Genomic DNA, 72,089 nt, shown 5'->3' on the forward strand with positions numbered 1-72,089 from the left:
GACGTATCACTAGGAGAAGCTGGGGGCTATGAACTCTGTGCTGGGAGCAGAGACTGAAGTCTGGAGAGTCAGGGCGACATGTACCTAAACAGTATCTAGTATCTGATGTTTAGAGAACATGTTGATATAAACTAGAAGTCAGGAGAGGAAAGGCTAACTTGATTCTAAGACTGGACCATGCATTATTCTACATGTAGTGCGTGATGAAGAATATTAAATGACCATTAAATGCAGTATTTCTCTAACGTGGAGACGTGAAGGCTAGACAATGACGGAAACTATCGATGCGATTCAGTAGCTTAGGAATGCAGAGAAGGAGGACTGAACTGATAACTGGAACTATAACATACTTTTGGCAGACTCAGAGACTGAGCCAGGCTGGACCGGGCACTGCGAGGCAGGAAGTAAGTGAAGGGTCGAGGATACAGGTGGGGGCTGTATCGCTCCTCAGCGAGGCTTCAGGAGACAGGAGCTGAATCTGGTGTCCAGGCCCTTTTGAGGCCTAGAAACGGGGACTTTACAATGGAATAACGTGCACACTGAGAAACGTGGCAACGTAGCTTTACATAGGCCTGATATTCGTAGTATTCACGAGGACTGGAAACTGGCATACTAGAGGTGGACACAACTGTAATTGCGTCATTAATCGAACATGGGGAATGCATATGCATATTTAATCATGCACACATAACATATGATGGATGACACGTAGGGACACAGAACATGGCAAAATTTACTTTTCCACATTCCCTCCTTGTCACTACGTTTCCATCAGGAAACATCAATATTCATGATACCATCTATCATTTCATACAGTATCATTTGCTCGTCTCGAATTATCCTGGAACGGGATTTAGAACGGGGCTTGGGACTAGGAATACAAGAGGTAGCACAAATGCCGCAAATCGCAGGGCCACATTGTATACAGAGGCAGCAGCTGAATATGATCGCTACTGAAATACCTAGAAAGGACAATATTTTCCATCCCCATGCGGAAATTATATTCCAGAACCAACCGGACCATGTCCAGGTGCCTGGATCTTGGTGTATCAGATGGGCAATTTTATGGAGTCTGGTTATAGCTGAATAAACAGACGGCGCGTTATTTGGAATGAAAATGCAGCAACTAGATCCGATGACTCTACAGGCCCCGCCCCTATCGGCCAGTATGACGTCAAGGACGAGACGATTCTGTAAAACGACAAATCTCATAGCAGATTGCTCTTCGGTTAAGTTACCTAGAGCAGAGGCAGTCTCATTTACTACAGCTTCGAGGGTTCTGGTTAACCTACGGATCAGTTTACTATTCTGGATAGGTCCTATAAAGAAGAAGAAACCTCTGTTGAAATCTGTATACTGTTCTAGAGCAGTTTCAGTATAATCGACAATTGGGGACTCCCTTCTATGTCTAATGTGTACTAGATGTGTATTCCTATGATAATCAGGTGGGGCTAGAAAAACTGGTGGCAGTAGGAAGGCAATGTAACAGGTTCCCTCCCAATCGAGGGGCAAACGAACATATGCGGTTTGACCACAAATAAAATAAGAATGACGTGAAGCTTTGAAGATAGATTTCCCACTGTCACTATACTTGACAATAGTAGTACAATCACTATGTCCTACATGTACGGAACCATCATTTCGGACACATAATTCGCCTTTGACTGGTAGTACTGAAATAGCAGGTAAGTCTGGAGTAGTATCAGACTGAACATTCAGGACCATGAAATTCGACGAATAATTACCTAAATTATACACTTCATTTTCTAGATCTAACCCTGTTCTGTGGGGGAGACCTTGCTTGTCTGGAAAACATGTACTGTTGAGAAAAGACATATCTGTTGAGGATGACGTTAACGTGGACCATGCTCCACACGAACCATTATGTGAAAATGGATAAGGAAAAAGTGGCAGAACTCCCTTCGGTGTCTGGAAAGGGGGGAGTCGACCACACACCCAACAATTAGTGGCATTGCTGGTCTGGTGTGAGTAATGTAACATGCGGATAAAGGAGTTATTTCGCATGGCGAGGCGGTAAGAGAGTTCATGAGGGGGCAGATCACTAAACGTGTGCTCTACTGTAGCATTAGCAGACTTATTTACATGAGAAACTGGGAGATACAGGTAAAATGCATAACTGGTGCAGGAAATCATAAGGCTGAGAAACAATATGAAACATAGAAAAACGATACATCGGATTGAGTTTTGACTAACTCTCTCACTATGGGGGTCTATTTTATACATGTCAGAAACAGTCTAACCGTTTCACCTAGGGGAGGACTTAGACAATCAAACTGACTGACTTATTTTACTAGACCGGAGTTTTAGCTTGTACTCCTGTTGCGGAGTTTTCTCTAACAGGGGAGGGGTTGTAGCAATGTCTTTTGCGGGACAGTCCTTGAGAACAATGCTTTGGCAATCCTTCAAATCCTGGGAAATGTTCTTTAAGACGGGTTTCAGTCCATTAAAAAGTTTGACATGAGAAAGGTGTACCCAGCCTTTGCGTCCTTCCAACTTCACGGCTGTACGGGTGGTGAGGAGGACCTGTCGGGGCTCTTATCAACGAGGTTCCAGCGGACTTGATCTGTCAAAGTTGCGGACCATCACCATGGATCCTGGAACGATTTCATGCGGTGCCACCTCGGTATTGTCTGGAAATGCGGCAGCAACCTGTGAACGACATGAGTTGAGGGCAGACATCAAGGAAGCTAGGTAATCTGTCAGCATATTACTTGAAACATCGGTAATACTTCGGGGTCTAGGAGTACCCCACATATTAGGGGGGCGGCCGAATACGACCTCATACGGGGACAGACCTGATCTGGAATGTGCGACCATGCGCATATAAAATAAAGCGACTGGTAGAGCTACTAGCCAGTCCACACCTTTTTCTTTACACACTTTTGCAATACGGATTTTCAGGGTCTGGTTATGTCTCTCTACGAGACCGGCTGCTTCAGGATGGCGTACACAATGAAACTTCCACTGGTACCCTAATAACAGGGAAACATGCTTCATGAGTTCAGATGAGAATGGCTGGCCGTTGTCAGAATATACGACTCTAGGGAGTCCATAACGAGGGAAGAACTCACGAACCAACTGCTTGGCAGTGGTCGCGGCTGTGTAATCTGGGACTGGATATGCTTCTGTCCACCTGGACAAAGCGCATACAACTACAAGGACATACTTGAAACCTCGACATCGCTCCATCTGAATATAATCCATCTGGAGGACTTCAAAAGGGTGGTCAGGGGGCTGGAATCCACCTTGTTCCACCGGGACACTTTTACCTGGATTAAACTGACAACATATCATACAGGTACGGACTTTCTGCTTGGCTGCAGCTCGTAAATGTTTGTTGAACCAAATGTTCTGGATACTGTCTAACATAGCTTTTTCTCCTAAATGTGCTGGACTATGTGCGGTATTAATAATGACTTGAACCATAGAGTCGGGGAGAAACCATGTGGCTCTACCCTTCGTTAACCATCCTTGATCTGTCTGGACCCCTCCTTGTTCGGACCATTTCTTGATTTCTTCGGGAGTAGCATGTAACTGTATATCTATGACATCTTGTGTAGGGTCCTTAACTGTCATACATGTAGTCGGATCTGGAGCATGTGTCTGTTTAACTGGAATGTCTAGAGTCTGTGCTGTAAGCTTGGCTGTGCGATCTGCTAGATCATTACCTTGGGAAATAATGTCAGTAACTTTCGTATGTGCTTTGCACTTCATGATAGCGATAGATGTCGGCAAATGTATGGCATCTAACAGAGCTTGAATAAGGAGACCATGCTGAATCTTGGTTCCATGAGAAGTCATGAAACCTCTCTCCTGCCAGAGCACTCCGAAGTCGTGTACAACTCCAAATGCGTAACGTGAATCTGTGTAAACATTAACTTTCTGGTTCTTGGCATGTATACAGGCTTGTGTCAGAGCAACTAGCTCTGCTGCTTGAGCGGACAGGGTATCAATACGGTGTGTCTCAATAACTTCAGTGTCAGTAGTCACTGCATACGCGGCGACTAGTTCTCCTGTACTAGTTCTCATACATGAACCATCCACATAAAGTGTCAGGTCGGGGTCTGGTAACGGAATATCTGTCAGATCTTGTCTTGGCTTTGTCGTAATGTTAACTACTTCCACACAGTCATGTGGGTCAGGATTCGAAGTAACTGATGGTAACAGTGTAGCAGGATTTAAAATGTTGCAGCGTCTGATTTCTATGTGAGGCTGGAACAGTGTCAATTCATAACCTGTTAAACGTGCAATGGTCAAGTGCTGAGTTTGTGTTCGGTTTAAAAGAACTTCCACAGAATGTGGAACTTGTACTGTCAAGGAGTGTCCTAAGACTATGGAATCACTTTGTCTGATAGCTAGTGCTGTGGCTGCAACTGACTTGAGGCACGCAGGCAGAGCCTGGGCTACAGAATCTAATGTGCTCGAAAAATAAGCACAGGGCTTGTTTTGTCCTGCTTGATCTTGTGTGAGAACAGATAATGCTGTACCTTCACGTTCAGTAACGAAAAGTGTAAAAGGCTTACTGTAGTTCGGTGTCGCTAGAACTGGAGCTTGGCATAGGGCTTTCTTTAACTCATTGAAACTAAGTGTATGTTCAGATGTCCAAGGGAGGACAGTCGATACGGCTGCCTCCTGTGTCGTTAACTGTATCAGTGGTTTGGCTAGAAATGCATACTGGGGAATCCATTGTCTGCAGTAAGAAGTAAGGCCGATAAAAGCACGTACCTCCTTCTGGGTCTTGGGCTGAGGAAGACTCGCTATTAACTGGATACGGTCTGGTGTCAACTGCCTACCCCTCTTGGACAGTAAGTGTCCTAAGTAGACCACTTGCTGGACACAGAATTGAAGCTTCGAAGGGGACACCTTGTGCCCCATCTCGGCTAGGAAATACAAAACTGTAAGTGATGCTCGCTCGCAAGCACGTTCAGAACGGGCTGTGATCAGTAGATCATCGACATACTGGAGCAGGGCAGTGTCAGTTGGCATGTGAATGTTGTCTAGTTGTCTCTTGAGTGCTTGACTGTAAATACTAGGACTTTCTGTGAAACCTTGAGGAGCTCGTGTGAACATATAGCTCCTTCCATTTAAACAAAATCCGAAAAGGAACTGGCTGTCTGGATGAATAGGAACACTGAAAAATGCGTTCTTGAGGTCTATGACAGTGAAGAACGTGGCTTCGGAATCAATGGCTGTCAATAGGGAAGAGATGTCTGGGACAACTGGGTACTGCGGAATAATACATTTATTAAGTTCTCGTAGGTCAATCACTAATCGATATACTGGGGGTGCATTTGGATCAGTACGTTGCATGACTGGAATGATCGGAGAATTACATACATTGGAGTCAGTTTCTACAACCACTCCTTGAGCCATGAGCTCGTCAATAATTTTGGATAAGGCTGCTACAGCCTCAGGTGGCAATCTGTACTGTCTGATTCGTGGTAACACTACACCTGGCTTGAGAGTCACACGATAGGGTGTGATTTGCATGTAAACCTACATCAGTTGGACCTTGCGCCCATAAGTGCTGCGGAACATTAGACAGTCTTGAATCAAAATCTCGTAATACATAGTGACCCTTGAAGTCACGTAGGAACAATCGTATTCCCTCTGGGGAACAGCATATAACTGCACCTAACTCTTTCAGTGTCTTAATGCCTAATAGGTTTTCTGGACATGACTTAGTAAGTAACAGATCAGTAGTGCGGGACAATGGACCTACTTCTAGAGTAACTGGCTTTGAAATCTCATTTACGATAGGTTTTCCTGAAAATCCAAGGGAAACATTTCTTGAGCCTGAGAGCGGAGCCCCTGGAACTTCGGCGTGACTAATTGTGGTCCTACTTGCCCCTGTATCAATCAAAAACTTTCTGTCTTTCCCTAATACTTGACTGTGAACATAGGGACCTTCTTGATCTACAGGTATTTCTATGAGAGGCAAGCCTACCTCCCTCTCTAGGCTGTTTCATGAATACTGCTGGTACTCTGGATACTCAGACTGTGCATACTGGTACATCTGCGATGTAACATGCTGTGTTGCAGCAATAGGCTGCGGTGCTGGAACTGTCTGTGGTGCATTCTGTGGCTGAGGAATCTGTGAAACTTGTCCTTGTCTAGGCGGACGTGGTCTTTCTTTAGTCTTACCAGTAGCTATGTTGTGTTTCAGAACTGCACACTCATTTATAAAATGACCTGGCTGTTTACAATAATTGCAGTTCCCTTTAACGGGAGCTGCAGGATGACTGGCTTGATTCGGACCCCTCTTCTGACTGTCTTGAGGAACAGATTGTGCAACTAGTACTTTCATTTTCGTATCTTTCATACGTTTTCTCTCGTGTTCTTGTTCTTCTCTGATTCTATTCTGATGATACTGAAGCATTTGCAACATCTGGGACGGGGTATTAGCTTGCCAGGTACTTTCGACTTTCAAAACTCGATTTTTAATTTGTGGACTTGAATTCTCGACTAATTTGGTAACAAAAAGGTGAGGGTATGACTCACTACTTGTCTTGAGGCCACTGTTGATGCTGAAACATTTTTCAAATCTAGAATAAAAATCACTAATATCCTCATCTTGCTTTTGTTTACAGGCTGAGATTGCATCCCAGTCTTCTTTTCTCGTTGTCAATAATCTAGGTAAATCTTGAATCAATAATTCTGATAATTCTTTACATTTATCTCCAAGACCGGTACCTGGTACACGTGACTTGTCTTCAGCTTCTAGAACTGCCCAATCGATCTTTTTCTCTCCCACCTCCCATTCTTTTTCCTTGAGCTTTTCATACACCCCTGCGGGCAGCAGAACCTTTAACATTTTAATTATATCTGGGTATGTGTATTCTCCCATACGGAGCATGTCTTTTAATTCTCTATGGAACCCTGCTGGATCTTTGTCATGACAGGGAATTAATTTCTTCATCTCGAGGAGTTCCATCTTTGTTATTGGAGTGTAAACAAACACTCGCTGCATTTCGCCACCCGTTCCTTTAACTGGGTGGACTTCTCGTAACGGATTCTGTCTTTCCATGTAAAATGGTTTACTTTCTGGGGGTGAGACATGAACAAAATGCGGGTTCAGAAACGTTCTATATTTGTGACGCTGTTCGAGAATGACACTAATTAAATCGGTACCTAGACCTTTCCATCTATACTGGAGTAACTCGTTCAGGACATCATGTAACGGGCCTGGATCAGAGTGTTGACCCTCATACAAAGTAATGAGGTGCTGGATCATATACATACCCGCCAGTCGTTGTTCGGCTGGGGGCATTTTCAGAAACATTTGTGCCACTATTTCGTCTGGAAAAGTGGTAGAATCAGTAATCCATCGGACTGCTGATCGGGCTAGTTCTTGTTCATGCATGGTACTTAACTCACTGTAACCGATTCGTGATTTCAGAATGTGATCGGTAGCTTGGAATACTTGTTCTAGAGAACCTTGTTCTGGTGCTGGAGAATGAAAAATAGACTTGTGTTCTAGGCGTAAATGGCGATCTGGAAATCTAGATTTTCCTACATACGCTATTCTGGCGGGATTCTCGTCCTCTACCTCTTCAGTATCAGAGTTACTTTCTTTCTCGCTTACTTGTGCTGCTTTACGCTGTTCGTGTAATTTTATTATTTCTCTACGGATTTTCTTGTACATACTCTCCATAGCACCGACGGTCTTGTGCTTACCCTCGGCTATATTATCACTCCACCTTGTCAGGATTTTCATTTCGGCCGGATCTTTAGACGGGTAATCTTGTTCTCTTATTAGACAATTGATCAGAAACTTTAATATCATGAGCTGGATCTCGGCTTTCCTTTGAGACATGGCCTCGCTAATACTTTCTGGATCATCTCCTGTACGGATGAAACGATATATTCTGTCTAGATCTTCTTTCATATTCGGTAAGGTGACTAGATACTCGGCCATCTTTCTTACGCGGAATGAATATAAAACCATATTATCCTCGCCTGGGACTGGATCATAGCCGCATTCGGCAAGGGATTTTCTTATTTCCGCTACAGTCTGATGTCTGGGCGTACGCTGTGACGCTTGTGCATGTAATTCGGCTAACGTTAAACGCTTGTGTGGCGGCGGGGTTTGAGGAGTACCTCCCCCTGAGGCCCCTAAACTGGAGTCTAGGTCTACTGAGGCTCTTCGTCCTGGCAGAGTGGGAAATGGAAATGTAGGCTGGACTTGTATGACGGACTGGACCGGGGGTACCGTAACAGGTACTCCGGTGTCTGGAGGAGCGGGAAGTGCCTGATTTACAGGGACTGGTGGAGCGCGAACAGGATTTGCATATTCTGGGACTGTGTCGTCCAAATAGGACGAAATAAAAATATCAGCTGCGGTCTGTTTGTGACGTAGCTTGGTCGGAACTAATGGTGGCGGGAAATTACTGGATGCCTCTGGGGTCGCTTTTGGCAAGCCCTCGGCAAAGAGAGGATACATACCCCTAATAAGGGCATGCCTCTGTCTGTCTGACTGTTCGACTTTGACTTGTTCACCTATCTCGATTAGTTCTTTTTCTTGTGCTCGTTCTAAGGATTCTCTACTTAATTCTGACTTTCTGATTTCCTTTTCAGTTCTTTTATGAGATTCTTTACGCCATAACTCGATGGCATCTTTCTGTGACTGTCTGGCTTTCTTTTTCCATAATGCTTCTTCTACTCGCATGATGCACTCGGCATCCCATGTACCCGATACGGGCCATCTATACTTTTCTTCTAACTGTTTGGTATACTCTACCCATAAATCTAGATACAATATGGCGCTTATGCCATGCTTCTGATACATAAAGTGACCTGGACTGTCCCTCGGCGGGACAGGAACTGCTTCTTCTAACAAACCCTTTCTAGTTTTTAGCTGACGTAATCTCGAAAAGAGAGACATTGTAAACTTGAATCGGAACACAATACAATACACGAGAAACAATAACAACTGGGAAAACAATTCAGGCATACCACGACATTGGAAATACATTGAACAACATCATAACATAACAGTTCGGACAGAATATTACCTGGAATACTGAGAACAGAAACACAAGAATTTCTCGAGAACGGAACAGACTAGAGTTACTGGATGCACTGCTGAAACAGTACGGAACATACCGGTCCCATAAAGGGACGCATCAAGACCCGTATCCACCTAGGTGAACACTTCGTTTGTGAGTCTGTGTACCACCAACCCACGGACCAGAGTCAATTTAGATTGACCCTGTCTAGATACTACCCCAGTAATGGTACTCACCGGGCAGCAAGAACGGAAAGCCTCGGATCGGACTGGACTGCTACGACGACGGACGACGAACTTCGGACTTCAGTTACGGGTGGGCCTCCGGATACCTCGGACCTTGGACTCTTGGCTTGGGCTCTGGTCGGGACTCGCCGCGTTCCTCCACCGTCTCGTTTGGATGCTGGACCGCCTCCTCCGTCTCCTCCGTGGGCCTGAGGGATACTTGAAGCAGAAATATCTGCCGGTGCACAGAAGAGTTCCGTCACGACTGCAGAGGGTCAGGGGGTCGGCGTGGCTTCACCGACGCGTGGGGAAAGGGCAAGTCCCTGTTCGGGCGCCATTATGTGGTAAATAAATAAATAATACCCTATTTTTGACTAGACATATATCATAACAGATAGCTCAATAAATAAGAGTCAAGATTCGAGGTAGTAGGAGTTTTGCAGGTTTAATACAGCATAAGGACAGGAACAGGACAACCTGCATAGGAATAGGATGACAGGGCCCAGCAGCTGCTGGGGCTGGATCTGGGATGAGCGCGCTAGGAAGGATAACCTTTTAATAACAGTACATGAGCATATATACATAACGCAAACACATAGCATTACATTGCAGTAGGCGTAGCAGTGGGTGGAGCAGAAGGCGTGACGCGTAGCAGTCGCGAAAGATAAGGGCGAAAGTAGGTGTAACTGGGCGTATACATGGACATGTGATGCAAACATAACAGAATATGTCATGAATAGGGCGGAAACCATGGAGGGGGCTACCTGAGGAGCCGGGACCTCTAACCTGATGGTGTGCGCAAACTAGCAATGACGTATCACTAGGAGAAGCTGGGGGCTATGAACTCTGTGCTGGGAGCAGAGACTGAAGTCTGGAGAGTCAGGGCGACATGTACCTAAACAGTATCTAGTATCTGATGTTTAGAGAACATGTTGATATAAACTAGAAGTCAGGAGAGGAAAGGCTAACTTGATTCTAAGACTGGACCATGCATTATTCTACATGTAGTGCGTGATGAAGAATATTAAATGACCATTAAATGCAGTATTTCTCTAACGTGGAGACGTGAAGGCTAGACAATGACGGAAACTATCGATGCGATTCAGTAGCTTAGGAATGCAGAGAAGGAGGACTGAACTGATAACTGGAACTATAACATACTTTTGGCAGACTCAGAGACTGAGCCAGGCTGGACCGGGCACTGCGAGGCAGGAAGTAAGTGAAGGGTCGAGGATACAGGTGGGGGCTGTATCGCTCCTCAGCGAGGCTTCAGGAGACAGGAGCTGAATCTGGTGTCCAGGCCCTTTTGAGGCCTAGAAACGGGGACTTTACAATGGAATAACGTGCACACTGAGAAACGTGGCAACGTAGCTTTACATAGGCCTGATATTCGTAGTATTCACGAGGACTGGAAACTGGCATACTAGAGGTGGACACAACTGTAATTGCGTCATTAATCGAACATGGGGAATGCATATGCATATTTAATCATGCACACATAACATATGATGGATGACACGTAGGGACACAGAACATGGCAAAATTTACTTTTCCACAGTTTTTGCAAAATTCGGAACTCTCATCCCAGTGCACACTGCTATCTTCCCAAAGCTCTAGATTCTGTTCTCGTCTGAAAATCTTTGTAAAACAAAGGGGTATATTTACAAAAACTGCTGCTAACAAGCGTTAGCATTAGTTGGCAGCAATTTTATGGCACGACACGGAGGCCAATATTATGCAAATCTCCTTTATTGCGTAGCTCACAGCAGCAACAATGAGAGATCTAGAACTTGAATGAACATTCCAATAGAGAGGATATAGTCCATGAACACACAGTAGACTTCCTTCTTTGTTGCTGCTGCTCACAAGATAAGTACCTTATATTTGCTCTCCGCACTTTACCTGTCTGTGCTCTCTGTATGTATTAGATTGGGTCGAGGGAGACTGTATTGAGTGTGTTTCTTCCCACCCTACTCCCCTCTTCCCTTTATTCAGCAGCATATTTTACATACTTTACATATTATACATTCTACTTGTTTGTATATCTTGCTTGTTATCTATCTTCTTCCTTAACCTGGGCAACCTTGTTCCCCCCTGCGTGTGTTTTTTCTCTGCCCTTTCTTGCCTCTCGAGAGCGGCGCACGGTGTTTCTTCCCACCCGCCCGCTCCTTCTCTTTCCCCCTCGGCTCCTTAAGGCCGGGCGGCTCCTCTCCCCCCTACGGGCCCGAGTCCTTGATTCCTTCGTCTTCCCCGAAAGCGCTCCCTATCTTAGCCTTTGACGCGAGACCGGCGTCTTTTGAAACGCCGGCCCGCGCCCTTCGCTGGTACACGCTGGGACTCGCACGGGGACCGGCATCTTTTGAACACCGGTCCCGTGCTCTGGCCTCACACGCGTCTCCATGGTGACAACACGGCACCCTCGCTTCAACGCGAGGTCGCGCCGCGTTACCATGGAGACCGGATTCAACCAAAAGACGGACAAGTGAGCCTCGCTCTATACGCGAGAGACTTACGAGGCTCTTCCCATCCAAGAGCTTTAGGACTCTTACCCGCCTTCGTTTTTTCCCGGATCCTCGGCGCTATCGACCTCACACCCTCCGCCAGCTTAAACAAATAAATAATTAAAAAAAAAAAAAAAAAGAAGGATGATTACAAACACAAAAGAAGGACTAAAGGACTAAAGGGCATAATTTACACGAAATCAACAAAGGACTCACAACCCTTTACTCGGATTGTTAGAGGAAAGACCCTTTCCACTACCCCTGTTGCCATAACTACATTACATCCATTTTGTTTTCAACATTCTTTCCTTTTCAGTTGATTCTCACTGCTTACTACCTTTCTGATCTCAGCCTGTTAACATGTCCTCTGACCCTTCTTCCTCCTCTATGGAGGACAAATTGGAAAGCCTTATTAACAAAACCCTTGACAAGGTAATGGGATCCCTTGAGGACACCATTAACAAAAAATTGGAAACCCTGGCCAAATCGGCTTGGCCACCTATGAGGACCCAAGGGGATCCTACCGAGGCCTCAACAAGCCAAAGAAAAAGGCAGTCCACTTCTATTCCACCCCAAATGGCTAAAAAACCCAGAAGCGCAAAGCCTTTGCTCTCTGAGTCAAGCTCTGGCGGTGACTATGCTGGTGCCTCGGGCACGCTGGATGGGCAACTCAGAGGCCCTAGCCTTCCTATCCCCATTGATAGCGACGATGGAGGTGAAGACGAAATTGACCTGTCTTGCTCCTCAGAGTTTGACTCCGACCAGGAGGAAGGCGAAATCAGAAACTTATCTGGTGAGGCATCAGGGGCCTCGGGCTCAAAAATGGGGATACTTGACCCCTTTGGGGAACATATGTTTGACCCGCTCCTCATCAAGCATCCACTCTCCCCAGAGTGGACACCATCCCAACATATTGCCGAATACCTGTCCTTTTGGCTCCGCAAAGAGATACCAAAGGAGGTCAGGGCTCGCCTCAGGTCCGAATGTCCTCGCCCCTCCCTCCCCGACAAAATAGCCATGACCCCCGAACTAGACCGCAAAGTGGTGGCATTCATTGCCAAGACGGGGAAAGACCCCAGGAGGGGACTCGACAGAGGACTCAAATCCTGCCAGGACAGATTACTGGATATTACAGGCCCCCTGACTAAAATGTTTGAGATGGCCGAAGGAGCTTATGTCTCTGATTCCCCCATTGACCCAAAAGAACTGCGACAGTGGGCGCAAAGGGCTATATGCCTCCTGGGCAATGCAAACACTGCCCTCTCTAATGAAAGACGGAAGAGCGTGCTTGTCAAAATTGACCCTAAACTAGCTGAGCTATCCAACAAAGAAGGCGGCGCTTCCTCCCAAGGTCTTCTCTTTGGAGAAGAATTCATTAGGGATATGGCCAAATATGTGGGAGTTTTTAACTCCATCCAAAAATCCCAGAAAGATATTAAAAGGGTTTTCAATACCAGAGGAGTTTTTTCCCGGGCCGGGAGGATGCGGGGTCGATTCCCCGGCCGTGGAAATGGCTCGACAAGACCCTTTGGAGGACGAGGAGGAAGGTCCTTTCAGTCCGGTTATGGCTTCCAGTCATCATCCTTCTTTCCCCAAAGACAACGATCCAGAGGAAGAGGATTCAGAGGCGAAAGGAGGACAAGACCCTTCTCTACCGGTAAGATCTCCCAAAGACCCTTCAGATACCCCTATAAAGGTGGGCGGGAGACTAGCCCTCTTCTCTGGGAATTGGACCGTAGTAAGTCAGGATCCCTGGGTGTTAGACACCGTAAGAGGATACAAAATAGAATTTGTCGGCTTCCCTGTCCAGAAGAGACTTCCCCAAGAAATACGCTTCTCACAAAAAGATTCTGCTTTAGTTTCCCAGGAAGTAAAGGACCTCTTTTCAAAAGGTGCAATCCGGCAGGGAAAAGAAATAGGCTTTATCAGCAATGTCTTTCTGGTAGAGAAGAAGGACAAGAAAATGAGACCTGTCATGAATCTCAAAGATTTGAACCAGTGGGTGGTCTTCCGTCATTTCAAAATGGAGGGAATCCACCTTCTCAGAGATGTTCTGAGGAAGGGCGACTGGCTCACTCGCCTAGACCTCAAGGACGCATATCTGACTATCCCAATCTGGCCCCCTCACCAAAAATTTCTTCAATTTTTCTGGGAGGGCAAACTTTGGCAATTTTGCAGCCTTCCCTTCGGCCTCTCCTCAGCCCCTTGGTGCTTCACCAAGGTTCTTCGTCCCATAGCTGCTTGGCTAAGGAACCAAGGGGTCAGACTGATCCTCTACCTCGACGACATCCTGATAATGGCCGAATCCAAAGAGGTCGCTTCTCGACACACTACCCTTGCCATAAATCTTCTGGAACATTTAGGGTTCGTGATAAACACGAAAAAATCCTCCACTTCTCCAACCCAAGTCACTCAGTTTTTGGGTTTTTCAGTAGATACTCTCCATGCCGAACTGAAGCTTCCTGGCGACAAACTCAGGAAACTGAGGAAAGAGCTGAGGAAAGTGCTAAAGATTCGCTCCTTTCCCCTAAGGACCCTAGCGAGGATATTGGGTCTACTCTCCTCAACTATCCAAGCAATCTACCCAGGTCCCCTTCACTATCGAGCGCTTCAGAGGCTCAAAGCCAAAGCCCTCAGATTGAACACATCCTACTCTCAAATAGTCTCCCTGGACACCGACTCCAAGAAAGAGATCATATGGTGGTTGAAAAATGCAGAAGCCTGGAACGGCAGAGCAATCTTCGGAGAAGAACCAGACTTAGTCATTCACTCGGATGCGAGCCTGGAGGGTTGGGGCGCGACCTGCGGTGACTGCTCGACCGGGGGACTTTGGACCCAACAGGAAAAGGATCTTCATATCAACTGCCTGGAACTTCTGGCGGGATCCTTTGCCATCCAGAGCTTTACCAAAGATCAGATGAAATGCTCGGTCATGCTTCGCATGGACAACGTGTCCGCTGTGAGATACGTGAACAAAATGGGTGGCCCTCATTCCAAGGGCCTCTCGGACCTAGCCAAGAACTTTTGGGCCTACTGCCTCAACAAGGGCATTTCGGTCATTGCCGAACATATTCCGGGGTTGAACAATGGAGTAGCAGACTGGTTCTCCAGGAACTATGTGGATTCAAGCAACTGGAGACTAGACAGGAACACCTTCCTTGCGATCCAATCTCGGTGGGGCCCCTTCGGGATAGACCTTTTTGCGGACCGTCTCAATACTCAGTTGCCAAAATTCTTCAGCTGGAGACCGGACCCTCTGGCCTTGGGAATAGACGCGTTTTTTCAGAACTGGCTTGGTCTTATGCATTCCCACCTTTTGCCATGCTTCCTCGCCTCCTTGTTCAAGTCCGGAGGAACAAAGAGTCCATAGTAGTAATAACTCCCCTTTGGAGTTCCCAAGCGTGGTTCCCCATCCTATTGGAAATGAGCGTGGATTTCCCAATCCTCATCCCTGTTTTCAAAGACCTACTGGTAGGACCTCACGGAGAATACCATCCACTCCTTCTTCAGGGCACCCTGTGTCTGATGGCCTGGAAGATTTCAGGAGACAGTGGCAGATCCCTGGACTTTCGGAAGGCGCTTTCAGGCTCATGTCAGAATCATGGGCCCCCGGTACCAGGAAAGCATATAGATTGGCCTGGCACACATGGGTTTGCTGGTGCCTTCGACGGGGTTATGATCCCGTTTCAGCTGATATAGTTCAAGTTCTTAACTTCTTAACTGAAATCTTCGCTTCGGGTCTGGCCTATCGGACCGTTAACGTTTATAGATCAGCTATTGCTGCAGGTCATTGCTTGCTAGATGGTTCTTCGGTAGGCCAAAATCTTCTGACCAAAAAACTTATGAGGAGTATGCGGGTTTTGAATCCTCCTCTACCAAAATATTCCGCTCTCTGGGACGTGAGAGACGTCCTCAGACTACTCTCCTCTTGGGGCGAGAACTCTTCTCTCTCTTTGAAGAAATTGTCTTTTAAATTAACTGTTCTTCTCTGCCTCGTCTCCTTCAGACGTACCTTGGACGTTAAGGCCTTAGATGTCTCTAATAGAGCTTTTCAACCTGAGGGTGTTTGCTTTTTCATTAAAAGGCGGACTAAAACTTTGTCAACCTCTGTTTTCTATCCCTTTTTCCCTCAAAATGAGATCTTGTGTGTGGTACGTTGTCTCTTGGAATATGAGAAAAGGACCTTAGGTCTAAGGGGTTCTGTAGATCAATTAATCATTTCCCACAGGTTCCCTCATAAAGCTGTTTCCTCTCCCACCTTGGCTAGATGGGTTAAGGATGTCATGAAAGAAGCTGGTATTGATACTTCAATTTTCGGAGCTCACTCCCTCAGAGGTGCTTCAGCTTCAAAAGCTTTTATCTTGGGTGGCGGCCTCCAGGATATCCTTAGGGCTGCAGACTGGTCAAACGAATGTATCTTTAAGAGATGTTACTTTAAACCTGTTTCAAATGTCATTGATAATGTTTTGAACACACTTTGAACTTGCATAATATTGGCCTCCGTGTCGTGCCATAAAATTTAGATTTTTCACAGCCTGCTGGGCAGAAAATCTGGATTTTATTAAGGACACGGAGGCTAAGATTATCCCACCTCTTTTATTCCCACCCTGGGAATGTTTATTACCTTCTTACTCTTCTTTTTCAGATTAATTTCTTCAAAAGAAGACTCGGATGAATTCTCTATGGTTTTACGTTGGATCCAGAGTCTTCTAAGTTATTCCTGATTATCTTGTTCGCTTACAAAGAAGGAAGTCTACTGTGTGTTCATGGACTATATCCTCTCTATTGGAATGTTCATTCAAGTTCTAGATCTCTCATTGTTGCTGCTGTGAGCTACGCAATAAAGGAGATTTGCATAATCTTAGCCTCCGTGTCCTTAATAAAATCCAGATTTTCTGCCCAGCAGGCTGTGAAAAATCTAAATTTTCTTACCGCTGCAGATTGATTAAAACTATTGCCTCGGTACCGACGTAAAGGGGTCAGACTGATCCTCTACCTCGACGACATCCTGATAATGGCCGAATCCAAAGAGGTCGCTTCTCGACACACTACCCTTGCCATAAATCTTCTGGAACATTTAGGGTTCGTGATAAACACGAAAAAATCCTCCACTTCTCCAACCCAAGTCACTCAATTTTTGGGTACCGGGGGCCCATGATTCTGACATGAGCCTGAAAGCGCCTTCCGAAAGTCCAGGGATCTGCCACTGTCTCCTGAAATCTTCCAGGCCATCAGACACAGGGTGCCCTGAAGAAGGAGTGGATGGTATTCTCCGTGAGGTCCTACCAGTAGGTCTTTGAAAACAGGGATGAGGATTGGGAAATCCACGCTCATTTCCAATAGGATGGGGAACCACGCTTGGGAGCTCCAAAGGGGAGTTATTACTACTATGGACTCTTTGTTCCTCCGGACTTGAACAAGGAGGCGAGGAAGCATGGCAAAAGGTGGGAATGCATAAGGTCTCAGACCAAGCCAGTTCTGAAAAAACGCGTCTATTCCCAAGGCCAGAGGGTCCGGTCTCCAGCTGAAAAATTTTGGCAACTGAGTATTGAGACGGTCCGCAAAAAGGTCTATCCCGAAGGGGCCCCACCGAGATTGAATCGCAAGGAAGGTGTTCCTGTCTAGTCTCCAGTTGCTTGAATCCACATAGTTCCTGGAGAACCAGTCTGCTACCCCATTGTTCAACCCCGGAATATGTTCGGCAATGACCGAAATGCCCTTGTTGAGGCAGTAGGCCCAAAATTCCTTGGCTAGGTCCGAGAGGCCCTTGGAATGAGGGCCACCCATTTTGTTCACGTATCTCACAGCGGACACGTTGTCCATGCGAAGCATGACTGAGCATTTCATCTGATCTTTGGTAAAGCTCTGGATGGCAAAGGATCCCGCCAGAAGTTCCAGGCAGTTGATATGAAGATCCTTTTCCTGTTGGGTCCAAAGTCCCCCAGTCGAGCAGTCGCCGCAGGTCGCGCCCCATCCCTCCAGGCTCGCATCCGAGTGAATGACTAAGTCTGGTTCTTCTCCGAAGATTGCTCTGCCGTTCCAGGCTTCTGCATTTTTCAACCACCATATGATCTCTTTCTTGGAGTCGGTGTCCAGGGAGACCATTTGGGAGTAGGATGTGTTCAATCTGAGGGCTTTGGCTTTGAGCCTCTGAAGCGCTCGATAGTGAAGGGGACCTGGGTAGATTGCTTGGATAGTTGAGGAGAGTAGACCCAATATCCTCGCTACGGTCCTTAGGGGAAAGGAGCGAATCTTTAGCACTTTCCTCAGCTCTTTCCTCAGTTTCCTGAGTTTGTCGCCAGGGAGTTTCAGTTCGGCATGGAGAGTATCTACTGAAAAACCCAAAAACTGAGTGACTTGGGTTGGAGAAGTGGAGGATTTTTTCGTGTTTATCACGAACCCTAAATGTTCCAGAAGATTTATGGCAAGGGTAGTGTGTCGAGAAGCGACCTCTTTGGATTTGGCCATTATCAAGATGTCGTCGAGGTAGAGGATCAGTCTGACCCCTTGGTTCCTTAGCCAAGCAGCTATGGGACGAAGAACCTTGGTGAAGCACCAAGGGGCTGAGGAGAGGCCGAAGGGAAGGCTGCAAAATTGCCAAAGTTTGCCCTCCCAGAGAAATTGAAGGAATTTTTGGTGAGGGGGCCAGATTGGAATAGTCAGATATGCGTCCTTGAGGTCTAGGCGAGTGAGCCAGTCGCCCTTCCTCAGAACATCTCTGAGAAGGTGGATTCCCTCCATTTTGAAGTGTCGGAAGACCACCCACTGGTTCAAATCTTTGAGATTTATGACGGGTCTCATTTTCTTGTCCTTCTTCTCTACGAGAAAGACATTGCTGATAAAGCCGATTTCTTTTCCCTGCCGGATTGCGCCTTTTGAAAAGAGGTCCTTTGCTTCCTGGGAAACTAAAGTAGAATCTTTTTGTGAGAAGCGTATTTCTTGGGGAAGTCTCTTCTGGACAGGGAAGCCGACGAATTCTATTTTGTACCCTCTGACGGTGTCTAACACCCAGGGATCCTGACTTACTACGGTCCAGTTCCCAGAGAAGAGGGCTAGTCTCCCGCCCACCTTTATAGGGGTATCTGAAGGGTCTTTGGGAGATCTTACCGGTAGAGAAGGGTCTCGTCCTCCTTTCGCCTCTGAATCCTCTTCCTCTGGATCGTTGTCTTTGGGGAAAGAAGGATGATGACTGGAAGCCATAACCGGACTGAAAGGACCTTCCTCCTCGTCCTCCAAAGGGTCTTGTCGAGCCATTTCCACGGCCGGGGAATCGACCCCGCATCCTCCCGGCCCGGGAAAAAACTCCTCTGGTATTGAAGACCCTTTTAATATCTTTCTGGGATTTTTGGATGGAGTTAAAGACTCCCACATACTTGGCCATATCCCTAATGAATTCTTCTCCGAAGAGAAGGCCTTGGGAGGAAGCGCCGCCTTCTTTGTTGGATAGCTCAGCTAGTTTAGGGTCAATCTTGAGAAGCACGCTCTTACGTCTTTCATTAGAGAGAGCGGTGTTTGCATTGCCCAGGAGGCATATAGCCCCTTGCGCCCATTGTCGCAGTTCTTTTGGGTCAATGGGGGAATCAGAGACATAGGCTCCTTCAGCCATCTCAAACATTTTGGTCAGGGGGCCAGTGATATCCAGTAGTCTGTCCTGGCAGGATTTGAGTCCTCTGTCGAGTCCCCTCCTGGGGTCTTTCCCCGTCTTGGCAATGAATGCCATCACCTTACTGTCTAGTTCGGGGGTCATGGCTATTTTGTCGGGGAGGGAGGGGCGAGGACATTCGGACCTGAGGCGAGCCCTGACCTCCTTTGGTATCTCTTTGCGGAGCCAAAAGGACAGGTATTCGGCAATATGTTGGGCAGGTGTCCACTCTGGGGAGAGTGGGTGCTTGATGAGGAGCGGGTCGAACATATGCTCCCCAAAGGGGTCAAGTATCCCCATTTTTGAGCCCGAGGCCCCTGATGCCTCACCAGATAAGTTTGTGATTTCGCCTTCCTCCTGATCGGAGTCAAATTCTGAGGAGCAAGACAGGTCAATTTCGTCTTCACCTCCATCGTCGCTATCAATGGGGATAGGAAGGCTAGGGCCTCTGAGTTGCCCATCCAGCGTGCCCGAGGCACCAGCATTGTCACCGCCAGAGCGTGAATCAGAGAGCAAAGGCTTTGCGCTTTTGGGTTTTTAGCCATTTGGGGTGGATTCGAAATGGACTGCCTTTTTCTATGGCTTGTTGAGGCCTCGGTAGGGTCCCCTTGGGTCCTCATAGGTGGCCAAGCCGATTTGGCCAGGGTTTCCAATTTTTTGTTAATGGTGTCCTCAAGGGATCCCATTACCTTGTCAAGCGTTTTGTTGATAAGGGTTTCCAATTTGTCCTCCATAGAGGATGAAGAAGGGTCAGAGGACATGTTGATAAGCTGGGGTCAGAAAGGTAGTAAGCAGTGGGAATCAACTGAAAAAGAAAGAATGTTGGGAACAAAATGGATGTAATGTAGTTATGGCAACAGGGGTAGTGGAAAGGGTCTTTCCTCTAACAGTCCCAGTGAAGGGTTGTGAGTCCTTTGTTAGTTTCTTGTAAATTGTGCCCTTTAGTCCTTCTTCTGTGTCAGTAATCTTTTTTTTTTTTTTGGATTAGCTGTGCAGGTTGGTGGAGGATGTGGGCTCGACAGCGCCGAGGATCCGCGGGAAAAACCGAAGGCGGGCAAGACTCCTAAAGTTAGCAGGTAGGAGAGAGCCTCGTAAATGCCTCGTAAATGCTTCGTAAATGCCTCGCTCTATCCTCGCGTATAGAGCGAGGCTCATTTGCCCGTCTTTGAAATGAAGCCGGTCTCCATGGTAACACGGCGCGGCCTCGCGTCGGAGCGAGGGCGCCGTGTCATCACCATGGAGACGCGTGTGAGGCCGGGACCGGTGTTCAGAAGACGCCGGTCCCGGTGCGAGGCCCCAGCGCGTGCAGGTGAAGGGCGCGGGCCGGCGTTTCAAAAGACGCCGGTCCCGCGTGAGAGGCCAAGCGGTCTTGGGGGAAGACGAAGGAAATCAAGGATTTAGGCCCGTAGGCGGAAGAGGAACCGCCCGGCCTTAAGGGGCCGGGGGGGGTCGGAGAAAGTGAGGGAGCGGGCGGGTGGGGAGAAACACCGTGCGCCGCTCCTGAGAGCAGGAGGCTGGAAAGGGGCAGAGAGAAGGTACAGGCAGGGAGGCACAAGGTTGCCAGATTAGGGAACAGGATAGCCGCCAAGCAAGATATAAGGAAACATGAAAATATATATAATATATAAAATATGTAAAGTCTGTAAAATATGCTGCCAATTAAAGGGAGGAGGGGAGTAGGGTGGAAAGAAACACATTCAAAACAGTCTCCCTCGACCCAATCTAATACATATAGAGAGCACAGACAAGTAAAGTGCGGAGAGCAAATATAAGGTACTTATCTTGTGAGCAGCAGCAACAAAGGGGTATATTTACAAAAACTGCTGCTAACAAGCGTTAGCATTAGTTGGCAGCAATTTTCTTACCGCTGCAGATTGATTAAAACTATTGCCTCGGTACCGACGTATTTACAATATGTCGCTACATGGCGATAGTATCAGCTAGCCTCGGTGAAAATTGCCGCTAACATTAGAATCCAGACGATAACATTTTTTATTTTAGCAGGAGAAAAGTGACAAAAGGACAATTAGCGGCAAAAAAACACTCACTTTGGCCAGCCGAACATCACTTTTAAGCCTCTAGAGGCAAAAATAGCTTAAAAATACACCCCTAATGAAAAAAAACAATGGAATGCTGAATGGATCAGCCAGAGCCAAGTCCAGCACAGGTTAACAAACCCACCAAACTCGCCAACAGCCAGGATGACCAGCCAGAGTTCCTGGGGAAGAGGAAATGCAGAATCAGGGACTAATTCATAAAGAGAGGCTCATCGTTGGGAAGCCCTGTGATGCAGCACTTTTCATAGCGCCATCCTTGCTAAACCATGACAACCGATGCCTGGAAGTGAGGACAGTCTCTGGGGCCAGGAGGCCTTGCTGGGGCTGCATCTGAGACCCAGAGTGGGAGGCAGCGTGCTGTGGAGTCACTGGGGCCTGACAGGGGATGCGGGCCACGTCGAGCCCAAGCTTGTGGGCTGTTACAATAGACATCAAGGCGTCGGAGATCACCCTTACCTGGTGGCGAAGTCTGGGAGGTCGCATGGAGACACATTGCTGACCTGTGTGAGGAGACCGCCTGTCGCCCCTTGAAGCTGTGATCAATAGAGGCGCTCCTGCGCACCAACATAGGGAGGTCTGCATTGCCTAACAGGCACCACCACTACACTGGGGTGCATGGAGGAGATAGCCAATGGTGGGCAGGGCCTTTCGGCATCACAGGACCGAGGATGTGGCACTGTCTGGCAGCTATGGGGCCCCAGAGCTGCACCGAACTTGTGTGGTGGGAGAGCTGCAACTTCACGGCTAAGGGGGCCCTGTTGCATCACCTGCATTGGGAGGTTACCCAGCAGACTTGGCGGCTATTGCTGTACCCAGGCTTGTGAAATCCCACCTGGCTGAGGCTCCTGCTGGTTGAGTCACAGATTCAGAGAGAGCATGGTGGATTGAGCCCGGTGCTAATTTCCAGGTGAGGAGAAGGTCAGACAGGGAGTGGAGGAGGCCTGGGGGCTGTGACAGGCCCAGGACTAGCACCTGTGGGTGGTGCACACTGTGCCCTGAGCAATCCCTGTGCTGCGTTAGACCCACATTGCCAAACGACACTCTTGTAATGGTGTGACATCACAAGTTTGACGTTCTGGTTGCGCAATGTGTCACAGCATGTTTACAAAACCATGTAAAACCACTTTAGCTGGCTTTTCATAGACTTGTAAATATGTGCCCCTTTCGTGCATTAAACAGTGTGAAAGGGTCATTCAATGGGTGTTGCTGAGGGAGTTCCCACGCCAAACCGATGGAATCTGAAGCATTCCCAGGTTTACTGGAAACAGCACACCTTCAGAATGCATCAGAATCTAACACCACCCCAAGGGTGGCGTTTGGGAGGCGCTACAAAGTGAAAGCATCCTTTGTTCACTTTTTGTGCAGCATTCAGCAGCACACAGAGAAAGAGAAAATTCCCTGGATTGACAGGTTTTGTACAGGTAAATGTCCCTTCCTGCACAGCATCAATCAACTCCGCAACAGTCACCCTTGCAGCATTTCTAAAGGGTGCCTGTGTTGGCACATGGCAGCCTATATTGCACCTCAACGTTTAACGAAACAGACTGGAGACTTATTCATGAGTCCCTTCTGGCAGTTTAATGCTGCCAGTGAGTCATTTTCTTGACGTACTTGCAGCGTGATTTTTGAACCACATTGCTCCGTTTTTACAAAGTGCTGCATCTAGGCATGTGTGTCACCTTGTAAAGCCTTGTGCCACTTTATACCTGCGTCGGGTATAATGTATGCAGAGTGGGCGTGCACCGGCAACAAAGTCTCGTAAGAGTGTTGCCCTGAAATCTATGCGATTTTTACTGCAACACTTCTATGACGCCACTGCGTCAAAACCTTATACCTGCCTCTTAGCAGGTGTAAGGGTGACGCAGTGCCACAGGGATCGGCTTGCCCCATGCCGTGCTGGAGTTTCATAATGTTTGCGACACAACTCCAGCAATGCATGACTTTAGCGCTAAAAGATATGTCAGGATTCCTACATATCTGTCATTCCTTGCCACATGGAATACTGTTCAGTGTATTTGGGGCACCCATGGTGTTGCAAGGAGGGCGCAGTAAAAAGTGTTGCATCGCTGTTTATATCACAGTAATGCAATACTTTTCCTGAATGAGGCTCAGGAATGCGCCCTATATTATTTTGTCGCAGGACAGCGCAGCAACATTTCTTACAGCACTGTCCAGCACCAAACCCTCTGAAATGAGACCCCAAGTGTTTGCACCAATTTTAAGACCAGCTATTTTCTGGTCTTAAAAAAACTGCCTCTAGTTGGACTTAGAGGCAGTTTTGGGGGGTTATCAACGTATGAGAATTTCATTGTATCTATCTGAAGTGTGGTTAGCTGTAGTTTTTTCTCATTTTCGTTAAGTCCCACTAACAGAAGTGGCGATCCTGAAGATTCACGTTTATGATGGAAAAGCTCTGCTAACTGGTGTTAGCGGCACTTCGTAAATAAGGTGAAAAAAAAGCTGCTGTAACGTCCAAAAATGGTCGCTACGGTGGTGTTAAGTTCTTGTAGATATGCCCTAAATGCACTGTGTGAGATTTAATCATCATTCTAAGCAGTGGTGGCTCGCATAGGGCATGCTACAGAGGTGGTGGGGGAGATACAGGGTGGGGGGGGGGTAGTAAACTCAGACATACGACAGAAGGGAGGATAGTAATCATTACTTTTCTCCGTTCCATTGTATGCCCTATGCGAGACGCCACTGATTCTAAGATCTTTTTTTTGTTGAACAGGGTTGAAACTCAACCTTTTCCAGCAGATTCAGGAGTGACCTGGTGAGACAGCAAAAAAATAATAATTATAGTGGTCTGAGAGGATGACCGTGGAGTCACCCCTTACATAATGACATGGCCTCCATGCCCATCCTTATATCTGTGTTTTGGACTAAGAACAGAATCTGACTATATGGATTCTCTAAAGGAATGGTGAAAATTTCACCCACTAAAGGTTGACATTGTACTGTGGCTAACTGAATAGGAAATGTACTTTGCTGCGAGTCAGTTCCCAAAACATATTGGGTTAAGTTTCAAATCAATCATTTGATTGTACCATCTATCCTCTTGACTGGATAAAAGTTGGCACCTCAGGCACAACCAGGGCCTCCTTCTTTCTTGAAGAAACTGTGCACTACATTGTAGAGAAAGAAGTTCTGAGAAAGAAACTTTAGCTGCCTTCCATGTAAGTAATACGCTGAGAACGTGGTAGACTGTCTGTAGTGCTTAGGACCCTTTCTTGCAATGACATTAGCTGACATCCACTATGCAAAAGTACAATACTTAGTGCTCCTTGACTGGACCAAGGCAAAAGGTAACATTTCTTGTGGTGGTCCATCACCACTGTGAGAACCCATACCTAAAGCTTAAAGGCACATTGACCACACCTTCTACAGGCACGAATCGGATACACGATCTTGTGAAAATATCTAATTTGTTGGCAAATCACTGTTTTGAACCTCTGTGCCCAGGACTTCAAAAATCACTGATTACATCTACTGCAAGTGGAAGGCCGATGTGTGAGTTACACCCCATGTGGGAGCCAATCACTGCTGCGAGCACCAAAGAAATTATTGCAGGCTGCAAAGAAGGGAGATGTGTGGCACAGCGGCCTGGGCGGCTGATTCCGGAGTATGAGGCTCACAGTTCGATCCTCGGTGCCGGCAGCAGCATAGCCCAGCACCATGTGACTCTGGACAATAGCTAGCTGAATCCCCCCGACGGTCCCTACTGCCTTAGCATTGGTAGAACATTGGCTGTCCCACTGCTTACCTGAGCACCAATGACTGTAGTATAGTCTGCTGCCTCTACCTGATCTATCTATCTATCTATCTATCTATCTATCTATCTATCTATCTATCTATCTATCTATCTATCTATCTATCTATCTATCTATCTATCTATCTATGAATTACTATAGTGCTCCAGGACCAAACAATGTTAGAGCACTTCACTTCAAACATGGGCTGATCAGAAAAAGGTTTATATCAGAAGGGAAGGAGGGATTCAGTAATTGAGAGAATGGGAAAAAAATAAGAATGATGATGATGTCCATGGGCGAGGTAGGGAAACCACAGTCCAATAAGACCCCAACATCAGTTTGGAAATTGCCTCGGAAGAGGGGTCTTGAGATGTTTCCTGAAAGTGATGAGTATAGTCAGTGCTTAATTTAAGCCAATGGTTGCAGGTTGTGCCCACCAACACAGTACTTTTTTTTCCCTAGTAGACTTTAATCCGTATAAAGAGAGATTAAAATATAAAAAAAGGAAAAAAGGGGAGAAAGAGAAGACAGAAAAATAATGACACTGGGAGAAACCAGGGATGAAAAAGAATCTACTAGAGTGAGATAAAGAGGTATGGAGTGCCCTGAGGGGGATTAAAGAGAGACAATGTGGAATCAAGACCATGCAGCATTTGTAATTGACACCCTGACCTTCAATAGCATGGGCCGCTGGCTTCTGAATAAATCTTTGGGCGTAATACTTTTTTTTCTTCTTTTTAACAAAGTAAGCATTCTGGGTCCAATTCACAAAGGTATTTAGATATAGTATATTTACATGTGCAAAGTCTTCACACTTATGTCAAAGTCTCCGCATTCGGGGTGGATTCTCTACACAGCGCGCTCTCCGCAGTGTGTGTACAGGGATTCCATCCTGAGTGCGGAGACTCCTCACTCGTAACTATGCTACACATAAGAACCTTTGTGGATTGGGCACTGAGTGTAAGGTGATCCCAGCACCCTTAGATACCCATACATAGCTAGATATCTTGCACTGTAGCCTTTCAATCTGCTTAATCAAGAACATCAAAGGAATGGTATTAAACAAGAAGGTCGCTTTCTGGAGTACCATTATTTTGATGATATTGATCCTTCCATAAATACCCTGTGGCAAATTTCCCCACCTTCTCAGTAAACCTTCTATCGCCTTACAGACTTTATCTAAGTTTTTACGAGGGAGCCCTACTATGCTTTGTGTGATTTGAACCCCTAGATATCTAATCTGATCTTTAAGATGGAAAATGGGGCTTACATTTGGCAGGCCATCATCTCTGTTTTATCCTTATTAATTAGATAGCAGGATAACTCCTAAAATCTTGCCGCATGCTGTCTTGATTTAGTCCTCTGATTTGTCATATATAGGAACAAATCATCTGCATACAGGCCAACCTTGATGTAAAAGCCTTGATGATTAAAGGAAAGCATGGATTGATCCCATCTGATTGCCTGCGCAAGGGGCTCTATATACAGATTGAGAAGAAGTGGTGAGAGCGGACACCCTTATCTAGTACCCTGTTACAGCGGGAAAGGTGAGGTGAGCTCCCCATTTACCTGGATCCTAGCTGTGGGTGCCTTAACAGGGCGAGGTCGCCCCCACACACCCCTGCTACTGCCTTGTTGCCTGCTGTGCCCTGACTTGCCTTATCTGCTGCCTTCGTTTTTCTTTCTGCTGCCTCGTTATTTGCTGCCTTCGTTTTTTCCTTCTGCTGTGCCCTGACCTGCCTTATCTGCTGCCTTCGTTTTTCCTTCCGCTGCCTCGTTATTTACTGCCTTAGTTTTTCCTTCTGCTGTGCCCTGACTTGCCTTATCTGCTGCCCTCGTTTTTTCCTTCTGCTGTGCCCTGACTTGCCTTATTGCTGCCTTTGTTTTTCCTTCCCGTTTCTTTCCACAGGGCGACCCAGGCGCAGCTGAGCTGCCCCCTGCCCTCCTTTCCCGCCGCTGCCTCCCTGCGGCCCCGCCCCCCTCCTGCCCATTCGCCGCCCCGCTCCCGCCACCCAGCTGCTCCTCCCTCCCGGCTCCTTCTTATGACGCCCATGCATACGCGCCGATTGTGCGCCGAAGGCGCGCCAAAGGCAAGCCAGTCTGCGCCCGTCCGTGCCTGGCCCGCGCCCAGTGCCAGAACCCCTGGCCCCCACCGCCGAGGCAAGAATACCCGACAGACCTACGACGCCGCCACTCTCAACGCACTCAATGCCGGCCGGAACCCGGCCTGCTACCGAGCCACCCCGAGACGCACCCACGGACCCTTCGCCTGCCAAGCCTGCCGATTCACCTGCCCCCGGACCTGCAGCACCCCCGCCAAGTCGAGCACCAGCAGCAACCACCTGAAGTGCATCCTGCTCAACACCCGCTCCGTCCACAGGCACACCGTGGAACTCTGGGACCTGCTCGACACGACTGCACCGGACGTCGCCTTCCTCACCGATCTGGATGAACGCCTCCTCAACGCCCGACATCGCCATAGCCATCCCGGACGGATACAAGATCACCCGGAAGGATCGCATCAACCAGACGGGAGGAGGCATCGCCATCGTACACAAGAACACCATCCGCATCTCGACCAACTCCGACGAAAGCTTCACCGCCGCCAAACACCTGCACTTCCAGATACATACTGACCCCAAGACCACCCTCCGAGGCACCCTCATCTACAGACCACCGAGACCACGCACACAATTCAGCGAAGACATCGCGGACTTCATCAGCCCACACACCCTTCCCTCCGCCGACTACATCCTCCTAGGGGACCTCAACTTCCACCTGGAGAACAACAACGACAGAAACACCACCGCCCTGCTGGACAACCTCGCCAACCTCGGACTCAAGCAACTGGTGAACACCCCCACCCACTACGCCGGCCACACGCTTGATCCCATCTTCTCCTCCAGCAAGCACATCTCCTTCAGCCATGCCACCGGACTCCACTGGACCGACCACAGCTGCGTCCACTTCAGCTTCGGAAGAACTACGATCCACCACCACCCACAACAGGTTCCCCGCCGAAGCTGGAGCAAGATCACCGCCGAGCAGCTCACCGCCTCCCTCAGCCAGAACACCCCCACCAGCACAACGGACCCCAACGAAGCGGCCAGCAACCTCACCAAGTGGCTGACCGCCTGCGCCGATGACCTCGCACCACTAAAGAACCCTCCCAGCAGACCCGGCAGCAAGAAAACCCCCTGGTTCACCGACAAACTCGAGGAATCCAAGAAAAACTGCCGCACCCTCGAGAAAGCCTGGCGGCTCGACCAGACCACAGACAACAGGACTGCCCTCAAGCACGCCACCCGCAAACACCATCAACTGATCCGCGCCACCAAGAAGACGGCACTCAAAGAACGACTGGACAACAACGCCCACGACAGCAAAGAACTCTTCAGCATCGTCAAAGAGTTCTCCAACCCCAGCGCCGGAAACAACGACATCACTCCCTCGCAAGACCTCTGCAACTCACTCGCCTCGTTCTTCCACCGCAAGATCGCCGACATACACAACATCTTCGACGCACAGACCACGAACCAACGCCCGCCACCACCACCCTCTGCAACTGGACCCCGATCAGCACCGAAGACACCACCCGCACGATGAACTCCATTCAATCCGGATCACCAACCGACCCTTGCCCTCAACACGTCTTCAACAAAACTGACGCCATCATCGCACCCCGTCTCCAAGACATCATCAACTCCTCCTTCCACACCGCCACCTTCCCGGAGAGCTGGAAGCATGCCGAGCTGACCGCCCTCCTGAAGAAACCAACGGCGGACCCCACCGACCTAAAGAACTACCGTCCCATCTCGCTCCTTCCTTTTCCGGCCAAAGTCATCGAGAAGACCGTCAACAGACAGCTTGCCGCCTTCCTCGAGACGAACGGATCCCTTGACCCCTCGCAGTCCGGGTTTCGGACCAACCACAGCACCGAGACCGCCCTCATCGCTGCCACCGACGACATCAGAACCCTGATCGACAACGGGGAAACAGCGGCCCTCATACTCCTGGACCTCTCTGCAGCGTTCGACACTGTCTGCCACCGCACCCTAGTGAAGCGCCTGAGCAACATCGGAATCCGAGAGAAAACACTGGAGTGGATCATCTCGTACCTCGCCGGAAGAACCCAGAGAGTCCGCCTCCCTCCGTTCAGATCCGAGGCCACCGAAGTCATCTGCGGCGTACCACAAGGATCTTCACTCAGTCCAACCCTCTTCAACGTCGACATGAGCCCCCTTGCAACCATCGCTCGCCAACACAACCTCAACATCATCTCCTATGCCGATGACACCCAGCTGATCCTCTCCCTCACCAACGACCCCACCACTGCCAGAGCCAACCTACAAAAAGGGATGAAAGACGTCGCTGACTGGATGAGGAACAGCCGCCTTAGACTGAACTCGGACAAGACAGAAGTCCTCATCCTGGGATCATCACCCTCCGCCTGGGACGACTCCTGGTGGCCCCCGGCCCTGGGCACCGCTCCCAAACCTACGGACCACGCACGCAACCTGGGCTTCATCCTGGACTCCTCCCTGTCGATGATCAGACAAGTCAACGCCTTCTCATCTTCATGCTTCTACACCCTGCGCATGCTCCGCAAGATCTTCAGAAGGATCCCCACCGAAACCAGGAAGACCGTCACCCAGGCACTCGTCACCAGCCGACTGGACTACGGGAACACCCTCTACGCCGGAACCACAGCCAAACTTCAGAAAGGACTCCAACGCATCCAGAACGCGTCCACACAACTCATCCTGGACATCCCCCGACACTGCCACATCACCGGACACCTGAGAGACCTGCACTGGCTCCCCGTCAGCAAGAGAATCACTTTCAGACTCCTCACCCACGCACACAAGGCTCTCCACGACCTGGGCCCCAAGTACCTCAACGACCGCATGACCTTCTACACGCCCACCCGCCAGCTACGATCGACCAGCCACGCCCTCGCCACCGTACCACGCATCCGCAGAGCCACCGCCGGAGGAAGATCCTTCTCCTACCTGGCAGCCAAGACTTGGAACTCCCTCCCCACCCACCTTCGACGAACCCAAGACCACCTCTCCTTCAGGAAGCAGCTCAAGACCTGGCTATTCGAGCAGTAGCTTACCCCTCTCCCCCAGCGCCTTGAGACCCTCCTGGGTAAGTAGCGCGCTCTACAAATGCCGTGATTGATTGATTGATTGATTAATTGATTGATATAGAATTTGTATAGCATTCACTAAGTTAGAGGGTGTCCCAAATGTATCTAGAACCTTCCAAAGATAAGCCCAGTTACGTCAGTTGAATGCTTTTTCAGAGTCCACTGTTATTGTCAAATGGGGATTTTGTTCTTGTCGATATGGGAAATGAGGAATATGGCGGGAAGGTAGTGCAGCCGCAGGTCTGAAGGAGTGCTCTAAGGGGCCCGGTCCGTTTAGCCAGAGCATGCAAGAACTATCTGAAATTAGTTCTGCGACTTCCCCCAGCATCACTTCTCTCAAATTGACAATCTACTCCTTACCTTCTGCTGGCATTTTTCCACTGGGATGTGCCTGATTTCAGTGATCGGATCACACATGGGGTAGCAAGGGGTGCGTTCCTTTTGCCGTGCCCTGCCCTGGCTGTTGATGAGGTTGACTGTAGCTGTGAAAATTTGCTTCTGGGCAGCGGGTGCAGGTCTCAGCAGTAGTGATTGCTTTGGCCCCCGGGGACAGTGTACTCTAAAAGAAATCAGCAGAAAGTGGACTCTGGATACCACCTAACTTCCTGGCATCCTGAAAAACAAGGAGAAACATGAGGTATTGGACAGTGTATGGAGAGAACAGCATTAAGCAGCAAATCTATCTTGGTTGGCACAAGGGAGGTAAGACACTCTCTGGGAGATGCCAATTCAGGCTCAGCCTCAGGCCTCCATGTTTACTGCATGGAAAACTCTAATTTAATCTTCTGAAGGAGCCTCAAAAGAACAGTTGCTCCCTCAGATCATCTAGGGAGAAAGTCCCGATGACCAAAACCTCAGAGAGGCTTGAGTATCTCAGAAAATGGCTCTTTAGAGAATAGATCTCTTGTGCTGGGTGGCCCCAAGCAGGGAATCAAAAAGATGTTATAGCTACCTATGAAGCATTCTCAGGTTAGGGGTTTCCCCTCTCTAAATTCCTACTTTAAAAGTTTGGACAAAACGACCAAGGGCACAGTGTCTGAGGAGCAGGCTGTGAGCATGTCCAAATAAGTATCTGAGAGTGGGATTAGGAAAGTGGAGGGGGAGGGAAAAACCAATAGCAAACTATTGCTCCTAGAGAACGATGCAGCAGGTGCTCAGCAAGAGAAAGGGTGCTCAAATTTGCCTTTTGCTTGCCCAAGTATCCCACTGAGGCATAGGTTTTCAGGCTCTCGATCACTCTCACATGACTATATCAGAAGAGAAAAGGACCCCGAACCTCGGAGAGAGCTCCCCATCTTTAATACAGAACAAACAACTAGGCCACCAGTCTTAGCTACTGGAGAAGGAGCTTCTGCTGGATGCACCTTAGAAGTAAGCAGGGAATCCCAGGTCCAGCAGACTGAGGCCCCTTCATTGGCTGTGTTAATTTTGTCTTTTAAGGCAAAGATAATAAATACATTTGAGACACCAGAGCAGGACCAAAAAGTAATACACAGGATCTGTCAGGTGCTGAGTGACAAGTTAGATGCCCTGTCCTGTTGCACTGACAAGCTAGAAGATGGGGTAATCCAAATTAAAAGCAACCTATCCAAATATTAAAAGTAAATTGAAATCTTCCACCAGCAACACAGATAGTTAAGGGAGGATATGGAGACGCTTGAAACTCACTTAAAAAGGAACAGTCAAAGAGGAGTCAGAAGGTGTGGATATTAGGGCATTTGTGATGAACCTGTTAAGAGAAGGTTTCTTTAAAGAACAGGAGGATGTGTACTTAAAATTGAATATTCAAAGGGTACACCACGATCCCTTTAGGCAAAATTCACAGTGTACATCCCCCAGAAAGTCTCTGGTTAACTTCCATACGTACACCCTTAAGGGATCTATCCTCTCATCTGCTTTGAAGCAACACATATCTGGTCAGATCTGATGTGGGTCATCTCACAGAGCAAGAGCAGTGGAAACTTGGGGGGAAGTTGAAAGAGTTAGGAGACGTAGGTGCCACAGCCCAGTTTTAGTACCCAGCATCATTATAAATTATGGGGATGAATGAGATGTTCAATGTAAGGGAAACCAAGGAGGTATATAATCTAAGCAAAGAATTCTCAAAGCATCAGCAAATCCAGGCAGTGAGGGCTGACAGCTCTGCAAGCACAGAGCCTTGCAGGTATCCTATATCAATTTCTCTTAGGGGACATGTATAGGACCTATATGCAGTGGTGGCCAGCATGGATCGGTGATGGCAAGGTGGGGTGGGGGGACGGGGACGAGGGGTAAATAAAATAAAAAATTAAACAGACCTCCTCTCCGCGTCTTCCTTTGCTGCGTCCTCCTTGTCGCATCTCTCCTCCAGCCGGAACACAGAACAGGAAGAACCCCGCCTAAGGCTCCCCTGAGCCAATCACAATGTTTCTTTCATATTTTTTTTTTCATTGTTTTTTTCATTATTGTTTTTTCATTAATGTTTTTTTCATAATTGTTTTTTTTCATTATTGTTTTTTTCATATTGTTTTTTTCATTATTGTTTTTTTCATAATTGTTTTTTTCCAATCACAATGCTGCAATGCAGCGTTTTGATTTGTCTGAGCGCCGTTGTTCGGCGCTCAGACAGGGACAGTGAGTCTGAGCATGTTCTGCACTCAGGCTGTATTGCAGCCTGGGTGGAGAACATGCTAAGTGCGCATGAATGTTTGGCCAGCCCGAGAGGGCCGGCCAAACATTCATGCACACTTAGGAAGTGAAAACCACTTCTCCCCTCCCCCCTCTGTCAGCAGAGCAGCCCCGCCCCACCCCACTGTCAAAACTGCAGCACCTAAAACAGGAAAAAATAAAATGATGATAACTTTCAGTATTATCATTTTATTTTTCCCTACACTGCTGAAAAGCAGTGGGGCGACGCTCCTCCACTTTAGCTGAGGAGCTGCCACTGCCTATATGTAGGATTAAAGCGGTACAAAAGGGGGTGGTGATAGATAGAGCATCTGAACCAATCAAACACTCACACCCAGTTAACATCTGGGTTTAATCCATCACCGTTCTTTAGCCCACTCTGCCACCCCAGTTCAGACATGGCCATATGCAAATCAGTTTGACCCTGTGCCTCATGGGAACAGTCCAGCCCGAACTGCCAAGCCATGCCTTCCCTGGACCGGAATCAAGCTTCCTAGGACCGGTTTCTGGCATTTCAGCCATCGGAAACCGGTCCCAGGATGCTTGTTTCCGTTCCAGGGAAGACATGGCTTTGGCAGTTTGGGCTGGACAGTTCCCATGAGGCACAGGGTCAGACTGATTTGCATACAGCTATGTCTGAACTGGGGTGGCGGAGTGAGCTAAAGAATGGTGATGGATTAAACCCAGATCAGTTGACTGGGGGTGAGTGTTTGATTTGTTCAAATGCTCCATCCATCATCCCCTTTTGTATCGCTTTGTTCGCCCTAAGTTGGCAGGGTATGCTCAGACATGAGTCCCTTGCTCAATTTGCCACTGGATTCAAGCTAGCCTGGCTGATGACTGCTCAAATACCAATAACCGGTCCCAGGATGCTTGTTTCAGATCCAGGGAAGACAAGGCTTTGGCAGTTCTGGCTGGACTGTTCCCATGAGACACAGGGTCAGACTGATTTGCATATGGCCATGTCTGAACAGGGGTGGCGGAGTGAGTTAAAGAATGGTGATGGATTAAACCCAGATCAGTTGACTGGGGGTGAGTGCTTGATTTGTTCAAACGCTCCGTCCATCATACCCTTTTGTATCACTTTGTTCGCCATAAGTTGGCAGGGTATGCTCAGACGTGAGTCCCTTGCTCACTTTGCCACTGGATTCAAGCTAGCGTGGCTGATGTCGACTGAAATGCCAGAAACCGGTCTCAGGATGCTTGTTTCCGGTCCAGGAAAGACATGGGTTTGGCAGTTCGGGCTGGACTGTTCCCATGAGGCACAGGGTCAGACTGATTTGCATATGGCCATGTCTTAACTGGGGTGGCGGAGTGAGCCTAAGAATTGTGATGGATTAAACCCAGATTAGTGGACTGGTGGTGAGTGTTTGATTTGTTCAAACGCTCCGTCCATCATCCCCTTTTGCATTGCTTTGTCGCACTAAGTTCGCAGGGTATGCTCCGACATGAGTCCCTTGCTATCTTTGCCACTGGATTCAAGCTAGCCAGGCTGATGATGGCTGAAATGCCAGAAACCGGTCCCAGGATGCTTGTTTCCGGTCCAGGGAAGACATGGCTTTGGCAGTTCGGGCTGGACTGTTCCCATGAGGCACAGGGTCAGACTGATTTGCTTATGGCTATGTCTGAACTGGGGTGGCGGAGTGCGCTAAAGAATGGTGATGGATTAAACCCAGATCAGCTGACTGGGGTGAGTGTTTGATTTGTTCAAATGCTTCGTCCATCATCCCCTTTTGTATTGCTTTATATGTATGATTAAGCTGTATTTATTGAACTAGAGTTAGAATAGTGGGTATAGTGGGATTATAATTAGTTGAGGCTAAGAATTAGTCACTGAAAAGGAAAGATAGAGATGCACTTAATAGTCACGAGGTAGGGGGGTTAGGTCCACTCTTTTTTTCTTTTTGTTTTCTTTTTTCTTTTCTGAACAAGGGTTGGTGAGAGTGGGACCCTGGAGTTGAGGCCTTAAAGGTGTAATATCAATGCCAGATATACAAGAGAGGGGTCCTCTGAGAAGGGTCACAAGGGTGAGGAGCATGTGGATGAAATAATAAAAAACGGTCCTCAGTACACTAAAAGAATACCTAGTGAAGTTTATAAGTAAGTTAATAAGTGATTTTAGGACAATGGAGAAACTCTACAAATGCAGGGGGTAGATGTAGATATTACCACTTGGAATGTGAATTGCCTAAGGGTCAGGAATAGACTACGGCTAGTACAAGAAGTCTTAAAGGAAGCAAAGTCCCAAGTTATAATATTACAAGAAACACACTTGAGGAAATTAAAGTGTTTGGCTTTCTTTCGGATATCTTCTTGGGATGAGGATATGGTGTGTTCAGAACAATCTTGTAACACTAAAGGGTGGCTATATTACTTATGAATAACTAGGGAATCCTAATACTAATACTAACTCATAAGGCTGACTGTACGGGCAGGTGGTTATTGGCCATGTTAAGAAAGGGAGGGGTTGTATTGACATGCACAGGGTATTACAGGCCTAACTGTGATGATCCCGGGGGCGTGTCCAAGATGGCGGTGTGAACGGACGTGTTCCACTGTGCTCCTGCCGCCGAACGCCGCTAAATAGCATCTACAGCGTTCTCCTGGGCCCTGGGGGACCTAGCTGGGTTCTCAGAACAGGTCTCGGCTTGGAGCGGACTTCGGTGAGGCGAGTTGCGATCCAGGTGTGAGAGGTCTGGGCCGTTGCGAGCACAGGATGTCGCGGCCTGTGGGGCCCTGAGGCGGACGGAGAGGCGAGAGGGGCGGAGCCACCAAGCCACTGTTGCGACTTCCTTGGCGGGGGGCGGCGGGTCTAACCCGCGCGGCTGAGAGCGGGGCTTCCCGCGGCTTTCCCGAGGAGGCTCCTGCGGACCTGCCGGGTCACTCGACAGCACACCGGAAGCCTCCGAGCTGCACGGGGGACTGCAGGAGGGCGGCAGCGACGATTAAGGCTGTGACGGCTGGGCCTGGGACGTGGCCTGAGGTGAGGAGAGGGGGGAAGACGGAGACGAGCCCACGCCGCTCCGGACTGTGCCTCTGGTCGGCGGTGAGTGGCTGACTACAGCGCTGAGCCCCCCCAGCAGCGGACTGCCGCCCTTGAGGTCTCCCCTGGCACTGGAGGTGCCACATATGCAGAGCGCCGCCATCTTGGGACAGGGTGGTCAGCACCGGGACTCTGCTTCAGCGGAGAGCGCCCTTGGCTGCGCCTGGCCGGCGCTCGCTTGTTTACACCAAAGACACACGTCTGCCCCCCCCCACACACCAGAGGGTCCGGGTGGGAATCTACAAATACAGCTGCCCTAGTCAACTGCGGGGAATAGAGGTCCCACCCCACGCCGCGCAGCAGGGACGGAACAGCGGCGGGGTGCGGAGACCTCGGTGTGAGACTGCTGCTGAGGTGGCCCCCGGTGTGAGTTACCACGATCGTGCCCGGGAGTGACGGCTGCGGTGTGGTGCCCTGGGGTCTGCCATATTGAGTCCCCGCACAGCCTAGTGACAGCTTCACCACGCGGACTGCGTCTTCTGGGGTGGCGCCCCACGCACTGTCTGGGGGGACACGCAGACAATCAGATCCTGCCAGCGGGAGCACTTGGCGCAGCGGAGACCGGCGGCGGAACGAGGGAGGTGGCCATTTAGCACCGGACAGTCTGGTCCACAACCACAGGTGCTGGGACGAGCTGCTGGACTGGTCTACGCCGGGCAGTACTGCGGACTGACCGGGGAAGTATGGCGAATGGTAGGGTGCGGAAAGACAGGACCATAAAAGACTTACTCACGCCTATCTCTGCGGGGGGGGGGAAACGGACCCTCACGGCACTGAAAACAATGCGGCGTCTACTAAGTCAACGAACGGCGCACCAGGCCCCAGCCCCCGAAGCACTGACGAGCCGGTCACGCGATCTTTCTTGGAATCGCTCTTTGGGGGCCTACGGGAAGATCTCCAGCTTCTTAAGACTGAGTTGAAGGGAGAGATTCGTGAGCTGAGGCGAGACACGGACGCCATCGGGGAGCGAGTAGCGGATCTGGAGTCGAAGAATGACGCCCGGGACGTCGAGATGGAAGCGCTCCAGCAAGAGATCATCCGCATTCATGACCAGCAAGTCGATTTACAATCCCATGTGGAAGACTTGTAAAACAGGTCCCGGAGGCATAACATTCGAATTAGAGGAGTAAAACCCACCCCGGACACAGCGGACCTCTTCAAGTTCACGCAAGGCATCTTCAATCACATTTTGGGCCGGTCTGCGGACTCCGTTCTTGCACTAGATAGAGCACATCGTTCTGGACCGTCTAGAGCCTCGGGCGCCTTGCCGGCGGATATTCTGGTCTGCGTCCAGGACTATCGCACCAAAGAGGAGATTCTCACCAAAGCACGACAGCTGGGCTCTGTCACCTATGGCGAACATTCGCCGACACTCTATCAAGACCTGGCGGCCATCACCCTGGAAAAGCGCAGAACATTCAGGCCGGTTACTGCTGAACTGCGACGCCTCGGAGTCACGTACAGCTGGGGACACCCGTTCCGGATTGTCTTTAAATTGAACAATAAAGTGCACCAGACTCGGTCTCTTGCAGAAGCCTGCCGGCTGTTGGGCATTGAGGAACCCGAACCAGTGGGGGACTTGCAACCGGGGAACGCTTCGGAGAACAGCACTGCGGGGCAATGGCGTCAGCAGAGACGATGGCGCAGACAGCGTCGCCCTCCCTAGGAAGAGATACAGGAAGGACAGCGGGCGGCGGTCGAGACAGCGGCAAAGGAACTTGCGGACACGGCTGATGAGTAACTGTTGAGCTGCCCCTTAATTGGCTTTGGCGGTCGGCGGCAGGAGTCGACTTGTAAGGACTGGACACGTACCCCTTTCTTCTCCAAGACCCTAAACCTTCTGAGCGTTGTGCAAATGGGAAAATTCTACTTGTTGCTGGGGGGGGATGGGCGGGATGGGATTCTGCAAGGCCAAATTGGGGTGGGTCTGCTGTGGGAGGTGGGGGGACTGTTGGGGTTTGTTTTTAAATGCCAGTTGATTTTGGGTTTGACTACCGAGTTGCTGCTCTCTGTAAATTGGGGGAGGGCCATCAGGTCTGGAATAGGCAAATGTTTGTTGTGTCACCTGCCAGCTTTTGCTCCTGGGATCCGAAGGTCACCGCTACAGGGCAGCCTTATCACACACCTTAAATGTTATGGCAGGGGTTGAGGAGCACACGCCACGATCAGGAGCGGGGAGGGCCCCACTGAGAGCGCTGACATGGAACGTCAGGGGCCTCAATGACTATAGGAAGCTGAGAAAGGTCCTTAGTTACCTGCGCAGGCATAATATAGACCTCGCTCTCCTCCAGGAGACTCACTTGCCTCTTGCTAGCAGGATGTTCCAACATAAGGGGTTGACGGGCAATAGTATTGCAGCGGGCTTCACCACACATTCGAGAGGGACACTGATATGGGTGAACCCACGTTCCAAACTCACGTTACAAGCTCTGAAGTCGGACCCGGAGGGGAGATATGTCATTTGCAGGTGCAGGGGGCGGGGACACGATATGCTGCTTGTGAATCTCTACGGGCCAAACTACGATTCACCTGAGTTCTACACTGAATTGGCCAGGAGATGCAAAAGGTATGACTGTGCAACTGTGCTCTGGGGCGGGGACTTTAACCTGGTTCTAAACCCGGACCTAGACCGGTCCGCTGGTCCGAGCAGGAGCCCGTCGGCGGCTGCCACGGAGCTCCGCGCTGAGATGGTGCACCTAGATCTCTTGGATGTGTGGCGTAGTAGACATCACTCCAGAGGGGGGTACACACACTATTCAGCATATCATGCACTGCACACTAGAATAGATTACTGGCTTGTCTCACAACGGCTATCCAACAACATTAGGGACTGTCTCATACTGCCACGCACACTGTCTGATCACTCTCCCCTCCTCCTGCTCCTGGAATCGCCGGTGCGCGGAATCCCCCCCTTTAAGTGGCGCTTCCCCCCGTACTCTTTACTGGACGAGGTGTTCCGAGGGGAGCTTGCGGAGGAAATTGAAAACTTTTTTGTTACAAATACGGGCTCTGTGGAAAGTTTTCAGACGCTGTGGGAAACCTTTAAGGTCTACATCCGCTGGGTCGCCATGGCCAAACACTCCGGTGTACTGAAATCCATTAGGCAGCGGCTAACCTATTTGGAGGGCGAGCTGAAGGACCTTGAAGGGAGGCACCAGGCGGAGCCAGAGGGAGACGCACTGGAACAGATTAAACAGCTATTGAAGGAATATCACACGGAGGCAGATAGAGAGGTACAACATATGGGCAAGTATGCCACAGCCCGTGTATATGGCGAGGGTGAACGGCCTGGTTCACTCCTGGCAAAGATGATCAAACATGAGCGGCGACCGCTGCTGATAGGTGAGTTGGTATCGAGCACGGGAGAGACCCTCACAGATGAGGAGCAGATTGTGGGGGAATTCAAGCGGTACTACTCCGCTTTATATGAATCGAAATCAACGGGGATGGACGGGGCGATAGATGACTACTTGAGTTATGTCCAGATGCCACAACTGTCTGACGCGCAGAGAGAATTCCTGATGATGCCCATTCAGAGGGAGGAAATAGTGGAGGCATTAGATAGTATGAGGGCGGGCAGTGCACCGGGCGCTGACGGACTTACTGTCGGCTTTTACAAAGCGTTTAAAGACCTTTTGGTCCCCTACCTCTCAGCATTATTCGATGACATATGTGTAGAAGGATCCATGCCCCCGACGATGCGAGAGGCACTCATCGTGACGGTACTCAAACCGGGGAAACCTACCACGGACTGCGGATCGTACAGGCCCCTCTCTTTGATTAACGTGGACGCTAAGCTATATGCGAAGGTGCTGGCTACGCGTCTCGCTCTTCTCGCCCCTACACTGGTGGCTCCGGAACAGGCAGGTTTTATCCCATCTAGGAACCTCACATACAACATACGTACAGTCCTGGGAACGATGCAGCACGTGAAACCGGAGAACAAGGCATTAGCAATATTCCTGGATATGGACAAAGCCTTCGATTCAGTAGAGTGGCCTTTCATGTCCAGGGTACTCAGGAAACTGGGTCTCGGTGAGCCTTTTTTGCAAATGATAGGCGCCTTGTACTACAAGCCGAGGGCCAGACTACGCATTGGTGACATCGTCACAGAGGCGTTTGGGATTGGCAGGGGCACGCGACAGGGCTGCCCGCTCTCCCCATTGTTATACGCTCTAGTGGCGGAACCCCTAGCGTGTCCGCTCCGGGAGTACCACAGTCATGAAGGTATTAATTTCCCCACATACAGGATATGCATCTCCACGTACGCCGATGACACGCTTTTATATGTCCGAGACCCGGAGCTTAACCTCGCGTCGGTACTAAGGGAGGTAGTGCAATTTGGAGCCCTATCTGGACTTAGGGTAAACTGGTCGAAATCGGTGGCGTTCCCGCTGACACCGGTGACAAAGGAATTTGTCATGGATTACCCACTGCAGTGGTCGGAGGATCCGGTCAGGTATTTAGGCATAAAACTACACCCGGACCCGGAGGTTTTGATCAGGGAAAATTACGGAGTGGCTTACATGAAACTTGTGGACGATGTGGACAGATGGTGTAGGCTACCGCTGTCCCTGGCGGGTCGTATTGCGCTCATGAAAATGCTGGTGCTTCCGAGATTCCTGTTTCTTTTTTGCAACCTCCCGGTGGTGCTCTCAAAGGCGTTCTTTACAACGCTGATTCAGACCCTCACGAGGCTGGCATGGGGTGGTAAGCAGCCGAGGGTGAAGTGGCAAACCCTGACCCTCCCATATGACCAAGGCGGCCTGGGGGCCCCAGACGTGGAACATTACTACAGGGTTGCGCAAGCAATGCACCTGCACACTTGGATACATGGCGATGGTGATGTTCCACATGTGAAGCTAGAGACGCTCTTCACAAAACCCCTCCATCCAGCGTCTACGGTGTTCGAACCGGCTGCGCGACGGGTTGGCACCCTGGACTCTATTGCGAGTACGAATCACGCATGGCACTCTTTGGTGAGAAGCCGTGACTGTAAGCTACTGTATTCTCCCCTGGTCCCGATTGAGTGGGCCTTATGGCTTCCCCCCCTGAGAGAAAAGGGAGTCGCGCGCGCCCTCAATCAGCTGGGCATATTCAAGCTGGGGGACATGTTCAGGGACGGGAAGGTGGTCACCTGGGAACAGGTGGATTTACCCCAGACCGCTACGACGCTGCTGCATCGTTTCAGTCTGCATAGAGTCCGGGCAGCACTACAGGCGCAGCTGGGGCCAGCTATGGAGGAACCTGCAGAATTGCCAGAACTGACTTACGTTATAAAAACACAGTCGAGTGGCAAGTTGATAATGCGTCTATACAGAATTGGGCAGTGTCACCGAAAGCAGGAGCCTTCGAAGGCCCGCCAGGCGTGGCAGCGAGACTTACAGGTAGAGATCAGCGACGAAATGTGGCAATACTGCTGTCAGAATACGAAAAGGGTGTCGCTGAACGCCCGGCATAGGCTTGTTCAGTTTAAATTTTTACAGAGAGTGTATTACACCCCAGAACGCTTGCACAGGTATGGGCTACGGCAGACACCGGAATGTGAGCGTTGCAGGGCGTCAGTGGCTGACTTCGTGCACTTGGCCTGGAATTGCCCCGGGATTAACGCCTTCTGGGAGGACGTCTTCCTTGAGTTGGGGCGGATTCTAGAGATGGAGCTCCCGGTTGATCCGGCACTAGCTCTGCTGGGGCATACCAGACCCTTGCCCCCGGCTGTGCGTCGTCTAGCTGGCATAGGGTTGCTTCTGGCACGAAGAACGATAGCAATGCATTGGATGCGCGGCCCACTTCCAACTAAAAAAGAATGGGAAAGAGCTCTGCTGTATAGTTGTACCCAATCCCAATTGTATTGCGAATTACTGCCGCCGATGAGCAGACCACGGAACTTCTGGGACCAGTACCTGACGTATGTCTCAATTAGGAACGCCTCGGAGGAGGATCTGGAGGAGGCGGAGGAGCAGCAGGATCGGGGGGGAGACACCGGGGACTAGATTATCTCGGGTCTGATGGTCACACAGTGAGGGTGGGACACCAGGGGACTACAGACATCGGAGATCTAGGACGCATAGGAACATGCATGTGGGATCCTTCAGGTCGAGAGCATCGAGTGAATGATTGAATGGTGGGGTGCATCGAGTGGATGATTGAATGGTGGAGTGAGGCGGGGGCGAGAGGACTAGGCTGAGGCGAGTGACATGTAAACTTGTGAAGGCAGTAGCACACGGGAAGAGGCACACCGGTAGTTGGGGGGGGGGGGGGTTTGGGACGTTGTGGGCAAGTTGGGTTAGGGGTGTTTGACATCGACCACGTAGCTGAGAGCGTGCACTGAAAGAGACTGCCAATGCAGCGTTCGAGAAAACGGAAGCTGGCCCCCTGCAGTGCTGGAGGGTATTGATGTGGGACACTAGCACCAATGCATTAAACTGTTGACCCGGATCTGAACCCCAGGTGCCTGGAATGGGCGACGCCGATACCACTATTAGCGTAAATTCTGGAACATTGGTACAGAAATTGGTGTTGACGTGATACTAGATTGCTGCCGGCCCCAGGGTTGTAGGCGAAAGCTGTGTGCATGCATGGAAAGTGAATAAAGTTAAAAAAAAAAAAAAAAAAAAAAAAAAACTGTGATGATCCCAGCAAAGTTGACTATTTTAGAACATCTGGTACTGTCTGCCTCCCCATATGTGGTGGGTGGTGACATCAATGTGGCCTTGGATAATGTATTGTATAGGACATCCAAGGGCAGATGTACCAGTATGACGAAAATGTGGACCAGGATTAGAGCTGTCTGCCATGATCTGGGTTTGGTAGACATTTTGCTAGAACAGGCAGGAGAACAGTAAGGTTACGCTTTTTAAAACATGAAGAATGGGCATTATTCCAGCACAGACTACTTTCTTCTTGTTAGATCGTTGGCCTATTTTACTGTCAGTATCCCAGTTACCGGCTCACATCTCAGACCACTCTTTGGTCCTATTAGGCATACCTGAGCGGCTGCATAATTAAAGCTGTTTCATTAGTCGTTTACCATTTAGGAGCGGGATTTAAGGGGATTGCAAATTAGAATGCTCAGAAGGAAAAGGGAGGTCCAGGCCTCAGGGCAACTTATGGTCAGACATGTGGGATGAATGGAAAGTTTACAGGGTGAGTATAGGGCTGCCCTTGAGACAAAAATGTGGGATAGGTGAAATGCCAGTGTAAGACTTGGCTTCATTTGCAGGGTCACCCCCAGACTTTTTACTTTTGGCCTCCTTTTTTACCTTGTTTTTGTTGGTATTAGGATTCTGGGCACTTTACCACTGCTATTCAATGCTAAAGTGCATATGCTCTCCATGTAAATTGTGTTTATGGATTGGTGTTTCCATGATTGACATATGTGATTTACTAATAAGTCCCTAGTAATGTGCACAGGAGTGTTTTTAACTGCCATGTCAACCTGGCAAGTGCACCCACTTGCCAGGCCCTTCCCTTTTCCTACATATGTCACATCTAAGCAGCGGTGTCCAGTGCAGGTAGGCAGGGCGGGAAGGGGGGGGGGGGGAATCTGACAATGTCGACAGATGACGGAATAGGATTTATTTATTTTATTTGCCCTATTTCGTCGTCTGTCAACATTACACCTGCCGCGCTTAACTGCACTAGCTGCTGCTGCCCCTAAAGTAGGTCCAAGGTAGCCCCATGGACAGGGTTCAGTGTATTTAAAAGGTAGGACATGTAGTGGTGTATTTTTGCATGTCCTAATAGTGAAACATAGTCTATTTCATTTTCACAGTTGAAAGGCTATCTCTCCCATAGGTTAACATGGAAGCTGCTTGGCTTGGTAACACTTTCCCAAGTTTGTTCGCCAGTGGGAGCTAATAGAACAAGAATTGGCATAGCCAATAGGTCTCTCCTTTGGGACCTTATACGTATTTAGCTATGCAGCACAATATCCTTGGTGCAACATCAACTGTTGCATGGCTAAACACTTATAAGGTCCCAAAGGCGAGACCTATTGGCTAAGACAATGCTTTTTTAGGAGTGCTGCTGATCACGTTTTGCGCTTGCCCTTCCCTTAAGTCAACTTTATAATACAAGAGAAAGAATGCACAAATAAAAACATACAGATCAATTCATACTCCCACTCACCTACAAGTCAGATATCAATTGTGGATTCTAGCCGATGGAAGTTCAGAGGACTCAATTTGACATCCTTCTCGCCATTCAAGTAGTCTATATTCCAAGCAGAAGAATCCCTTTCAATAATCAACACACTACTTAATCAATCCCCTTTATCCAGTCAGCACTCTACGCCTAAACTGCAAACAATCTTGGGTACAGTTTTCCGTCATTGGTGCGGGAATGATTTGCAAACAAAGCTGTCTCATAACTCAAGCTGACGAATAAAAGAAAAAATTGCATTCCAAAGCAACCCTAAACAGGAACTTGTTAGATATTTGTTTCAATTCTTTTTACTTTCTGCACCCAACAATCAATTCCTGCCTGTTCCTTTTTTAATGCCATAAAATCATGCTATATTAGATGTCATTTTACTTTGGTTTTCAACCCATCTAAGCCATGTTTTTGTTTCTGGGGAAATAACACAACTACCAGAACATTGACATGTGCTTTCTTCTGTCTTACAGCATGAAAAGCATGGAATTATGAGCTTGTTATTCATAGAAACTGGGTACAAATGTGTTGCATGCTCAATTGGTTACTTCCCTGGAGGCTCACAGATTGAGAGTGAAGGACAACAATCTCTTTCAACCAGAAGAGGGGCCTCTGCTCACTGGGATTCAGAGGTGACGGATTCAAAAGTGAAGGTGGTTAGGGAAAGAGAACAGAGGAGTTTCTTTCCTGGGACCCAAATATGCAACATTTTAACCAATAGCCCGCAAAGGAAAACATTAAAACATCAACTTTTAACAAAATAAGTGAGGCAATCTTATACTGATGTTAAGCCAAGAGCAAGTGACTGGTCAGCATTGACGGTACTAGAAGGGAGACAGTCAGGAGGGATATGAACAAAATTGCTGGCTATCATGCGTTCAGGCACAGTAGTTAAAGGTCTCCCTCTCCACCCATATTAAAAGTGATGTCGGGAGAAATTCGAGTAAATAGCAAGAAATGGCAGACCATGTGGGAGGGCAGATGGAGAAAGGGCTGCTTTAAGGAACCCAATGGGAGTGTGCTGGGGAAGAGAGGCCTTAAAGAGAGACTTTGTGGTAATCAAGGGGAGAGCATGAGGGCTCCAGGCAGAGAGGTGAGTGTGCCTGGGGTAGTTCGGTAGGGCAGAAGGGTCTTCTTAGAAACTCTGGTGGGCTCTGTCGGAAGTGATTGAAGGGTGCATGAAAGAGGGCCCCTGGGGACCTTACTTTACCCATGTTCTGGCTGGGAGGACAGCAGGCCATTGTGAAACGGGCTGCAGTTCAGTGGACATGAACACTTAGCAAAACAGCCGAACCAAGCCATAAGGGACAGTCAGGGCGTGAAAGAAGCTAGTCAATGAAAGCCCACTATGTGTATATCGTTTGCTGCCAAAACTCGGACCTCAAAATGAGTCGCCTAAATAAATGATTTAGAGATTCCAAAGAGAAAAATCAGAATGGCAAAAGAGAGCAAGCGCCCTTACGTGCACTTATACCGTCCGTGGCGTGAATAAGGAGCAGTTCTCCCAGTATACCGCTGGGTGTCGCAGGACCAGGCTTGCGCCACGAGCTGGGTGAACCGGGATCCATGTTGAGAAGCAGACATAGCCGTTGATGTGCAAAGCTTTTTCTAGTATTCGGGACAAAAGTAACTCCTTCCAACAAAAAGGCAACAAACTTGCACGATCAGCGTGAAAAGATAGGGAAGGCTGGAACGAGTCCCAGCTTCTGGAAATTGCTGTCTCATTGGGCCCAGTTCGTGCTGGATACGAGCCAACATGCCTTATACGAAAAAGAAAACAAGCATTAGCAATGCAGGGGGGCGGAAAGGCGTGGACAGTGGAGTGCAGGCGGGGGAGGGCATTTTCCATTGCGGGAGTGAGCAGCAATGCACGATAATTGCTGACAGATGGCGCCAAAGCTCTCTCCCGCAAGGGAATCGCCAAACATGCACGCGTTGCAATTGAAAGTAATGCAACGCATGCACGTTTTTGCCTGCAAAAGTGAATCCATTCCTAAAGGTCTTTTTCCTAAGCAGCGCATGCACGCTGCGTAGGCGAGACCTAAAATTGGAGTTTAGTATGCCTCAATTCAGGATTTTAAAAAACATCTTTTCTGAACTCAGGATTTAAAAGTACATCTTTTAGTAAAAATGACTTTTACATTATGCGTTTGAAAATACCTTTGGTCACTTTTTCTTTCTTTTCCCTTGCATATGTAATCATTTTAGTATTAGGTGTCCTTGTTCTTCCTGTGGGGAGTGCCATATGGGAGGTGTTAGACCTGACATCATTGGCGTGAGACTCCTTTCCATTGTGACGGATTGCCTCCTCTGTTTTGATATGTTTTTGCTGGGTTTATGCTTTGGGCACTGTGCCAATGCTAATCAGTGCCACAGTGCAGGTGCCCCCCATGTTAAATTGATATACTAATTGGATTCCATGATTGGGTTATTTTATTTATCTGTCAGCCCCTAGTACAGTGCACCAGGTGTGCCCAGGGCTTGTAAATCAAATGCTGCTGGTGGGCTTGCAGCACTGGTTGTGCCACCCACAGAAGCAGCTTGTAAAGTGTGCCTTATGCCTGCCATTGCAAGGCCTATGGGCAGTCTAGCACTGTCATGTCAACTTGGCCAAGTGCACCCACTTGCCAGTCCCTACATCTTCCCTTTGCTTCATATTAGACACCCCTATGGTAGGTCCAAGGGCAGGGTGCATTGTAAGTATAAGGTAGGACATGCCCTGATGTGTGTAGCATGTTCTAATAATGAATTACAGCCATTTTTGTTTTTCACTATTGAAGGCTACCTGTTCTCATAGGCTATAATGGGCAGTTAGATTATTATATTCTTATAATCCTAACTGACTCAGGGAACATGGTAGAAATTCGAATGTAGTATGCCTGAACTCAGAATAATAAAATACATCTTTTAGTAAAGTTTATTTTAATATCCTGTGTTTGCAAACACCACTTTTAGAAAGCAGGTATTTGCTTGCCTAACCATTTGAGCCTGCCTCTGCTGGGTTGTGTATTCCTTGTCGGGGTTTGTGTGTGACAGGGCTGGGGAATTCCAAGAGACAGGCTGAGGCAGCCCAGTGGTGAATAGAGAGATCTGCATCTAGATGGGAGGGAGGAGTTGCACCTGGGACCTGAATAGGGCTGTGCCTTCCCTCTACAATGCTGGCTCCACCCCCTGTGGCTTGTTTGATGTCTCTGCCCTGTACTGTGAAAGGAGAGGAGGAATCATGTCAACAGAGTGCTCCAGAGCAGTATCTTCCCTCCCCTGTGCTGGCTCCACCTCCTGTGGGGCGGCTCATGTTTCTGCCATGCACAGTGAAAGGAAGAAGAGAGTCATGTAAACAAAGTGCTCAGGAACTGGTTTGGACTAGTCAGAAGCCTCTCTGCCTTCAGAGAACAAATGATTTTGGGGTATAAATATTGGGACCCTGATCCCAAGAAATTTGATCACTTCTGGAACAAGAAACCTTTCTGCCAAGGAGAAGAACCAAGGAAGCTGCAGGAGTTTGGACTGCCCCTCTGCCAGTGTGCTGTTTGCTGGGTTGGCCTGCAGTGGTTGCTTCATTGCCAAGGGAAAGGAGAAGGAACTTTGTAAGGACTTTCATCTACAGAATATTCTCCAAGGGCTTGAACTGTGCTTGCCTCCTGCTGAAGTCTCAGGGACAAAAAGACTTCACCTCCAGCTCCCTCCTGAATTTCCTTGCTGGGAATTCTGACTCCAGTCACTTGCGTGCCGCTGGGAGCTGGAAGCGCGATGCATCGAGAAGAAGCGTGTCACCGCCTCAGCTGAAATCATCGCAACGCCGGAGAAGCGAGCCTTCGCCGCATCACCCTGGAAGCGTGTGTTCATTGAAGCTGCCTGCTGTCGCATCACCGGAGAAGCGTGACGCCATTGAGAGAGTCGCCATTGCATCACCGGAGAAGCGCGTCGCAGGGCCGGTCGCAGCTCCAAAGTACAGAGTCGTCGCAAGGCTGCCAGGGCGTCATCGCATCGTTATCGCATCGCCTCATCAAGGGTGTAATCTTCTCGCATCGCAACTGGATCGTCTCATCACATCAAGGCACCATCTTGCGCACCGCAACGGGCCCGCAAGCTGAGAATCTACACATCACCTCCACACCGGTAAGGCTCACGACGAGTCCCCTACCCTGCACAAGCATTGAGGAAGGACACAATCATTACACCGGATCACGGAACTGACGCATCTCCCCTTTTGCGAGCCTTTTGTTCACTTTGCGTTACGTATCCAGGTACTTTGTTGAGAACTTTGTCGCATCTACCATCAACTTGAACTAAGAGACTTTAATCATTTTTTAAGTAATCTTAAGTATAGTATTGGGGATTTTTGTTGTTTGTGGTCTTGTGTTAAGTATATATAAAGAATACTTATTTTTATAAAACCTGTATTGTGTCCAGCTGTAGTGTTTTCACTGTATTACTATGTATATTCATAAATGCTTAACAAACTGCCTCTGAGATAAGCCTGTCTGCTCGTGTCAAGCTACCAAGGGTGTGAGCAAGGGTTATTAAGTAGTGCAATCCCCTTATCCTGACTTAGAAGTAAGGGTCCCTATTTGGACAAAGGTGATAACCATTGCCAAATAGAGACCCCCAGATCTAACAGGAGGGAAGGCAGCTTTTGCGGTATCATGGGAAGGGAAGAAATATACTGTTTCTATGGACAAAATCTTTCTTCCAGTTGTATTTCTTAGGATGGTCTGTCCCTTGAGGCGGAGCGCCTCCATTAAGTAAAGATCGGATTTGGAAAACTTGGACTCATGGTAATGAAGATTATGGGTAATTATTTCGTTATTCTGTGCGTTGTAACGTGCAGTTTTCAATTTGCTGTGCTTTAAATTTTCCCGGATATTTTCTGCACTTTGCCTTTTTTCCAATCTTTGAAAAAAAAGCATAAATGCTACCTAATTTATTAATTGAGAGTTAAAGAAGCTGAAATGTGGCAGCGCAATTCCATCCCGAGCCAGTTTTTAAACAAAAATCATATTTCTGTCAAACTTTCCACCGATTGTGTATAATTACCGTTAAACTTTGGCTTTGCTGCTCATGCCACTGCAAGCTAATGTCATGCCAATTATTCTACAACCTAAAATGTGGAAAGACCAATCTAAATGTATCAAATGACATTGGCCAAGTAAAGAAGTACCACACTAGAATTTAAAATTAACAATGTGAAATTAAATCAAAGTACAACCTTTCTCTTCATCTACACAATAAAATATGTTTTCTTAAACTAAAGTTAGTCTTTCAGGTCTTTAAAATGTCTTTGCAGCTCGTGCAAAATATTAGTCGACGATGTGTACATTATTGTCGTTTGAGGCTGTTGTGCTAAACTGTCTGATGTGGCAGAAGACAGAGTGAAACAACTGTCCTGCGCGAGCCATTAAGTCAGCAAGTGGGAGGCGGAAATGCTGTGAAAAAAGACTTTTGTATGATCCTGGAATTCATTTCACATAATCCGACTGTGTCCTTCTGGGCTGGCGTGCATATCGAGCGATAGCTGGGCTTTGGGCTCCTGAAAAGTACATTCCCTTACTGTTCAGAACAGACTCGCATACAATGGGGCCACTCTTTTCCCTCATGTAAGGAATTTCTTAGAAGAGAATTGTTTGGAAATGGGCCTATAATTTTGACCATCTATGCATATTAATTTCTAGTTTTATTTCTAGAAACAATGTGGTGCACAGAGAATGTGCTTTATGTCACCACAAAAGTTTACTTTGAAATGTTTTTCAACCGAAATGTTGAGCTAGTGACCTTTCCATGACCAGACCGAACTGCACTTAGGACTTCGAGTTTACTGTTTCAACCACTGTTTCGGCTCGATTTGTAAATTTGCCAAAATTTATTGGGAGTAGCCCTCAAAATGTTCGTTTTTTCCATGATTGATTTTATTTTTACATGACAAAGAAAAACTCGCATTTGGGAAAACAGTAACTGTCATGTTATTCTCTGATTGTTTTTCTTTAACTAGTCGACCCCACAGGGCCAGAGTTCGCGGTGGTGCAGTGACTAAATCACTGGTGCATCATGGGTTTGAAAATATTGCAAGGGAGTAGCAATCAGTAGTGCAACAGGTGCAGTGGCACCGAGGCCGGTGGGGCCCACCGAACACTGATTATTGCTGTATTGTACTTACACAAGCTTCAGTCAGGGTGTCCTTTTCCTTGCTTGCATTAAGGGTACAGTGCACCCCTGCTAAATAACTGGAAAAACTGCTCTAATATGTTAGATTGAAATTCAAGTGTTTACAGCAGACTCGCTGTCAATTAAGCTATTTTATTGAGAAAGGATACATTTCAGGTGACTAGTGTCAAATAGGTTCTTCTTCATCAAGTTGTTGTTATATAGGCGTTGGACATCACTGAACTGCTATGGGAAAAAAATCTAGGGGCATTTTGAAAATTGTACATAATGCTATTAATTGTGGTTGCTATCTTTTTGGGCTCCATTGGTTGCTGAGTTTTAACCTGTACAATGCTTCTCGTATGAGACCATATTAAAAACAAAAGCCACAGAGTGTCCATTTGCACATATGCATGGGCACAAGCAGCACGGTACACAAGCAGTGGCTATATCTATGCCTATCATTGGAGAAATATAATGGTACATTGAGCAGACGAATGCAGGTCTGCATGTTGACATATCAATGGCATTGAATCGATGAGTCACTAGAATACATAGGACCATATGGATGGAGACCACATCTATGAAATACTGTGAACATTTATTTTTACCACTGCCAGGACATCACAACGACCTCAAACTATTTTCAATGTATATTATTTTGTTATTTTCGTTTTTAAACTACTGATTATTTTGGCGGCTGTAATTGTACTATTAATTCACGATCTTGCAGTATTTAATACTCTTCAATTCAATCACAAACTGTACACGTAGAACTGAGTATTTTATTATTGGGAATGCCAAGGAGTTGAAAACATAACCAATTTATTTTTGTATTAATTTTTATTTATAAATGATAAAGAAATATTGTATCAACAACTATTAATTTATAACAATTATTAAGTGTTTTTGGAGTGAAGAGGATATAATATTGCAATGTCATAAACAAACAGTATATACATAAAGAGAGAGAATTATCATCTATAGTTTAGGGATGTAACAAGCTAGGATATCCTTCTAAAATAGGCCAACGCAGTATGATCCAGCATTGGACACCTTGGCTCAGTCAATATTAATTGTGCCTGATTTCAAAATGCCTTTTTTCTTCAAACAAAGCCTTCAAAAGATAAGGATAAAGTATAAACGGGAATCAAGCACTTACCTGACTGAGCTAATTGTTTTTATTTAAAGTTTAATAATGCTCTATTAAGGAAACTTCAAAAACATTACAGTAAGAGAGATATGTTATAAGTAAGTCATGCACTGTAATTATCGAATGAGACATTGTAATTGAATAGCACTTTGTAACAAAACTTAGTGAAATTACAAGTACATTGAGTAAAGTACATAGTGCTGGAATTATAAGCTGTAAAAAAAAAGAAATTGCATTTTAATAAGTCTCAAGAATAAAAAGAAAAAGAAGGAAAAAGAAGAATAGTAGAGGGAGGGAGAGAAAAGTATTTGATCAAATCTTTAATGAGTGCAGAGATTTGCAACCATACTGTCATACTTGAAGCAACTGTGCAATCAGTAGGGACATCATGGGGGTTCGACAGTGGTATTGGTGGTTGAGGGGTGAACAACTTGTATTGATAAATAGGATGTGAGCAGCAGCAATAAAAAGTCTCTTTCAATCATTAGGCGGAATGTATTGGCATTTGCTCTATCCATTCTATGATGGTGACAAAGTAAGTTCCATTAACCAATAAAAGAAATCTTGGTGGCACCTTTCCAATTTGATGTGATAATATGTAATACGATTGCAATAAGCAAATCATTAGAGATTGCCATATAAGGGATGACCTCCCAGAAAAAGGTGTAGAATATTGAAAAGTATATCAGTGGACAAAAATTTGATCATTTTATCACAAATTTGTAATCAAAAACGTTTTAACAAAGGGACATTCAAAAACATACGTAGGAAATAACTATTATCATGAATACAGGACCAACACTTAGTTTCTTTGGAAAGTTTAAACTTATAAACAGATTTAGGAGAAAAATAAAATCTATTGTAAATATAAAAGACTGATTTGGTTGTAGTGGCCGAGCAGGATGTAGTATGAATCTTAGCCCATATTGAGTTCGAAGTGTGGAGGGAGAGAAAGTGATGAAGGCCCACTTCCCATTGTATTTCAACAGTAGACTTTCAATTTGAATAGTGGAGATGTTTAGAGTTTTTTACTTGGAGGATGCTTTTATTTGTGAGAAAAAATCAAGAAGGGAAGAGGAGGCTTGTGTGTTGGAATGCAGAAGTAAGGATTGTGAGAAAAGTTGAAGGACAGTTTTAAGGTGTTGGTATTGGTTGACTTAATAAGAATATATGCCATATTTTTGTTGAATGCTAAAAGGGTCCATCAGTGAATATACGACCTGTGGTTATAATCTCTTTATGTATCCATTCTTTCCATGAGAGAACTCTGTTATTTAATGTTATGTGTTATTATACCATATAGGGGTTTATGCAAAATTTTCTTAGGGGAAATTACAGCTAGTGATTAAAGGTGTAGCAATGCAAATAGAATGAGTGAGTATTGGTGAAAATAAAAGCTGAGGGGGTTGAGAATTGTGTACTGCATCCCAAAGTGAAAAAGGTGTGATTTGTGCGCATTCAAATTGACCCCAAATAGTTATTATGTCTTGGGAGGTGAAGGAGAGGGAGATCCATATTTGTTTGAAGGTGAAAGTAGAGTGATATTTCTTCAGATTTGGAAAATTAATCCCTCTTGTTTCTTTTGATTTTTGGAGTTTGGCTAACAAAATTTGAGGCTTACTCTTATTCCATAAAAAAAATTGTTAATATACTATTGATAGATTTAAAGAGTGTGAGCGGAAGTGTTACTTGTGGCATGGACAGATAGAAATTAATTATTGGTAGCATCTTCATTTTAATTGAGGCTAGTCTTCCCCACCTCGACAAATATAGGTGGAACCAGCTGCCGGCCATTTTTTAAATTTTAGATCTGACCTCATTGAGATTAGTTTTCATAGTTTCTTTAATGGTATTAGATTTTACGATACCTAAATATTTGATACTTAAACACCTTGGCTGCGGCCGGAATTCCGCGCCGGTGCTGGACATTACGATCGCGGGCGTGGTCATGACGGCTCCCGGCCATCATCAGCACACGCCCACCGTAAATCATGACGGCTGGGAGCCGTCATCAGCACCGAAGGGGTTAAGAATTCCACATGAAGCCCACATCTTTAGCCATGTCAGGTTGACAATATTTGTTTAATGGCATAACCTCATATTTTTCTATATAACGTTTATATCCTGATACTGCTGAAAGCGTATGCCATAAATTCAAACTCAATGTGTTTGTGTTTAAAACCAGAAAAAGCTGGAGGTCTGAGGATTTTTTCCAAGGAGGGTCAAAGGTTAAAATACATATAAGGGGAGATAATGGGCAACCCTGTCTGGCTATGCAGAGGAAAATACAGTGACTAACTACCATTGACAAAAATAAGAGGTAGAGGATTCAGAGTATATTAAACTAATATATCTAAGAATGGGGGGACTGAAGCCATGCCATTTCAAAGCTCCAAACATGAAATCTCAATTAACACCGTAGAAGGCTTTTTCGGCATTTAAGGCTATGACAGCTAACGGTGCATCGGATTTGGAAGCCATGAGAATAAGCCATGTGAATAATATTGAGAAGGTTTCTAGAGTTGTCAGAGATGTAGTGACCATTCATAAATTCTGATTGCTGTTTGCCACTTAGGTCAGGAATAGGGGTGGGTGGAATTTGCGTTATCGCGTTACGCAAATCTCCGCGAAACAGTAAAAAATCTCCGCGAACATGCAGAAATTCTGCGAACGCGGAAGTGCTTGTTCGCGATGCTTTTTTATTGTTCACAATCGCTGTTTGCGTGCTCGGGGGGAAATATCTTGCGAACACACATTTGAGAACGCGAACAAGAAAAAAAAATTCGCGAAGTCCGGAATGCAGAATTTTGGGCAATTTCGCGTTCTCCGCGGAATGCGAAATTACCCAAATTCCGCAAATTCCGCGAACGGAACGGAATTTACCACCCAGGCCTAGTCAGGAATGACTTGGTTTAGGCATAGGGCGAATACTTCAGTTAATGAGGGAAATGGGTCTATAGTTTCCACAAAAAGATAGATCTTTGCCCTTTTTAGGAAGCAAAAGACAGACAATTGATGGACGGAATGCAGAACAAATCAAAACATTCACCCCCAATCAAGAGATCTGGGTTAAATCCATCATTCTTTTGCTCACCATGCCACCCCAGTTTTGACCTGGCCATATGCAAATCAGTCTTGACCCTGTGCCTCATGGGAACAATCTAGCCCAAACTGCCAAGCCAGGTCCTCCCTGGACTGGAAACAAGCATCCTAGGAACAGTTTTGGGGTTTCACCCTTCATCAGCCAGCATAGCTTGAATTCATTGACACAGTGAGCCTGGGACCACGTCTGGGCAATTGATGGACGGAATGCAAATCAGTCTTGACTAAGTCTGGGCGGTGAACTCGGCTCCGCTCACGGAGTTCGCGGAGTTTTCCTCACTCTATGTTACGCGGAGCTCGCATGGTTCTCAAAAACTCTGCTTCGCGGAGTGAAGTTTTTTTCCAGACTCACGTCCATCTATATCAATTTGGCGAACGGAAGCAAAGAAAATGTAACTCACGGCAACATTTTACCTCAATCGCGATCGTCAACATCAAGTTGGCGAGGGCGAGCTTGCAAAATCAACATCCCGGCGATATTTCTCAACGGGGGTGGTTAGATTTCTCTTTGCGAGTGGTCGCATATGGTTGTGACCGCTTGCGTTGAGAAACCATCAGTTCGCATTGAGATAGCTGCCGCTCGAGTAAAACTCAACTTGAGCGGCAGAAAGGAAGTAGCGCCCGCTTTCGCTGTGCATGGTGCTGTTTGCAAGGATTGCACAGTAGACAAGCACCTGGCACTGAAAATCACAGCAAACGGCATTTAGTTACCGCACTCCGCTCTCCTAGCGCGAGGGAGTTCTTTTGGCATTTCGCAGAGTTCCGCAATAGCAGAACTCCACGAACTCCACCCAGACTTAGTCTTGACCCTTCTCTTCTTGGGAACAGTCCAGCACGAACTGTCAAGCCAGGTCCTCCCTGGACCGAAAACAAGCATCCTAGGGCCGGTTTCAGGGTTTCACCCCTCATCAGCTTCGATAACTTGAATCTAGTGACACAGTCAGGATGCAACCCACGTCTGGGCATACCTGGCGCTCTTAGGGTGAGAAAACAAAAGACACACAATTGATGGATGGAATACAGAACAAATCAAAACATTCACCCCCAGTCAAGAGATCTGGGTTAAACCCACCATTCTTTTGCACACCATGCATCCCCAGTTTTGACCTGGCCGTATGCAAATCACTCTTGACCCTGTGCCTCATTGGAACAGTCCAGCCTGAATTACCCGGCCAGGTCCTCCCTGGACCGGAAACAAGCATCCTAGGACTGGTTTTGGGGTTTCACCTCTCATCAGCCTAAATAGCTTGAAACCAGTGGCACAGTGAGTCTGGGACCCACGTCTGGGCATCCCCGGCACACTTAGGGCGAGAAAGCAAAAGACACACAAATGATGGACGGAATGCAGAAAAAATCAACATATTCACCCCCAGTCAAGACATCTGGGTTAAATCCTTCATTCTTTTACTCATCATTCCCCCCAGGTTAGACCTGGCCATATGCAAATTAGCCTTGACCCTGTGCCTCATGGGAACAGTCTAGCCCGAACTGCCAAGCCAGGTCCTCCCTGGACCGGAAACAAGCATCCTAGGACCGGGTTCGGGGTTTCACTCTTCATCAGCCAGGATAGCTTGAATCCAGTGACACAGTGGGCCTGGGGCCCACATCTGGGCATACCCGGTGCACTTATGGTGAGAAAGCAAAAGACACACAATTGATGGACGGAATTCAGATCTGGGTTAAATCCATCATTCTTTTGCTCACCATGCCATCCCAGTTTAGACCTGGCCATATGCAAATCAGTCTTCACTAAGTCTGGGCGGTGAACTCCTCTCTGCTCGCGGAGTTTGTGGAGTGTTCTGCAGTCCACGTTAAGCAGAGCTCACGGAGTTCCAAAAAACTCTGCTTTGCAAAGCGAAGCAAAGTTGTTTTTCCTCGCTCACATTTGTCAAAGTCAAGTTAGCTAGCGCAAGCGAGGAAAATCCACCTCTGCCGAGATTTTCCCTCGCGTGGAAAATCAACATCCAGAGATTTCTCAACGGGGTGGTCAGATCTCTCATTGCGTGTGGTCGCGTATGCTCACAAGAAACCGTCCATTCAAGTTGAGAAAGCTGCTGCTCAAGTAAAAATCTACTTGAGCGTCAGAGAGGAAGTAGCACCCACTTGCCCTGTGCATGGTGCTGTTTGCGATGATTGCACAGTGCGGACAAGCACCTGGCACAGAGAATCACTGTAAATAGCATTTATCTACTGTTCTCTGCTGCTCGTGGAGCTCCGCATGGCGCAGCAGAGTTTTTTGCACTTTGCGGAGTTCTGCTTAGTGGAACTTCGTAAACTCTGCCCAGGCTTAGTCTTGACCCTGTGCCTCATGGGAACAGTCCAGCCATAACTGCCAAGCCAGGTCCTCACTGGACCTAAAACAAGCATCCTAGGACCAGTTTCGGGGTTTCATCCCTCAACATGAAAGGATAGCTTGAATCCAGTGGCACAGTGAGCCCAGGACCACCTCTGGGCATACACGGCACACTTAGGGTGAGAAAGCAAAAGACACACAATTGATGGACTGACTGCAGAACAAATCAAAACATTCACCCTCAGTCAAGATATCTGGGTTAAATCCATCATTCTTTTGCTCACCATGCCACCCCAGTTTAGACCTTGCCATATGCAAATCAGTCTTGACCCTGTGCATCATGGGATTAGTCTAGCCCGAACTACCAAGCCAGGTTCTCCCTAGACTAGAAACAAGCATCCTAGGACCGGTTCCGGGGTTTCACTCCTCATCAGCCAGGATAGCTGGAATCCAGTGACACAGTGAGCCCGGGACCTCAAGCCAGGGAAGCAAGAATTGCATAGCCTGAGTGAGAGTACCTTGAGTTTGTTCTTCAGTTAAAAAATTGTTAATTAAAAGTAATAATTTTGGGAATTAAAATGTGTGCAAATCAAGAATACAACTGAACTGAGAAACCATCAGGTCTGGCAACTTTATCAGTTGGAAGTTTGGTGATGTCTGTTTTGATCTCCATCTCAGATTTCACTGTATCTAAAGCGGAAAGATCTCCTATATGATCAACTGGTTTAGGCAAAGATTAAAAAAGCAGTGAAGACTTTGATGGTGGGTGAAGACTCTGGGGTGTATAGTTTAGAACAATACTCTGTGAAACAATCAAATATTTTGGAATCACTAATGTGTCTAACTCTATGGTTATCTGTGATGACAGTTATCTTGGATTTTTGCTTCTTAATTTTCAGATAATTGGCCAGTAATTTACCAGCTTTGTTGTGGCCGTCAAACTATTTAGAGTTAATTTTAAGTAATGTACTGCAGGCACTATGCTTATTATATTGTCTTGCAGCCTCTATCAATCTGGCACAGGGTGTCTGTTTTACCAATGGAAAATATTTGTGTTTAAGCGGTTTGATCTGCTTTAACGATTGTGAGGATTCTTTAAGGGTTGTTTTCTTTTTGATTGCAGTGTGATCTATCATGAAACCCCTGGCTTTCACCTTAAAAGCATTCTAAATAAAGTTCATCCGGGTATCTGAAGGAAGATTAACTGTTCATTAAAAAAAATGTAAATTAATCAATAAATTGTTTGTCTTGTAAAACGGCATCATTGAATCTTCACCTATTGGGATGAGGTGTATCAGTAGGGGTGTGCAAGTCAACTGTAACTGGGGCATGGTCTGAAATAAGGATAGAACCTATCTCCATTTGATATAAGCTGGATAACATTCTATGTAAGAAATATGTAGCATATTCTGGAATGTGACAGGTGAACAGGGGAAAAAAATGTAAATTCTATCACATCATGATGGGAAGTTCTCCAAGAGTTGACTAACCCCTTGGATGCTATTGCCTTCTGGAATGTATTTAGCATTTTGGTGGGATGTATCTTGTCTGAGAAGGACAGTCTAAGAAAGGGTCCATTAATTGGCTACAATCTCCTCCCACTATAAGGTTTTCTGATGGGCATGATTATAATGCAGATGAAAAGTGATCCAAGAATTGTGGATCATCCCTTATAGGATCATATACATTATAAATAAAAAAACTAAGTTTCATTAATCTTAATATTCTGTAAGGTCCATCTTCCTGCATCATCTTTAGCTTCATTCAACTATTAAGTACGCAATGATTTATGAACCAGGTTTACCACACCATTTTCCTTATCACCAGCCGGGGAACTAAAACATGTCCAACCCAATGTCTATGTAAACAAACAATGTCCTGTTCTTTAAGGTGCATTTCCTCTTAGAGAGTGATTTGACAGTTCAGTTTTGAGAGGTGAGTTAGCCCCTCATCTTTCCTAACTGGATTGCGTAAGCCTTTAACGTTCCTGGAAATATGTAAGTTATTAATGTAAAATGTGTACAAAGACTATACGATAACAAGACTTGAGTGAACCTATATTGTAGACAAAATAGAACGTAGAAGGATGAGAACTGGTGAAAATAGTACAATACACAACTGCATAGTGACAAAAAAGTCTGCATTAAGATGTAACAAAAAGTGAGATGGAGAGAAGAAAATGAAGAAAATAAAGAAGTTATAAACGAGAAAGGAGGGCAGGGAGATAAGAGAGCTCCTCAGTGTAAAAATAATAAATAGATAACAAAAAGCCAAATGACTTTAGTCATGGGTATCAGGGAGTAAAAATAAGGTATTATTCATGGAAAGGAGAGAAACAAGAGAGCAGAGACCAAACCTGAAGTAAACCTCAGAGGAATAGAATGTAATTAAAAACTTGAGGGTGGAAGAGTGATTAAGAATGAAATCCAGAAACAACATATGATGATCAGACTTAATAAACACAAAAATGAACACTGTACCGATTATAGAAAGTGAGCACTAGAACAAGGAAACATTGGAGGGCAGAACATCATGATCCATTAACCTGGGGGTAACTGGAGTCATGCAAAAAGTCATATCTAGTTTTACTGCATTCCATATATCTCCCTTGTGAGTAAGCATAAACTGTCTTAGATCGGCTGGGTCATCAAAAGTAGTTGTTTTGTCTTTGCTGGTGACCCTAAAGAAACAAGGATGGATAAGGTCATATCAGGCATTCATGGATCTCAGAGTTGTTCATGAATCTAAAAAGTCTTTACTTCGATTGGGCATTGCTCTGGATACCTCTTGGCTGAAGAAAATCTTATGTCCAGACCATAGCATGTGCGTTTCTTGTTTTGCCACTGTTAGTATTTCCATTAAGTCAGTGTATTATCTTGGTCTGTTGGAGTTGGAAGCTTGTGAGGAGCCAATTCGATGTGCCCTCTGAATGTTTTGTTCGATGGATGATTGTAAGCCTACAATCTTTGGAATGTGAAGGCTTAGGAATCTGATCATGTTGGGCACCTCAGAACCCTTTGGTATGCAATCTATTCACAGGTTGTTGCATCTGTTTTGGTTTTCTAGATCTTCTGTATATTTTTTTCAGTTGAGGGACTTTCTTAGTCAAGAATACCACTTTGTCTGCCAAGTCTTGAGTATCACTGACTCGATGTTCAACTTCAGTGAGCCTACAATCGAGATGAGACCATTTTTTCTCAGTTCTCTGAAGAGCTGTACTTTTCTCAACTACAAAGATATTCAAATGCTTAAGTTAATTTATTATGTCTACCAAGGTAAGGGTAGCGGTGATTTAGCAGGGGATGCAGGAACTTTCTTGACCCTCTTATCTGCATTTCCATCAGATTCCTTATGATCAATAGCGTTAGGATTAGAGGAGACAAAAGCTTTGGATGAATGTGCAGCTTCCATTGTAATAGATAAAAATGTTGACTGACAACAAGACAGGGCCCACCTGAGAAGTCGGCTTGACCATCTAATTTTAAAATGGCCAGATGACATGATACAATTCTGTATCTGGGCGGGGCTCAAAAGCAGAGGACACATTAGGATTGTATTTGAGCATAAAGCATACAAAAAGAAACAGACATGGTTAAGGATATGATCACACATTGGAAGTACGTATTAGGAAGGTTCATAAAATAGTTGAGGTGTAAAAGTGAGATAGCTCACTTATAAGAGGCAGATTAAGGAGAAGCCAATTGTGTGTAAAAATGAAGAACAGAGGCAGTAAGATCACAATTTCTTTGTAGGTATGTGCCTAAGCACTATATTTAAAGTCCTCCAAATAATGAGACCTATTAGTTCTAATATCCATTGCACAAGTTGCCTTGGCAAGTTTTATATCTTGTAATCAGCCCCAGTCTCCCATTTTTTAGTGTGTAAACTTCCTAAATTAATTGCTGAGTTAAAGAAGCGAAGTCGAAGGCGAAAGCATAAAAATCCATTTTAAGACCAAGCTAGGTTCTAAAAACGAGCCCCCCTGCTCCTGGACACTTCCAGTACCATTAGGGATGTTCAGAGGAAAATTCAGGTTCGGAAAGCTATTTCTCCTTGTGGATGTTTCCTCTGCACCTCGGGAGGAGCATTACCAGGCAGCCATCTTGGCTTGCTGTTACTTGATGATCCGAATGAATTGTTTTAACTCCAAAAAGAAAATAGGAACATACTTCAATAAAAAGTATGATTATGATGATGAAATGGAGTAAAGCCTGAATCATGCCCATAGGACTACAGAGTAATAACAAACAATGTATTGTTGTTGAATATATTTTTTTTTGTTTTAAATGGACATTGGTAGTCAATAAATGGGTGGTGGCTGGTGTCTCCGAAAGTTTTGGAATGTAATACTGCACTTGGATTCCAGTGAACAAAGCATGCAGGACTACCTTTTTCTGTAAGGGTTCACAATGGAAAAGTAGTTCTTGCTTGATAAATTTAGAAAAAAATGGCATCTAATAGTTCTTTTTAAAGCATGATTTCAGATATATTTGCTCAAAATCCATATTTTGAAGGAACAGTTATTAAATATTCAAGTCCTTTCATGATGAGGCAACTCAATGCATCTTGATACTCCCAAGGAGTTGACCCCATTTTTTCAAAACCTACCATGGACACTCCCATATGTCAAAAATGACCTCCGTGACAGTTGCATAATTTTCCAATTTTCCAAATGCCATGAAGGGCCCCTTATGCCAATATACCACAGTGCCTGTATTTTGCCATTTATGCCACCAATATACCAGTGTCAACATATGTCAATAAATATCTCTAGTATGTCATGGCCAGCATTTTATTATGATTGCCTCCTTCCAAAATATAGTAGTTGCCGTCTCATATGTTGAGATACCTACTATGTGTCACTACCAGCATGTTGCCACAGGTGCCCCTTATGCTATGAATTGTCTTCAGTAAGTTAGCACCAACATTTTTCTATGGGTGCCCTATATGTCAAGAATTATGACTAGTATGCCAAAGTCAGCATTTTTCCATGGCTGCCTGGTATGCCAAGAATAAATTCCAGTATGTCCCATATGCCAAGTATTACCTGTAGTGCCCCTGTAGTAGGTATTACCTGTACTATGCCGCTACTAAGTATTGCCTTTGTTTTTTCAGTGTCAGATATTACCTCTAGTATGCCACTACAAATATTTCCTCTAGTACTCCAATGCCAAGTAATACCTCTAGTATCCCATTGTCAGTAATATTTTCATTTGTGCAGTTACTCAAAGAATTGCCTCCAATATGCCAGCACTAGTATTTTGCAAAGGGAGTCTCTATCATCCAAGAATTACCTTCTGTCAGACTTGGCTTTTTCAGTGGGTTTACTCCCAGACTTTTTGCTTTTTGGCCTCTTGTTTTTTACCCTGTTTTTGTTGGTTTTAGGTTGCTGGGCACTTTGCCACTACTATTCAGGGCTAAAGTGCATATGCTCACCCTGTACATTGTTTATGGATTGGTAATTCTATGATGGGCATATTTGATTTACTGGTAAGTCCCTAGTACAGTGCACTGTTTGTGCCCAGAGCCTTTAAATCCACTGCTGCTAGTGGGCCTTCAGCACTGATTGTGTCATACATGAGCACCCTCAAAATGTAACTCAGACCAGCCACTGCAGTGACTTTGAGCAGTTTGATACTGCCATGTCGACCTGGCAAGTGCACCCACTTTCCAGGCCCTATCATTCCCTTTTCTAACATCTAAGATACCCCTAAGGTAGACCCAAGGTCGCCCCATGGTCAGGTGCAGTGTATGTGAAAGGTGGGACAGGTACTGAGGTGTGTGAAATGTCCTGATAGTGAAATACAGGGTATTTCGTTTTTCACTATTGAAAGGGCATGTGTCCCATAGGATAGAATGAGCATTTACTTTTAACATCTTACAATATATATCTTCCCATTAGGATGAGATAGAAAGATGGAGTTTGGTATGCCTGAACTCAGAATATAACAAGCAGTTGCAATGCAATAGGTCTCGCATTAGGAGAGTTTGAGCTATTGGTATTGTAAATGACACATTTTTTATTTATGTTTTGTTTTTGAAAATAGCGAAAATAATGGCTTAGTCATTTACAATGCCAATAGTTATAACTTTCGCAAATGTGACACCTATAGCATCTGTAATGCAATATGTGTTGTATTTACATGACTTACATGTATTGATGTTACAAATAACAATGGCTTTTAATTTTTTTCCAATATTTAATACTTAAATAAACGTCATCATCCTGTGATTCTGGGCAAATCACTTACTCTCCCGGTGCCTAACAAAAATGAATGTGTCCGTCTGTAATGTAATTGGTGCTTATTTAAAGTGCTCTGATACATTCTGGTCAAGTTTGTGCTATAGAAAACTAAAAAAAAATATATAATATGGAACAAGTAAGGGTGGGTGAAGAAGAAGGGAGGACGAGTATTGTAGAGTAGGATGTTGAGGGGTGCTTGAGAAGTGTAGTTTCATGTAGTAGAAGGAAAGGCAAGAATGGTACCTGGGTATTTGATTTTTGCTTCTCGATGAGATCTGCCATCCCTGAGGCCTTCTGAGCTGGCCTCCGGAATATGTGTGCTGCTGTAAAATAGTACCCATGCAGCATATCAGAGTAGCTCTCTTTATATGTGATTGGGCCACCATCCTTTGGCACAACAACCAGCTGCCACAGAAAGACAGCGAGGGTCTTCAAAATTTGGTTCAGAGCCAGCATGGAGGCTAGGATTGTACAGGGCCTCATGCATGGGCATTCATAACCTTTTCGAAGAGTTTGGCACCTAGATACATGACTAAAACGTAGTTACATCGTAGGTGACCAGGCTGCACCAAATAATATTGACCCACCTGGTTATGGCTACTTTTTGATATGAGATAAACCAACGCGACAACACAGACTTCAATGATTTGTAGATTACCTCAAACCTTATTTTTGTTTCTTTTCACAAGTAAATATCAACGTTTCATTTCGAAGTCATCACTGCATTGGTTTGATTATAATGCGGGATAGAATGTTCTCTTTAAACCTCATAGCAGAGTAAGTAAGTAAGTAAATAGTGCCTAATTGTGGAACACAGCTTTGTGTTCTCCAATATTTAACTTTCAAAAATTATTATTTAACATTTACACTGGTCATAAAGAGTGTGAAAACACAGCCATCCTTGGCCAGTGAAACACAGAGAACGAAAAAGTGAAAGTGGTTGTGAGAAACATGGAGTTATGTGAACAGAAGAAAGCACAGTATTAGGAAGGCTAAGTGTGTGTAAAAAGCAAGTAAGCAGGCTGTCAAGGAAAAATGCATAAATACATGAATAAATAAATACCGCCTTCGGGTAAAGTCCGCGCTATATAAAAATGCATAAATAACTAAATAAATAAATACCGCTAATCACCGCCGTCACTCTGCCGGCCTGCGACCAGGAAGTCAGGCAGGCCGGCGCGAGAACAGGAAACAGGAAGTAGGAGGGCGGGAGCCTACCCCGCCTCCCACGGAAGAGCCGCGATTGGAGCCATGTTTGGAGCACCGGAGCAGGCAGGAGCCTACCCTGCGCCCCGGTGCCGAAGGAGGGAAGAAGAGTCCTGCTGCTGGCCCCTGCAGCTGAGAGCCGCCACACGAAGGAAGCCGGTGAGTGGGTTGCTGAGCGGGGCGGGGGGCGGGGGGTGGGGGGGAGCATGTGCGCGTGCGCGCGCGAGTGCGGGGGGGGGCGGGCTGTGTATGTGTGTGTGCGTGCGTGCGTGTGTGTATGTGTCTTGGAGTGCGTGTGTGTGACTGTGGGGGAGGGGGGTGTGTGTGTGTGAGCGAGTGTCTGTGTGCCGTGTGCCTGTATGTGTGCCTGTATGTGTGTGCATGCGCTCGCCTGTGTGTGCGTGCGTGCATGCAGAGGGGTGGGGGCTGCCTGCGTCTGTGTGAGCAAGGGCTGTGAGTGAGTTACTGTGCGCATGCGCGGGTCTGACTCACGCTCCCGCGGTGAAAACTGCGATGGAAACGCTCGTGTCAGATTGCTGTCCTCAAAACGACATACGGGCAGCATTAGGTCTGAAGCAGACACTCTCAATGCTCACGCATTGAGAGTACGTCTGCTCGACCTAAAAATGCATCTTTTAGTGAAGATAATTTTTGTATTTTGTTTTTGAAAATTCCATGTTTAGAAAGTGGGTATTGTCTTGCTTACGAAACACTAGACTTTAGGGAGGGTCAGAGGCCTAAATTTATATACTCTACAGGGCATACAGCCCCAGTACTAATAATTCATAACACACACATACCCTGGAGTCTCAATCCAGCAAAGACAAAAGGAGACTGAATTATACCATAACTACCCAAAATATACAAATTTGTACGGATTCCCATCACTCACCAGTCCTGGTGACATGCTTCATCGCTGTGCCTAATTCAAAGAGGAGAATCCTACCTGGCATCGCTGTTCTGCCTGCAGTCTCAATTCCCTGGCTGTGCATCGGTCTCCCTCCCGCCGCCGCTGTAGTCCATCTCGCGGCCCAGAGCGGAGGGAGACTACACCTCCCAGCCTGCCCTGTGACCTGGAAGCCATCACCGGGGTCACCGCGCCCGGAGGCGCTACAAATTGACGGCACTCTCGGTGGAGCGGGTGCTCTGCCTAATTCAAAGAGGAGAATCCTACCTGGCATCGCGGTTCCGCCTGCAGTCTCAATTCCCTGGCTGTGCATCGGTCTCCCTCCCGCCGCCGCAGTAGTCCATCTCGCGGCCCAGAGCGGAGGGAGACTACACCTCCCAGCCTGCCCTGCAACCCGGAAGCCATCACCGGGGTCACCGCGCCCGGAGGTGCTACAAATTGACGGCACTCTCCGCGTCGCGGGACGCCCAGACTAAGCCCGGACAAAGGGCGGACAGTCTAAGACAGTCCAAGACTGGCCACGACTGGACTGGACCAGAATTCCTGCAAAATATCGCACTGTGAGTTAATTAGATATCCGTGGCTCCAATACTGACTGTCCCTGGGTAAAGTGCGAAAACATCGACATTGGTAAGGGGCATTAGCTTAATATATATATCATCTGGTTGTCACTAGCTTTGTATATGTCTAAACAAAAGACCCCCATTACTCCCGCCAACACCATGGACAACTATTTAGTGCAGGTGGTGGCAAAAATAAATAACGAGCGGAGGTCTTCCTTGGGACTTAGCACCTCACCAACATCTTCCCAAAGGGAGAACTTAGGCATGAATTTGATGGAATCGGACACAACAAATGTTATAGAATTATCTACCCAGCAAAATACAGATAGACTACTGTTAAATGTTTCCACGGTTTCAAATCTAGACACTAATGTAGACATAACAGTGAGGGATGATATAGATGTCTCCCAACATGATCTAGAGTTAGTCGAGGATTGTATGTCTCCACCAGCACTTGTCCCAGCGCCAAGAGCAACCAGAGGGGACACCAAGATTCCCCCCAAAAGAGAAGGGCTGCGGTCTAGTAGGAAAAGACCAGCAACCCCCCCTAGTAAGAGTGTCATAGTAGGAAAAGTGGGAGAAGAAAATGGCAGTATAGGTTGGGACGACGCCATTATAAAGAAGCTCATGGGTATGTTGGACACTAAACTAAATCGGATAATTAAACCGCTGCTGTCTAAAATTGACCACCTTACTGATAAAGTTAGTAAATTGGAGATCCTCTTAAAAACTACTAATGACAATGTGGGGGAAATACCGAATTTGGTATTAGGTAAAATCGATGAAAAGCAATCAATGGAAAATCCACCAGGGGGAACAGTAGACGTATTAGCTCCCATTCAGTCAACTAGATTACATCTTGGCATGCAACCAAATAACCCTGTAGCCGTAGCCGTTGGCCCCTCAGTAATTTCAGGGAATATTACAGATCCAGGCCCAAATCTAGAAATAGGCCCTGTGGAACTAATCGTTGAAGCCTCACCTCTGATTCTTGTTCTTGCCAACGTGCCACCCCTGAATACAGGCCAGATTGAGCTACCTGAATCCTTGCTAAATAAAGCACTGCAATGGTTGAGCAATAACATGCACATTTCTCCCTGGGGCAAACAAAAGCTGTCAGAAGAATTGGTAACAGCAAGACGAGTGAAGTGGATAGGGAATAAACCTAAGAAATTTGCGGTGGACTGTGTAGTACTGAACTTTAGGGGCCCAGAAGTGCTACCGGAAATCCTGTTCAATCTATTCCCCCCCCAACGCAGAACGGCAGAACTAATACCACTCACGCTGGACTTCTTCTATAGCAGAAGAGGACTAGTGGCAAAGTCAAGTGTATTAAGGACCAAGTGGTCAGTTGTGGGTAGTAGAAGAGCTAGGGATGGTCCAATTTGTGACTGGGGGTTGAACCTGGAAAACAGATTTTCTGCCTTATCTAACCTAAACGAATGCGATTGACTCGCAGGGTGTATACATTTGTCAGCCAAACCACAGAGAATGCAAACCAATGGAATGGCAGATAATATGGCATGCACACAATCTAATAACCAGACAATAGGATTCAGGGAATCCTGAGACCCATATTCTGGAGAGGCAGATAAAGACCCATATGGTAAAAATATGGAAATGGCAGGGAGTGAGGTAGTATGGGAAGGCGGAAAAATAATAAGTGTTGACCCTGTTGAAGATGACGTGGAGATGGGCCAGCCAGGGCTACACCTAGGAGAACCTTCTTTGACCCTCATCTAATGGAATATAGCAGGCATAGCGAACAAGATAGCTACAACAGAATGGGTTGATTTTATTGACCAATATGACATTATCATGCTACAAGAAACTTGGTCACTAAACCCAGTTTTTCGCCAGGGGTACTTAAACTTCTACATACCAGCAATCAGAAATCGCTTAGGACGCCCCTCCGGAGGCCTACTAATTTGGATCCGCCAGTCGCTAAATTGCTTAATAACGCAAAGATCTTTACCATCTAATGATATTTTAGCACTTAACATTAGATGGGACAGCGGCCAAGAACTTGCTCTGTTTAATGTTTATGCCAGGGGGGTTGGTCGCGGTAAATCCTCAGAAGTAGTAACTATTCTAGAACAGGATGTTGAACTGTTAACACTTCAACCGCACATTATCGTTGGTGGGGATTTTAATTCCACCTTTGAACCCTTGGGTGAAGAGGATAGGATTCTGTCCGAGGAGGAGGACATTAAGTGGGGAATACCTCAGTTGGAGGTGCCTGCCATTAAAAGATGGAGTGCTGTGGCAATTCAGTTAAAGAGTCTCTGCTTAGCAAGTGGACTGAGAGCGGTAAATGGGCGCACGCCCTCTGATCTAAAAGGGAATAATACATTTGACAATGGCCGTGCATCTAGTAGAATTGATTATTTTTTAATAGATGTAAGGGCCTGGAGCAAATTGATAGACATGGCTTTAGAAGTAAGATTGGAAAGTGATCATAATCCCCTGTGCATGACCTTTCACTCTTACCATGAGACCACAGAACATGTCAACAAAAATGAGCGGGTGACGCAAGATGTTGTGTGTTCAAACAACCAGCGCCACTTGAAATGGAGAATGTTGATAGAAGATGTAGCGAAATTAGAGGACCTCAAAAAGTAGTGACAGAGGAAGTAAATAACATCAAGTCCCATTGTGGAAATCCAAACTTCCAGGACTACATGATGGAGGTTCACAAAAACCTCTTCTGTAAACTCCAAAGCTTCTTCATTAAAACTGTAGACCCAAGCAGAGTTAAAAAAGAACAATCAAGGCAGGGATGGTATGATAAGAGCTGTAGACTGGCACGACATAACCTAAGCACTGAATTGAGAACGGGTAACGCCACAGCTGTTAGGAAGGCGAGAGACATTTATAGATTGACCCAGAAACAAGCCAGGAAACGTTGGGATGAAGAACGCTGGTGCGAGCTGAAACAGGCTTGCGCAGCCAAGGATTCCAAGTTATTTTGGGCCACAGTAAAATGGGATAGGGGAGGGATAGCTGCACAACCACAAAACCATGTTGCTAAAAATAAATGGACTGAGTTTTTTCAACCACAGTATGCCCGCAATCCAATGCATAGTTCTGATCCCCCCATTGTAACTGTCTTTTTTCAATACCAAATATTTAATGAAAAAGATGTTAGTATGGCCTTGGATTGTGTAGCGGGGGGAAAAGCACCGGGCATGGAAGGAATCCCGGCAGAAGTGTTCCTATCTGACTGGAATTCTTGGTGCACCTATTTTACATGGTTGGCTAATGCAGTGGCAATGGGAGGGGATGTGCCCGCCTCATGGAAGGGAGCGGAAATCATCCCTATATTTAAAAAAGGTGACAAAACTCAGGCTAAAAACTATAGACCCATCAGTCTCATTGACACAGCGCAAAAACTTATGGGGCGTTTAGTCCAGAATAAATTGCAACAATGGATTGATGAAAAAAACATACTGTCACCACATCAAGCAGGGTTCCGCCCCTTGACCAGCAGTGTTGACCAAGTTTTCTACTTCATGGCCATCTATTGGAGAAATGTCACATTAAAAAAGGGCACATTGTACGCTGTTTTTGTGGATTTAAAAGCTGCCTTTGACCTGGTCCCTAGAGAAAAACTGTGGCAGACCTTGGCTGACGTAGGCTTAAGCCAAGAACTCCTCACCCTGCTTGTGCGCCTCCATGAAAATAACTTCGCTAAAATTAGGTGGGGCAAGCAGGGAGAAGTGACTGAGCCTTTTCCGGTGGAGCGAGGGGTGAGGCAAGGGTGTGTCCTGGCCCCAACACTATTTTCAATTTATATAAATGGTATTGTTGATTATTTGAAGAAATCTCCAAGTGACGCCCCAACCATAGCAGGTTTACATGTCCCCGTCCTAATGTTTGCGGACGATACGCTTTTACTTTCACGTACACCGAGTGGTCTCCAAAAAGTGGTTGATGCCTTTGGTGAATTTTGCGATAGTCGGGGCCTTGAATTGAATACCACCAAGACCAAATTCATGTGCCTTAACCATCAGTCCACGTCTAAAGGTGTGATAACGTACAAGGGTACTCCATTTGAGAAAGTTGATGCTTTTTCCTATCTAGGAATTATTTTGCAGGACGATATGAAATGGAAATCGCATATTAACACGGCAGTACTAAAGTTTAGCCAGCTTGCAGGCGTAGTCGCCCACAAACATAGAGCCTCGCTGACAAAACCAATAAACTGTGCCCTTGAAATTTATAACATGAAAGTACTGAGCGCCTGTTTATATGGTTCCGAACTTTGGGGTTTTTCAAATCTAGGAGATCTGGGGCGGGCAGAAAATACATTTTTGCGAGGGCTTGTAATGGCCCCACAAAGCACACCCACAATCCCATTAAAGTTGGACCTCGGCAGGAATAATGTTGAGGACATAGCTCGTCTACGGCCACTGTTGTATTGGAGGCGTTTGATGGTGACCCCAGAGCTAAGTCACTATGTCACAGCTTTGTCAGATGTCGTCAAGTGTGATCGTTTCCATTGTATTGTATGGTTAAAAGAACTGCGGGGCCTACTTGCAAAGTTAAAACTGGAACATCTATGGGGTAACAGGGATGTGGCTTGCTTTCCATCGAAAACAAAATTGAAAGAAATGTATTGGGAGATGGTGTATTTAACAATGTATTGCAAAAGATCTGCACCCAATTTGTCATCTCGCTTTTTGGACATCAAAATGTTTCCATCGTGCGAAGCATACTGGGATATAATTGAACGCCCACTTGACAGGAAATTATATTTCCAATTTCGCGTTGGAACACTCCCAGTGAATGCTTTTAAGAAACATTGGTCCCCGCCGCGGGATGAACATTGTCATCATTGTAAAGATCAAATAGAGCACATCTCCCATCTATTGTTTTGTTGCCCTTTATATGCAAGCCCAAGGCGTAAATGGCTAAAACCAGTCTGCTTAAACATTGGCACTCGCAGTCAATCGATAGCACTAAGAATATTAGAATCTGACTGCTCTATACCATTTGTGATTGCTGTAGCAAAATGTCTTGCTTGGGCCTGGGTAATCCGCACCCGCACATTACTGTTAGATGTAACATAATGAAGTATGGTTGCTATGTTTTAAATGCTCTTCCATTGAAATTTTTTCTTTTTTAAACAATTTAAATGAACTAAGCACAAATTTTATTCATGTAAAGTATTCGACTGTCACCTGTTTAATATGTTTAATATGTATTTTAAAAAAAAGTATTTTTAGCTTTAGTATTTATTGTATAGGGTAAGGATGGATGCTTTTATGACAAATGTCGAATAAAGCTTTAATGATGATGCTTCATCATCTGGGTCTCCTTTAACAGGGCTAACACTCCACCCTAATGGTGGAGGAGCCCAATGATGTTTTCAAAATGTACAACAATCCAGATGTGTGATAATTCAATGATGATGGGAATTACATACAAATATAATAATTTCTTGATATCATGTGACAGCCTTAAATAAGAGTTAGAACTTTGCTTTTAGTAAGGTGCCTGCAACATGACACATTGCAAGGCTTGCACAAAGAGTACATTTCCATGTTATTACATTTCTGCCTGCTTGCATTAGCAACAGGCCATGTAGGCCTCAAAAGTGTATTCAGCCACATCAGCTAATGTAGACCAATGTGATTGCATTTGGGTGTAAAAGTAATAGTTAACTGTCTGGCTTTAGATACAGGGACTTGTCTCGTGCACATAGGGTGATTTCCAACATATTCTTGTGTAACGATGTACTGTAAGTTTCCGAGCACAAAATGTTTCTTCATTGCCTGCTGGGACATGAGAGCCTAGAAATTACCTGTTACGCAGACAAATTATAATGAAATGATGTGGTCTGTGTCTATAAATGCTTGTGTTTTACTTCTGCTATTCGAGCGCTCAGCACCCATCTGTGGCTCCCGTGCACGTTAAATAAACTCTCTTTATTTTACTCAAGTGGTTGCGAAGGAGGTATGATTTGGGGTTCTACAGATCTTTTCAGTTTCCACAGATTCACTCAATAACAGTCACTCACGATAACTTACATTCCATCACTCATTCACATTCTCACTCATTCTCACTCACTATTTCTCTTTTCTTACTCATTCACCCTCGCTTACTTGCACTCACTCTCACTCACATTTACAGTTTCCTGAACTTACTCTTATTTATTCATATATTTTCACTCAGTCTCATTCATTCTCATTGATATACTGGTTCTCACTCAAACTGACTTATTTTCATTCACTATGACTCACTCAGTCTCACTCAG

The sequence above is a fragment of the Lissotriton helveticus genome, chromosome 8, assembly GCF_964261635.1.
Source record: "Lissotriton helveticus chromosome 8, aLisHel1.1, whole genome shotgun sequence".
In the NCBI taxonomy this organism is placed as follows: domain Eukaryota; kingdom Metazoa; phylum Chordata; class Amphibia; order Caudata; family Salamandridae; genus Lissotriton; species Lissotriton helveticus.